We start from the raw sequence: 60948 nt of genomic DNA, 5'->3' as shown, positions 1-60948 counted from the left end.
TAAATAAGAGAGTAGCCCAAAGTGGCTTATCCTACTTCTGCGCTTGATATATGCAAAATAGGACTCATGTGAAGCAAGATCCAAGTATACTACATGGAAAAGGGTTTCAGTGAAAAGAATGATGATACAGACATACTTCCACCGTCCCACAAATCTCTCTGGAGTCTGACGTGACGGTAAGGAGGGTTTCACTTGGCAGTAGATTTTGCTTCTCTGTGTTAATCAGTATATTGTTACAGACACTAGCGCTGCTCTGGACACAGCTGTAACCTCTACTTGAAAGTGAGCGTTTAATGCACCACGCAGATGCTGGATCATAAAATCTTGATAAGCAATAAAAGTGCTGCAAAGGCTCACAAAACTCCCACTCAGCACAGACCAGTTGGATGTGGTTTATGAGTCAGAAAATAAGAAGCAGCACCACCTGCTCTGAGTGAAGGTGACATTAAATAGCTGGAAGATTGTTATACATTGATTTGATATGTAACGCATTACCATTTGAGGAGTTTTTACACCGTAGTGGTGCAGTGGTGATGTCATTACCTTTCAAATAGAAGTTTTAAATCCCACTCAGAGCAAGGCCAAGTGATCCAGTTTAGTGAAGTAAATCAGCACATTGTTTTGTGTGGCCCACGACTAAAGGTATAATCCCTCTGTGATTAAATTGAATTTCAATGTATTTTATTTGAAATTACAACGCAGTTATATTTACCTTTAAATACTTAAAGGTAGGTACACTGGAATATGGGGGCAACAAGTCAGATTTTCACAGGAAACAGAAATATTTATACTGTAAGTAATTTATACTGTAAGTAATATGTAACTCATTTTAGGTAGTGCATGAATAATTTTAAGTATTGCATAACTTATTTTACAGGAAAGGAAATACAAGTGATTCTGTTAGTAATTTTAAGTACTGCACAAGTAGTTTTGAGTAGTGCCTAAATTCTGGGTATTTTACAGGAAAGGAGACACAAATTATACTTTGAGTAATTTTAAGTACTGCATAATTTCTGGGTATTTTTGCAGAAAAACGAACAATATTTTCCCATCTTACATTGTAAGTATACTGTCCTTTTCGGGGTGTGGGCCCTATTATGGAGTAGCTTAACCTTTCCTAACTTCCAGGTATTTTACAGGAAAGGAGTGTCTCCTCTCTTCGTTTGAAAGTTGTGTTTGAACAGTGATTGTGAAAGAAAGAAAAAAAAAGAAGAAGTTAGATTTGGCTCCATCATTATATGGTCACATAGCACTGCAAATTTATTTTTTCTTATAAGTTGGTGAGGGAGAATAGTCCTTACCACATTTACACTGGTTAAAATAAAAGAACAGATGAATATTAGAACATCCATCATGCACAGCAACACAATAAATATTAAATAAAGATGTAAAAAAATATAAAGATGTAAAAAGGGCAAAATTAATCCACTTCATAATATGGCTCACACCCTGCAAAGTACAGCGTACTTACAATTTCAGTTGCACACTAATTAAAATTACTTATAGTATAAATATTTCTTATTCTAGTGTACCTACATTTAAGTATTTGAAAGTAACTATAACTGCATTCTAATTTCAAATAAAATGCATTGAAATTCCCTTTAATTACAGAGGAATTACACCCTTAGCCCTAACATATAAAGTGTTACCCAGTTAACTGCAGGTGGAATCCAGGCATGCATCTTTACTAACTTGTCTAACTCTTTGCTCATGGTTCTGTTTTGTATTTTTCTCTGTTGTCTATTTGTCTTCATTTGATTTCTTTTAAATCCTTTCATCTAAATTCAGCTTTGCATATCATAATTTTCTTTTGAATGTTATCACTGTTAAAGTCCTGTACTTTAGAACTGAATATACAGAAAACCTCCCGTTGGACTGGAGATCTCGGTTCGGCTGCCTGCATATAGGGATTGATCAGGTTTTTCCATTAATGGATTTTTTTCCTTCCCTTATGGCACTGGCATGTTCCAAGATGACAGCACCAGGATTCATTGGGTTCAAATTATGAAAGACTAGCTCAAGAAGCATGAGAGATGATTTTCACATATTGACTGGCCACCACAGACTCCAGACCCTAACCCCAGCGAGAATCTTTAGGATGTGCCAAAGAAGACTCTAGGTGGAGGTTTGAATTTGTGCAACAATATTGCATAAGCTTATTGAAATAATTCCACAGTGAGTCCATACAAAAGGTGGAGTGCGTGGCCTTTCTTTTGGCCAGGCACTGTAGCTTCTAAAGCTTAAATAGCTACTGTGTTTCAAAGAAGGCACCACGACCATGACGAAACAAACTGTGTATTTTATTTATTGTGCTGGAATTGCTCATTTATTTGGAGAAAAATGCTTCCTTGTTCTATTAACTGCAAGTACAAATCTTCACATTTAAGATCGAAACATTACATAGAAAAACAGTATTCTGATATTACAAGTGGCAGGAAATGGGAGACTCTCCTATGAAACAAGAGCATTTAATATACTGTCTGCATGTATCATCTGCCGGCGACACTCAGTTTGAGTTGGAATACATTTTCTTCCCCATCGCTCAGCATCTTTAAACAATGCCAGGATCCGCTGGTGGTAAAAAGACACCTCTTCCACCACCTTCAGTGGTGACTGAATCATGTACAGTATAAAACTGCGGGTAGCAATCGATCATCACACGCTACCCAGAACATCAGAGCCCGTCATGATTCCCCCGACTGCACCGCTAGCTGCCACCACACACAGCATTCACGTGGCTGGTGTGGAAGTGGGAATTTTGTAAAATGTGTCCATCTGGTACCAAAACATTATTTTATAAAAACACATCAGTGAGTGAGCCATTTCAAAAAAGAAGAAGAAAAAAAATCCACCAGTAACCTCTCCGCCTACTGCTTCTGCTTCTTTTTTGCTGGTTTGATGGCAGGCAGCTCTTCCTCTTCTTCCTCCTCCTCCTCCGAGTCTTCTTCCTCAGACAAATCCGAGTCTTCGACCTGTGAGGCTGAGAAGATCAGGAGATGATGTCAGTTCACCGTGTTCAACTGAATCCTGGTATTAGCAAGATTGTGAACATGAGACTCTGGGCTTTAATGTTCTGTTATTTTGTTTCATATTGAAAGAACAACAACAAAAAAAACCTATTAAAAAAAAAACTGCTGAAATATTTGCATTCTGGACTGCATGTTTTGTTTAAGTGCCAAAAAGGTTACTTTATTGAATCTGCCCTCACAGCTGACCCTCACGCACACACACTAATTCGAACCAGCGGAAAGAGTGAAAGAAAGGCACACACTGCACGTATGTTTGAAAGAAGTTAATGTACTTTTTACAATTCATAATCCAACACATATCAAAAAGTTGCAGATTTCTTTTAAAAGGGAATTTAGAAAGTTTTACTGTCCAGAGATTTATTTAACCTTTCATATGGCAGGGTCAAACAGAAAGGAAAAGAAGGATTTCAGAAGCCCACTTTTCTCAGATTGCAGTCCAGCTATTCTGGTAATACACAGGGGAGCACTAAGGTTACACCAAGTGTTTCACTATACAGGAAGCTCAGTGCTGAGGGTTAAACACGTTAGCAACCTAATGCAGACATTTTAGACTACACTTTTTTCAACAATATGCCTTGCTGGTAGTTGTCTTATGTAGGTTTTCAGTCATCCAGGTCATGGGTCGCTTAAGCATTTGAAGCCAGCTCCACTTCTTTTTCAGGTTCACTTGAGAGTCTCAAGACCTTCTCCCAAGTGACAATCCCATCGGGGGGTTAAATACCTGGGATTCCCCATCAGCATCAGGTTTTAGAACCAAAGAAGTATCTTGTATAAGAGGTGAAACATCTTCAAAAACTGTACAGGTACGAAGGAATGAACCTGACTGTCTCGCTCTCACGTACTCGCTGCTTCACTCGACCCTCCCCACACCCACATAGCTCGAGATTTTATTTTATGAATATATATATGAATCTCTCCAATGGATATGTGTCCTCCATCACTGTGGTTGTTTATGAGCTGAGTAACTGAGAGGTGAAGGGGGACGGGGCAGCACTGTGTGTGTTTGTGGCGATCGACTGGAGCAGTGAGGGGGTGAGCGCGAGACAGTCAGTTAGGTGCATTCGTGTCTGTACAGTTTTGGCACGCTTTCGGCCAACAGTAACTGCTGAATTATAAATTAAAGGCGACTTTTGCTGGCAATCTCTCGCCGATCCTTTCAATGTCCTGACGGACGCTGCCGTATCAAGATTAACGCGGAAGCACATGGCCTGAAATTTAAAAGTTTTGCGAGTTTTTCGAAGAAGTACATCTTTTTTTTTTTTCCCCATGTCCCTTGTGGGGTTCCATATTAAAGTGTTTAAGCACAAAGAAAATAAAGTATTACCAATAAGGTGTAGTCCACTGACAGAAACCGGCCCTGTGCCGGCCTTGAGTCGGATGGTCACTGGTGCTTTCAGCTCAAACTCACCCAGACTCACCTGAGGACACAGAAACGTCAAAGTTAAGAGATCAAACTTCAGCAGTGTGTTATATCAGTCTACATGCAGCGTTTACGCACCATGGGGAGACACTTGATGTGAAGGTTGGCGATGGGAACTGAAATAGTCTTTCCATTGTGGTTCATGGCAGTCACCTCCACCACATTGCTCTCCTCCTTGGCACCGTCACCTAAGCAAACCTGCAGCAATCACAGCACTAAACCTCACTGTTTGCAGCCAGATTTAAGTGTGACTGACTGGTGTATTTGTGCCGTTGCTAAAGTACAATGATTGTAACAAAAACTGTGCGTACTGTTCTCAGTTCAAGGAAGTGCTCCAGGTCCTCCTCTTCATCTCCTTGGAAAGTGTAGAAAGGTACTTTAGAGGACAGCTCGCAGCCTGGAATAAAATAGTAAGAAGACCAGAATTTAACTAGTTGCAGTTTTGGCTTAAAAAAAAACAACAACAAAAAAACCCACAACAATGACATGAAGAGGCAGATTTTTCTGTAGGAACATCACAGCAGAAACCCACGTGTGCACCTACAGAGCATCTCTGACAGACTCTAACTGGCTCTTACTGAACAGGAAGCTCTCCAGCCTCGATTGACCGGTCAGTCCGGCTTCCGAGGATTCATCGTCGTGAAAAGACATGCTGTAGAAGCGGTAAAGTTAAATATCCTTTTGCTGCCTAATGAGCTCTCCACGATAAATAACAAGCGCGTCGCAGCCTACAAGCATGCCTGATGCGTCATCAGTGCGCGCCCGCGCCTCGGTCATTCCCGTCTTTCATAACCATCAAACAGTAAAACGCACAAGATGAAATATATATATATATATATATATATATATATATATATATATATATATATATATATATATATATATATATATATATACACACACACACACACACACACACACACAGACACTGAGCTTCAGCAGGTCGCTTTGACCATGTCTGCAGGACTACTGAGTTGCTGCCATGTGATTGGCTAATTATACACTGGTCAAAAAAATTTGAAGGAACACTTTTAATCAGAGTTTAGCATCAGTTACACTTTTGGCAAACTACTGACTGTTTCTTAACTAGTTTTGCATTTGGCTAAGGCCAGTGTCACCACTGGTAGCATGAGGTGATAACCTGAACCCTACAGAGGTTGCACAGGTATTCCAGCTGCTCCAAGATGGCACATCAATACATGCCATTGCCAATAGGTTTGCTGTGTCCCCCGGCACAGTCTCTAGAGCATGGAGGAGATTTCAGGAGACAGACAGTCTAGGAGAGATGGACAAAAAAAGGTCCTTAACCCATCAACAGGATCGGTATCTGGTCCTTTCATACAAGAAGGAACAGGATGAGCACTGCCAGAGCCCTAGAAAATGACCTCCAGCAGGCCAGCAATGTGAATAGGTGATCAAACAATCACAAACAGACTTCATGAAGGTAACCTGAGGGCCCGACGTCGTCTAGTGGGCCCTGTGTGCACTGACTGCACTGTGGAGCATGACTGGCATTTGCCATAGAATACCAGAATAGGCAGGTCCACCACTGTCACCCTGCACTTTTCACAGATGAGAGCAGGTTGACCCTGAGCACATGTGACAGACATGAAAGGATCTGGAGAAGCCGTGAACGTTGTGCTGCCTGTAACATCGCTCAGCATGACCGATTTGGCGGTGGGTCACTGATGGTATCCATGGAGGGACACACAGACTTCTACAGGATAGGCAATGGCACCCTGATTCCCGTTAGGTATTGGGATGATCCATTGTCAGACCCTACACTGGTGCAGTGGGTCTTGGGTTCTTCCTGGTGCATGACAACGCAGGGCATCATGTGGTGGAATATGCTGGCAGTTGATAGCATTGACTGGCCCTCACAACTGACCTAAATCCAGTAGAACACCTCTGGGACATTATGGTTGAGTCCAACCTCAGACTGTCCAGAAGCTCAGTGATACCCTGGTCCAGATCTGGGAGGAGAACCCCAGGACACCATCCATCCTCTCATTAGGAGCATGCCCTGATGTTGTCAAGCATGTTTGCATACAAGCAAGTGGGGCCACGCAAACTACTTAGTACCATTCTGAGTTACTGCAATTGAATTGTGGGAAATTTACTAGCCTGCTGCATCATTATTTCCCTTTTGATTTTCAGGGTGTCTTTGAATTCAGCCCTCAGTAGGTTGATTATTTTCATTTCCATCAAACAACAACCAGCATTGCCCCCCCCATTGAGAGCTGATGTGTTTTTAAAGTGTTCCTAAGTGTATATTTGCCTTAATGAACAGTTGAATTGGTATACCTAACAACTGGCTGATGAGTGATTACATATTTTAAAAAAGGATATTAGACCAAGGGTCACTTATCTTGTGTACCACGTCAGGATGTCGACAGTTAATGCAAGCATTACTTTCCCTTATTAAAAAAAAAACAAAAAAAAAAAAAAAAAACCCCCACATGAAATCTTTGCTCTTCACAACAGACAGGCATACAAAAAAAAAAAAAAAAAACAGGATTGGAAACAAAGCAAGTCACTTATTGTTTATTAGTTTTTCCATTTTATATATATATATATATTTTTTTTTAACATACAAACTTTACAATGGAAAATGTCAATTTAATGAACCCTCCCCACAACCCTTAACTGAAAATGTACATTTGGAGCCCCCTTTCGTTCACAGCCCAGTTTTATCAAACCTAGTTGGCAGAGGAGAAAGTTTGAGCATCAACAAACTGCAAACTGAACCATTTAAGACAAGTGTGAAAATTGTGCCGTCGTTTAAGCTGACAGATAACAGATCTGTGGGTGAGTTTCACACCTGGCTGACAGGTAGGACGGCTGTACGGGACAAGGGGTTGTAACTAGGCCAGCTGACAAATTGCTGACAATTTCAATAAAGATAATACAAAATAACACTTTATCATTGACAGAGTTTACAGACTCTGAGAACAGTATTATACTCATAGGGGTGAGTGACATGCTTCTTCCTCTATGTAGCTTCAGATGAGGCAATTTTTTTTCTAACATCTGCCAAAACAAATCCATTACACCTCATGCACAGTTTCAAAACATCACATTGGCAGGCAGCTACTGAGTAACAACCAAAGATCCTCATTTAACCAGTTAAACACTCATATAGTCAAAGTGCTTAAAAAAAATAGCCACAGATTTATAAGAAAATAATTAGAAATGTGACTTTAAAAAAAAAAAAAAAAAAAAAAAAAAACAGTATGGGAACCAGTGCCACTTTGACATTTGGTGACAGGACTCAACCTCAGTGATCGTAAGAACACTCGCTGAGAATACTTTCACCGGTATGCAACGCTGAAACAAAGTAGTGAGGGATGACAGGAGTGAACTGAACAGTAGGTCAGAGTTTTAGGGTTCTTCATTCAACCCCCCCCCCCCCCAAAAAAGAGAACATTTTGGTCCCACGGGGTAGTGCACTCAGGAAGTGTTGCTTTAAATGCTCGTGCTTTCAAACAGGAACTAACTAAACTGTGGTAAACTTGACATTTTAATTCAAAGAGAAAACATTTCAACAACAGTTAAATGGAGAATTTAACATAACTAAAAATAGTACTATATGAGATTTTTAGCCAGCTGTACTGAAGGGATTTGTGCTCGAAGTTATGGATCTGGTACAGCAAAAACTAAGACATGTGACTGAGTGTCAGGCTACATCTCTGGAATTTGAACACTACCAACAATGTGCCATCTCTAGCTGTGTCTGATAAACTGGACACAAAGCTTGGTCTACATTATAAACCTGAAATCAAAAGGCAATGAACGAGAAGGCAATGGCTGAAAAAAAGAGGGGCAACATTAAAGTTAGAGATGCAATTTGAGAAACAAGTTTATGAACAAATGGAAGCTTTTTATTGCTTCCCAAATGCCTACTACTAGAACAGAAATTCAAAGGACCTCCTGGTTGACTTTCTTTGCTGGTCTGTGGCAATATTTCACTCAGGGCTTCACAAAACCTTAAAAAGCTACAACTGTCCACTCTTCATATGTACAGCATTTCACATCAATTTTATTAGACACACTACTTAAAAGGCCTCCATCCCCAAGTATGTTGTGGAGCGACCCAAAAATACCATGATTTGAAAATGAAAGGCAAACTCTCAAATAGCACCTCATATCGTATAAATATGTTCCACCTAAGCCAGCATCTACGTTATTCCTCTATGTCACAACTGGGAAAACAGAAAGTCAGGGTAGTTACTACACTACCTGAGATACAGGCTTCTCAATTCACAGCTAAGCCTTCACTTCAGTTACAGACGCTCTGCATTAGGGCATGCAGGTAAAATTCATGTAATGGCCACCGAACAAAAAAAAACAAAACAAAAGCTTATGGAGCGATCTCTTTCATCCTCCTGCAGATATAGGAGCAGTGGGATCAGAGGAAGGGTCCCACTTGTGTGTTATTGACTGAAAGAGACAACATAGCACTCCTTGGTCTTTGACGTGCTGAATCCAGTAGAGCCAAAATATCTAAGAGCAGCACAGGAATCTGCTGCGCTTCCTCACATAAATCCTAAAAAGAGCCCAGATGGTACCGTGGTATAAAAACCACCATGAAAGTTTGTCCTCATGAAGGTAGCAAACATGTTTAAACTATGTCAATTTGCTCTTTGTCCGTTAGTGTTTAGCAGGACATTTCTTCAAAGGCTGCGCCCCATAATGATGACATCTTTGGGAAAGCCTTCCATTTTGGCCACTTCGAAGCATCCCAGCTTACTATAAAAGTCCAACATTCGCTTATCAGGCTGTCGAACCTTACAGAACGCACCGCGGGACCCTGAGAGAGAAAGACAACACAGAATAACCAAAATTTATTACCCTTGATTGATGCTGGCATTAAAATCTAAGGAAAAAACAAAAAAAACAAAACAGCAAACTGAAAGTCAACATGGGCTCCTAATCTCAGGAGGTTTCATTCTACCATTATGTAGATCAACTACCTCTGACTGAAACTCAAATGAGGAGCTTGCTTGTCATTTTGGACTTTGGCCTCATGCACATTTCATCTAGATAAACGAACATTTGTTACAAAAACCTAATAAATAAACCTCACAAATCAAAACTTCTATGGAGCAGTTATTAGACTGTAGGTGGAGACACAGTTGCCATAATCAGAGTTGACTACCACCTACCATTGGCCTTAAGAGAAGATAACAGACACCCCATCATGCTTTTGGCCACGCTGGGATCAGTGACTTTGGCGTGAATGTCAACCTTGATGAGAGAGGGGAAGTTGGAGAGGAAAGAGTCTGGAAGACCCTCCTCCTCTTCGTGGAAACTCAGCATAATCTTCTACAGGGATGAGACAGATTGTTAAGTAATTTCATCAAAAGGACACACAGAACCATAAAATATTTATTAAATGGATTATGAGCATACCTCAGCCTCTGTGAGGTCCTTATCACCGTCAGGTTTGTGGTATTTTTCTTGCATGAAGGGAATCCAGTTCAAACTGCATTTTTTGATGAAGGGTTTAACATCTACGGTGCCGAGAGCATAACCGCAGATCCCTTCATCATCCTCTAGCACAAACCCATAGTCTGAACTTAGTGTCAGGAGACCTCCTACCAACCTGTGAATAAACAGTAAGGCCTTTATAAGTCAGTGAATGGGGGAGGGGGTAAGGAAAAAGAAAACACCACCACCATAGTTGTTTTTACCTGTCTCCTATGAGGTCAGGATCCTCATCAGAGAATGGCACATCTTCCATTCCTTCACAGTACATCTCTCTACATATTTTATACACTGCAGACTGCATAAAAAGACACAACAGCTGTTAATGAAGTGGATGAGATGACACACCAATAACTTTATTATCTTTCAGCACTACTAGAATAATTGCCTTAAGAGTTGTATGGCTTCCAACAACCACTCAACGTGCAGCTTACATTAATGTGTGTCCAGACTTGTATATTAATGTAATCAAGACAAAAAAAAAAAAAAAAATAAAATAGATTTATTAGGGTCACCAATTCAATATATGATACAAAATACTTGGATGGACCCTCCCAAGTCTTAGACATGGAAACACTGCGACTTGAAGTTATGGAGTAATGGTTGGGGTGGGGTGGGAGGATTTTCTGACATTTAACAAGCAAACCCGAATCAGTTCATTCTTGAGTCCAAGTGAACATTCCAGCTTGAAATAGCATTCCCACAAAAATGGCCTAACATTGCAAGTATTGCATCATCAACGCTTAGCAACTGTTGAATGAAAGAAGTACAGGGGCATGCCCTAACTCACAAACAAGGATCTTACCTCATCTTTGGGAAAGTACGGCCTTATGGTATAGATTTTTGAGGTTGGCAATGAAGGTGGAGGTTGGTAGAAAAGATCGTTTGCCCCGTCAATTGGCAACAATCTCTGTGGGTATCAAAACAAACAGGTTCAGTTTCACAGGGAAAAGGTGCTGTGCTATTCTTGCTGACTGCCTCACTGTGTGTTTGCTAAGTTGAACCACTATCAACCCAAAAGGAACTAAGGACAATTAATTGCTTTGGAGCGTGAAAAACTCTGAAGACTACAGAAGTTTATAAAGAGGAGTTCCTTGTTGACCTGACAGTGGACAACTAGAGCAAACATCACATCTTTCTCATTTTTGCTAAGGAAACATAGCACAACAAACAAATACACATTTGAAAACAATTTTTTATTTATTTTTTTTAAAAAAAGGCTTGCGTTTTGGTCTGACTAAGGTTTTACTGGCTGAAGGAGATGCTCCTTTCCCTTTTGTAAGGCATCGCAATATTTCGCTGCGCAGGACCCTCCTGTTGAGAAAAATAATGATGCTGGCGCAGAAAGAGAGAGAACTCCAAGAAACAAAAACCCAAAGTGGGGAATTAAATGTGTGCCAGCTGAGTCACTCAACAGCATTTTAGTTGCCATTGGGAGTCTGGGCTGGAAACACCACTTTAGACCAGACTGATGTGTTTAGTCATGGAGTTCTCTCATCGCATACACGCTTGCGTTCTCGCTGGCGCTGCGATGCTTGCGCGTGCGCTTGCAAAGGGCTGGCTTTGTGTGCTGTGCTTTCCTGCAAAGAAATGATGCGTCATGAAAAATAAAACCTAGCCGTACTCGCTTGCGCCGCATGTGCCAGGGAAAAGCAGCATCTCCTTGGGCAGTTGCTGAAAGAAACCAAAATTAAATCAGAAGCAGCAACGCAAATCAGAAGATGCCATGCCAAACACTGGCTTTAACTTTTTTCAGGATGGGATTCAGGTCACCAATTCCCCTCACACACAGCCAATGTCCCAAAGGAATGTTAGGGCACAAATATATTTGGAGATCAAATGGAGGGGATGGAGCCTGGATGTTGTGAGCCTCACCCACTGCAATCAGCTCACCTTTGACAGACCAAACCCCTTCATACCTACGCACACAGTACCATAGTCTTCTTTGCTCACAGCACTCTCTTTTTTTTTTTTTTTTTCTTTTTTCCATTTGATTGCTGTAAATTCGGTGCATTAGATACCTGGAACTCTCCTGCTAGACCTCCCCTAAAGGCCCAGGGCTCTTGGTCTCCTCTAAGGAATTGTGCTGAGGACTGACTACGACACCCTGTTAGGAGCAGAGCCAAGCGGACATTGTTACCACAGGATGGGGCTCTCCGATACAAATGAAGGGAGTGGGGAGATGGAAATGAAGGGGGTCATATGTATCTAATAGCAAAATTATAATTTTTCTTTTTTTTAAATCATTAAAAACATAAAAAAGGACCCAATTTGGAATAGATAAAATATATTTTGCAATCAAATGGGGCTCAAGCACCTAAAGCTTAAGTATGCCAGAAGGAATCTGGTGCGAGACATCACTTAAACACAAACCTGCTCTGTGCCAATAAACTGTTATCGAGCAGCTCCATGTAACATGGTGCGCATGTGCCAAGTTATTTTTAAGCAGGTCTTTAATTCTCAGCGATTCAGTGAGGGTGGTCTCGTTTAAAAAGCTGACCTACCTCATGAACATTACACTGATCACGAGAGAGGAAAAAATAATTTAAAAAAAAAAAAAAAAAAAAAAAAAAAAAAAAAAAAAATTATGATTCTGTCTATGGACCACCAAAGTAAGCTTTAGCTGCCGTCACCCCACTGATCTTTGCACCTCACGTGAAGTCACATTCTCATTTTATCTGCCTTGTCACATGACGGGGGAGCAGGAGTCATTAAAAACCAGGAAGTCAAAGTGAGAGGCAGCATGACCAGTATGTCCTGAGTTAAAGGGCCTCTCAGCTTACTGTTAAAAACAATATAAAGAGCAGCAGAAATTTAAAATGAACACGGCTCTAAAGCGTCCAAGCTGCTACTAAAGACCAACCCCTGGTTGACAAGAAGCCCTGTCATGTGACCAGACAAATGCAGCGCGCGTGCAGGACACCTATCAGTGCATTACATACGACTCTCTCCCTGATACCTAAAACATTTCCTTTGATGAACTGACAACACAGCACGCAGATGCACCCACGGGAAGGAACCCTGAACCTGACTATCCAGATTACAAACCACAAAATGTACAAAAGATTAGCAGATTATGTAGTCGCCGCACCATCCGGGCACATTAGCATTTACACTGAAAATGTGTAACATTTATTCTTTTGTCCTTCTGCCCTTCTTTTTTGGTGAGCACATTCACAGAAACAGTACCATCAATGTCACGTGGCACACTTAAATTTTAAACGCCAAGTGCAAAGTCCCCTGAGTGAGTGCATCAGGCTGGTCTGACCCAATTCTCTAGGCCTACTGACAGAAACAAAAAAAAAACAAGTTAGAGAGATGCTGCCAAAGAGAAATTTGGGAGTTAACACTTAATATTCAAACTTTAAAATCGCTGCGCAAAATGTGACTTCATCCAGAGGGCAGCTTCCTTTCCTTCAAATCATTCCTTTACATTTAAAAATTTAGCATTAAAATAAAATTACACAGATCCATTTGAAACACGAACAAAAGAACGCCTGCACTGTGCATACATCGGTCACTGTCGATCCAATAGCAGTAGAAACTTGTACTGTGGATTCTTCCATCTGTACATAGTGAAGGGAGAAAACAGTAGAAAATAGTTATTAGTAAGTGTTTTCAGTACAATAACCAGGGAGGTTGTGACTAAGTGCCGGCTGCACAGCTTCTACTGGGGGGAAAACATGGGGACTAATGGAAAAAAAAAATGCTAATAGGAACAGCAGATGTCAACATCTGGGAACTTAATGCAGGTATTAAAAATACTGACCAGCACCTATATTTATAGGGCTTTATATTATTTGGTGATGCTTAAGTGTTTAAGACCATTTACTGAAGCATCAAGCCAGCATTGTGGACTTTTGATGTGGACTTGCCAGCGTGGGTATGCTGCCTGCTGTGTACTGTGGGCTAGAGACCTCAGCTTTACCATATAGCCGGACAGGACAGAAACCTGTGAATGAAACTGGATTACAGGGAGTAACCTACAGGCCATGCTGGTGCTTCAGACTATTCAAAACAAACACTCCAACAAAAAAAAAAAAAAAATGGAGATGTTATGACAAGATTGCACATCACTCAAGCTGTATCACAGCACATCACATGAAAGAGTAATGAGAGGTAGAGGGACAGATAAAGTGGGAGAAAAAGAGAGAATATCCTCTTTCACAATGTGATGCATCTCACCCTGATACAGACTGAGCACATGACTCACTTAAAACAATAACCTCATGCTAGAGATTACTCAGTGAGGCAACAGTGTAAAAGTTCCTGTGATATGATTAATATGATTCATATTAATAATTTAGGCATTTCTGATTCCTTGTTTATCGTTTATGCACCAGAATGGCCTTCCACAGTGAGGCAGTCAACTTGCTCTCCCAGCTCGCGTGCGCGCTAGGGCATGGAGGACCGGGGGGGTGTGATGATACTGGATACACAGCAAGCAGCAGTAACCCTGCTGGGACATTTTCCACAGATACTCAGTTTAGACATAAATATGGAGCAAATTGTTGTGGAATAAAGAGGGAGGATGCTAGCAGTGCAAGCAGCATTCAGTCAGATGAAAAGAGAGGGAAAAAAAAAAAAAAAGGATTCAAATTAAAACAAGATTATTAATAGATGTAGAACTAAAGATGATGCATTTGGTCTGACCCATTTCTAAGCTCATCTATAATAGCCTGCTACCAATTTAAACTGAGGATATTTCCCAAAAATTCTAATGCATGATAAAGTTCAGAAATATCACTGATTGTGAATGATGTATGAAACAATTATTCTGTTATTAAACAACAGTCCAGGATTAGAATGGAGTCCATGCAGCTAAATGATCAATTACTGCAGTGTTTGTTCTTTAAATAATAATAATTATAATAATAATAATAAAAAAAAAGTTACTTTTTTTTTTTTTTAAACTGATGTGCTTTAATAATTTGTATGTAAATGTGTCCCTGAGAATGACAGGATTACTACACTTGAATGGACTTGATGCTAAGCTACTGCTCTCTAAGAATAAAGGTCCCGTGGTTCCCCTTATACATACCGAGCCACTGGACAAAAGACTTGACCATAGAAATGATGCTCTTGATGTCCCAGATGTAAGAGTAGAGGTCATACAGGATGGTGCGATTGGCTGTATTAGATAGCCGTGTGAACATCTGGATGACTGAGCAGCACATCTCCTCAAACTTGTCTGCCCGTGTCTTCCACTCTGTTACCTGCACAGTGTTTGAAAAAGACAAATAATGATGCAAAAGGAAAGCATTAAACCATTTAAGTTCTTACTTGTGGCAGCAGAGAAAAGCATCCGTGTTACTTTTAACATTAGCAATGAATACAAGTGTCCTGATAAGCCATGACAGTGTTGATATTATGACGTACATCTGTGCTTTTCTACTGTGATGTGTGAATATGTAACTAAAGGCAAAAAACAAGGAGGTTTAAAAGGGGAAGTAGCCGTTTATGCAAATAAAAAGCACAGCACTCAGCTCTAGTGCAAGCACACAATATGCCGTCATAACCACACCACCCAATGGGCAGTATGGGTAGTGCACATCCACCATTTTGTTTTCTGCACTGAACAGCAGGTTTAGTTGATAATGGACCTCCTTCTCTAAACCCACTCCATGTGTTTCTTTCAGTACATTAACCCACCTTTTCAGATTCTCTCCTCTTGCAGTTGACACTAACAACGCTGCTGTTCGCTCTTAGCCAGTTGAACTCCTTTAACATTTGCATGGCCTTGGGTCCATGTTCATACGGCAGATAAAAGAGCTCTGCCAGCAAGCACAGATCATCCAGGGTAAGGGGCTCTGCTGTGAACAGTGGCTTTTCATTGGGCCCGGGTACAAACACTTCCTGTGGACACAAATCAGCAACCATGAGACTTTATAGGCATTTTAACATGGTTTTGCCTTCAAATGCAGATATAAAGGAGAAGACGACTCACAAATGTTTGCAGCACCTGTTTGAGCTGATCATCTGTCTGCATAGGGGCAATATCACTACCAGAGTCCTCCTGGATTGACTCCTCAGGAGACTTGGACTCTGCCAGACTCTCTTTGTCTGTATCCATAGGCTTCAGGTCCTCAGCCATCTTGTCGGTCAAAATAGGACCTACATGCTTCTCTTCTGGGTCTACTTCTGCTTCTGGCTCTGCCTCATCCTGCTTCTCAACCACCATCTCCATGGGCTCCTCATCCGAATCCTTCTTTTCCACCTCCACCTGCATATGCCCAGTAAAAAATAAAATACTTGTAGAATCATTTGCAGATGCTCTGTGGTCTGAATTATACCTGACTATAAGGAGGGTATAAATACTTCCAGAAATGAAATCATTAGCTGTTTACTTAATTAATGACCTGAATAATACTTGTATTAGGTGTTAATCTATCTGCACGAATAGAGAGCTTGATTCCTAAAATTACTCATTAGGATCATACAAGCGCAGCATGTGCGTCATATAGCAAATCTCACCTCCTCTTCCTCCTGAGGTCTCTTTGCCATGGGGAGTGAGATTGGATCCAGGCACAGGGGGGGCATTGCTGGAGACATGATGGGCTGCTGGAACACAGTTGTGACTGTTGTGGAGGAGCAAAGAGATGGAGCAGCCATGGATGACACATCTATGCCCGTGCCTTTGGCACCACTCTGAGGCACCTGACGGCCTGAAAGAACAGAGTATCAGTGCATTCAGTATGATTTTTAGGTATTTCAGGTAGAGATCCTAAAAACAACAACCACCCTATTAGCAAACACACCTCATGGAGATTAAACTTACTGTTGTATTGGTGAGGTACACCAAACTCTCCTAGCCATTCTGTAAGAGCCAGTTTTAGAGCAAGCTGTGGACTATACAGCATGTCTGTCTCCAGTTCTTCATCACTGCCTTCATTCTCCAACTTAATCTGGATGGAAACAGTGCTGTCTTCACCGTCAGCTGGTAAAGGAGCAAGGTGGGGGGGAGGGGAGCAGAAAAGCATATCCATTAATCTGAACTTCAATGCAAGATGATGGTAACCTCATACTGACAGATTATACTGCATTAATATAAAAAAAATGCATTACTTTAATGAAACTTTTAGAGGCTTTGAAACTCTTGTAACTAAATTTGGTGTACCAAACCATGACTTATTCAGATACTTTCAACTGCATGAGCTTATTTCTAATCCTTTCCTAAGAGGAAATTCTGTTAAAGAACGTCTCCTCCTGCCCCACGATCATCCTTTTTGCCTGGATAAATGATACATGGGAAAAGGAGCTGAAGGTGAATATTAATCAAAGCTGCTGGAGCAATGCACTGCTCAGGATCCATTTTACTCATATGCCCTTGCATATAGAGGAATTACTTAGCTTAAAGTTGTTCAGAAGCCAGGCTGCAAAAACCATAAACACTCCCCCCCCTTTTTTTTCTAGCTCAAACTTTAATTTAGTTTGAATGCCTATTTTTCCACATCTTTGATAAAGCTCAAAGCATTTTCTTAACCCTGTGCCATTTAAAAGGCATGTTTACCATGTTTCCTGCCTCCACAGGTGAACATCATATTTTCACATTTGAAATGTACAACACAAACAAAATTTCCTGGTTAAAAATACTACATGTTACACACACACTTTTAATCCACCCATTTAAAAAAAAAAAACCAAAACAAAACAAAAAAAAAAATGGTTATTTAATACTGATCTGCGTTTTCCCTTTCCTTCTTCCTTGTTGCTTAGTAAAGTACATTTTGTACTGCCTAGTACACCTAGGGTGTGTCTTGTGGTATCTTTCCCCCCACCCCCCTTCCCAAATTTCAACCTGGATCTGTAATGCCTGTGGTATGCATTGAGGTTTGCAGAAAAAACAAAACATACACACACGATCGATAGATCGATCGATCGAGTCTTGGTTAATCATACTTACTCATGACCACATCCTTGCGCACCCCATTCATATTAGACTTGTACCAGGTGGCCAAGGTGTGGATTGCTACAAAGTTTGACTCAAACTCGCAATTTGGATTGGTGAGGACTCCCTTCAGTCTGGGGATGAGCTCTGTGGAGCGGCCCTTGTAGGGGCCCAAGAAAAGCCTCTTCTGGTCATAATCATTGGCATGAATATTGTCCCAGATTACAGGGGCTCTTCTCAGGATTTTTGACACCTCTTCGATAGACTCCACTGTGATATCTTTGGAAACTACTTTGGGGCCTACAGAAAAGACATCATATCATAATAATTATTAGTATTTTTAAATATTCAATATTGACATGTATGATGGTGGTAATTTCACAGGAAGCTAATAGACTTGCCTGTCCATAGCACATCAATGCCAGGGAGGAGCTTCTCTCCTACTGTGTGGAGGTAAGGGGACTGAGAGACACTTGGGTAGCAGAATGTTCCACAGTACTCTGAATTTTACAGCAAGAAAAAAAATAATGTTTATGCATCTGGACTGGTTGCACATTTTATACCTTTGTTTGATCTACTATTGATCTACTTTGATCTAAGGTACCTGTGGGACAGAAGAGGAAGGTTTCAGGTTCTCCCAGATACTGGTAGATTTCGTTCGTGATAGAAACCTGAGCGTGTGCAAATGAGCTGAACACTTCTTTGTCAGCAGGGCACATGTTGTGGTCAATATCATCAAAAAGTAAGGCAAAGGACTTGCAGCCAAAGTGTGAAACCTGAAGGGGAAGAATAGGGTTGTGAATTTAATCACAATGTAGTAAAGTACAGAAAACTGCTGTAGATATGCATCGAGGAGGATTTTAAGCATGTTTTTCATAAAATCCTGTAATACCTGATCAAGTTTCCTCTTGAGTGCAGAAACCTCTTTCTGGTTGGAAAAAGTAATGTCCAATCCAGGGGAAATGGCATAGATGAACTCTACCCCATGCTCATCAGCAGCACCAATTAGTGTCATGAGTTGCTCTATGACAGAGTTGTAGGAAAAGACAATAACTGAGTACATCCTTATGCATTTATGAAACTCTAAAATATGCAAGTCACTTGGTTTAAAATCGTCACATTTCCCTTCTCACAATGAATCTGACCCAAAGGTATATTCTGGATAATCACCTGCTTCCTCCACTGAATACATCTCTCTCCAGAACATTCTGTGTTTGCAGTCGTCTTTGGGTGCATAAAGATATGTATTCAGTCCCCATTTCTGCTGCCTGTGCAAATCATTGTAGTTCAGACTCATTAGAACGCCACAAATTATTCTGCTGTAATGCTCTTAACATGCTTTCTTAAATAATCCACGGTACCTTCTGAACAACTCTTTCCTCTGTTCCATTGTCCATGGTCGACCATAAAAGCCTGCGTGAGAAAATGACACATTTAACTTCCAGGCACGCTGCAGTCATGTTTCCTGTGCACATCGAGCTCCTTCACTGCTTTAACAATTTGCCCCCCGGTATATTTGCTTAATACAGATTTTCCGTATTACTCAGGAATGTTCCCAAAGAAAGACGACCATCTTAAATTCATGAAGTGGAGGCGTGCACTATGTCCATCTTATACAGTCAGAGACAGAGATGCTGCAGCATTTCGACGCCCTGCTTTTGATTGTATGCGGCTAACTAGATCACGTTTGTATTCAGGTAATCTTGTGGATTACTTTAGTTACATCTAAATATGAGCATTTAGGTATACACATTTATATCGAAATGCATCCATAATTTTTCTCCAACATTACCTTCCACAACACCGCTTATAAATTTCCTGTGGCCCGTCGATTCAACTCCGATGCCGGACTCTTCTACCGGGCCAGGGGCCTCTGCACAAGGCTCTCCGGAGACTGGGCTGGGGCTCGGCTCACCGTCCACTTGAGGAGTCTCCAACGTATTTTCTTTTTGAACCATTCTTTACGATTTTCCGCGATACAAAAATCACAGAATTCAGAAAAATCCGACTATTTTTAAATATAGGTCAGTAGGCAAACCAGGTGAAAAGAAACCGCGTCACTCTGCCTAATGTTGACGAGCTCACGGAATCTATCGCGTTTTTCGAAAAACTTGCGACCGTTTTTATAAGCTGTGATGGAAATTACTATCAGGTGGTACAAACCATCATTTACTTCGGCTAATACAGAAACAAAAATCAGACACTCGCTCGTTGCCGTCCGAACATTTTTTTCTTTATGGCTGGATTTAACCTACTTTCCGTCGTTTCTTCCTGTTTACACCGAGTGCGCATGCTCAGGAGACTAGTTAAAACCAGTCAGAACTAGATCTACGTGACAAAACAACGCAAAGATTTCACACAATTAGAGAGATAGTCTGCATCTCTGCTCAACACGCAATAAAATTAGCCGCTTTTGCAGCTATTCAGTTATAGCTGTAGGGCAACAACATTAATCTCCCCCTTTTGTCAAAGAGCGGGGATACAAAGTGTCCGCATATTTATACTAATACACAACAAAATGACAGCTTACTCGCTCTACTGCGCGAGTACGTTGAATATCTCAGCAGCTGTCTATTATCTTGAGATTCCAGCCCATATTAGGAATGCAGCTGAGCTCCAACACCATTTTCAAACAGAGGGGAGGTGCTGCTCGTCTGTTTATGATCGGTCAGCAAAATGCGCATGCTTTGTTCCAAATCACCAAGATAATCTAGCTATACATTTGCACAATTATTTACTTTTGCACAATATACAATGTGCTTTACTACAGGTACTACCAAGAAAGGTACCTTTTACACTATCCAGGGGATGAGTAAAAGGTACCTTTCTTGAGAGATGAGGTCAACTAGTCTGGGGGAAAAATTTCAAAGAATTGGATGGACCTGAATTGGCTTGAACCCCCCCAATAAATGGATAAACAGTGGAAAAGGACAACCGAAAGGAATATAGTAAAATATTAAAATAGTGGGTATTTGTAAACGCATATCTTAAAGACCTCGTAGCACTATATTATCCTATCAGAGCACTTCGTTCTCAGACTACAGGCCTTGTGGTTCCTACAGTTTCTAAAAGTAGAAAAGGAGGCAGAGCTTTCAGCTATGGAGGCTTGTTGAAAAAGAAAAAAAAAAAAAAGTCCACAATTTTTTTTTTGCCATCTACAGACTAACTCAAACTTCTGAGAAAATTATTCTAAATTGAGAAGAAAAAAAAACACTTGAAAAGTAAAATTATAAACTTGAAATTTTGATGCCAACTTAATCTTTTTTTTCAGTGGTGAAGACAAGCTTCCATCTTCAGCTTCAGCTTTCAGACACCTGTCTTGCAGAACCAGCTCCTAGTTTGGATTTGGGGACAGACACCCTCTCTACTCTTAAGATTAGTCTTAAAATGTTCCTTTTTGATAAAGCTTATAGTTTAGGTAGGATCAGACTAACCTTAGTTAGGCTGCTATGGGGTCAGACTCCGTGATACACTGAGCATTTCTTCTCCACTTACCTCTTATTTCCATCCCCAGGTAATGACAGACCACTACTACATGATATTCACTTGTGTCTTCTCCCTCCCATAGTTTGTTTTGTCCTGTCTCCTTATGTTCTCCTTTCCCTTTTTTCTTTCTGCTCATCCTTAAATCGTCGAGGTGGATGGCTGCCCCTCCCTGATCCAGCAGGTTTCTTCCTATTAAAAGGAGTTTCTCCTTCCCATGGCCGCCAAGCACTTGCTCATACGGGATCACCAGATTGTTTGGGTTTTCTCTCTAATACTGCAGGGTCTTTACCTTACAGTATAAACCAACCTGGGTATAATGATACGTATCTATATCTATCCGTGAAGCCAGATCTCACAAACCAATTAGTCAAACTGCAGGAATGTCTTGAACTCTATTTCTTGCTTCTAAATTCAGATAAAATTGAAGTTACTATACTCAGCCCTAAAAATCTTAGAAACATGGTGTCTAACCAGATCCTTACACTGGATGGCATTACCTTGGTCTCCAGTAACACTGTGAGGAATCTTGGAGTCATTTTGATTAGGATATGTCCTTCAATGCACATTAAACAAACGTGTAGGACTGCTTTCTTGCATTTGTGCAATATCTCTAAATTTAGAAACGTCCCATCTCAGAGTGATGCTGAAAAGCTAATTCATGCATTTATTACTTCTGCTTGTCTTCATCGGCTCCCTCTTAAATCCAGAACCTAATTTAAAATCCTTCTCACACCCAAGGCCTTGACTAACGAGTCCCCATTTTATCTTAAAGACCTCAGAATATCATGTCACCACAATAGAGCACCTCAATCTCACACTGCTGGCTTACTTGTGATTCCTCAGGTATTTAAGAGCAGAATGGGAGGCAGAGCCTTCAGCATGGATTCGGGAGACAGACACCCTCTCAATTTTTAAGATTAGGCTTAAAACTTTCCTTTTTGATCAAATTTAGAGTTAGGACTGGATCCAGTGACCCTGAACCATCCCTTAGTTATGCTGCAATAGGCCTAGGCTATTTTATTTTTTTTTTTTTGGGGGGGGGGGGGGGGGGTCCCCATGATGCACAGTTTCTTTTTCATTCACCTGTTTATACCACACACTGCATTTAATCTTAATTATTAATCTCTGGCTCTCTTCTGCAGCATGTCGTTTGCCTCATCTCGCTCCCCTCGGCCCCAAACAGTCACAGCAGATGACTGCCCCTCCCTGAGCCTGGTTCTGCTGCAGGTTTCTTCCTGTTAAAAGGGAGTTTTTCCCTTCCCACTGTCACCAAGTGCTTGATCATAGTAGGTTGTTTTGATTGTAAAGTCTTTACCTTAAAATATAAAGTGCTGTGAGGCAACTGATTTGGCACTATATAAATAAAACTGAATTGAAAACTGAATGAAAAACATTTTGTGCTTTTAAATGTAAGGCAAAAAATAAGATTCAGTTTTCCAACACATTTAACCACGACAGGAGGATTCCAACATGGCTGTTTGATTGAAGCATTGCAGACAGCCATGAAAGGGAGAAAATTTCACCTTTTTAAAAGCACAATGATTACCACAGCAGGAAGAGAACAAGTGTACAACGAGTACATTTAGCTGAACAGTTCCAGGGTCCTCTCATTATTTTGTATACTGGCCCACTAAATGGAACTGAGCCACTGCTAATGAAATTTGTTTCACTTCTCTTTCCTGCTGAGAAGTCTAAAAGTTTAACACGATGAACATCTAAAGCAGTGCCCTAAAAAAATATCAAAGCACCAAGTCTGACAACCATCATATATTCCATAAAATTAAAAATTACCACACAGAAAAATTACTTTTTTATGTTTTTACATTAAGAACAGTGACAAAAAGAAAAAAAGCTTTAATTTTGATTTTTTATTGAGGTCTGTAATACATTCAAATGTAATACATCCCCTCCCAACAATTAGGGAACTCCATTCCACTTATTCTACTCTTAAAAACTATCCCCTCTCCATGCAGTTCAAGTTCCTTTGTACATTTAAATAAACCTTTTAAAAAAAATGATAATTTATTTATTCCATTTATTCAATTTTTTTGCCTCCTTTTACTCTTTTCATTACAAATCTTCACTTCAATAGAAGGTGTTAGAGCTTGCAGAAACAGCATTACAAACAAACAAAAAAATCCCTAATGCAACAACTGAAATGTAAAAACAGTGTTGCAGGTGAGGAGCCGCTGTCAGCTCTGAGGTAAATATCTGCCACTTCCTGCTGCAGGCCTCCTGTTACCTCTTCAGATTCTGCTTGGCCTGCCTCAGTAAAGTGTCGAAGTCTAGTGCATGAAACTTGCCCTTTGCAGGCCCTGGATCGTATTCCCTATTTGAATCTGAAATGAACACGATAAAGATGGCACTGCATTAAAATTAAAGGAGAAAAAAGGAGACTCATGCAGCAAATTCTGTCTTCTCATATGCCCCATTTTTATTAAAACAAAAGGAAATTTGAAATTTATTAAACTGAAAAGCATGCATACCCAAGTCAGAATAGCTGGTCTTGCAGAACTGTCTCCTTCCACCGAAACAGAGATCGAATGGCAACTCGTCAGGCTTGCGCAGCTTACTTCCATTCTCAATCGCTCTGAAGGCATCCTTGGTGTTGTAATAAGTCACAAAGCCATAGTTGTCCCTGTGGGCAGATGACCGGAAGTTTAGCTCTTACTCATTTTCACTTTCTGAAGAGAAGGTAGCAACAGGACTTGAATATAGGTTTGAGATGTAACTTGCTTTTAAAAGAGCCACCTGGTGGTGATGCCAGGAGGCTCCAGTTATGAACAAGTCTGAATTTGATTTAGCACTGTAGCTTGGCCTAAGAGGTCACGAATGAGACCAACAAGGTTCAAAGACAGTGCACCTTCTGCATATACAAAGCTGTCCTAAAAATTCTACAGAAAAACACTGAAGAAAGATGTCTGGATGTGTAATAGTAGCTTTCTTACCCATGGTCTCTAAAGTGCAGGGTACATTCTTCAATCTCTCCAAAATAGGAGAAGCGCTCCTTTAGTTCTTTTTGAGTCATCGTTCCCTGAATTCTGCCAACGTAAACAATCCGGCGCTCCTCCTGAAAGAGAGTCGGTCACGTTTACAATATTTTAACTACTGGAATCATTTTACTTAATGTAAAGTATGTATGTAGAGTATTTAACTTACAATAGCTTTCTCCTTGCGTCTCTTCACCTCATCTGCATTTGGTTTTGGAGCATGACCATAACTGGACTGATAGGAGGGGCTGAAGAAGAGAAGATGAAGCCTTTAGTTGGTACTTAAAGGTTTATCAAAGTGTATATAAAGCACAAGTGAAACAGCTACAAAGTCCAAGTGATAACTACCCAAAGAAGCAGGATTCATGTACTCTACCTGTGCAACTGTCTGCTTCTGCTCCACTGAGCTTCTCTTTGAGGGGATTGAGACCGTGACCTGGAGCGACTCCAAGAGCCAGAACGAGAGGAGGAATAGGAGTACCTCCTCCTTCTGGGAGGAGAGCGGGACACAGATGGCCGAAAGGAGGAACGGGATGAGGAGCTGGAACTGCTCCGGTGACAATACCTAGAAATCAGAAAAGGGAGGAATGTTTAAATCATTATCCTCAATAAAGAGGTTTAGCCCTTTTCAAATCAACCAGGTGTTTTCCAAAGGGACAAACCTTTTATTTGATGGAGTGCGCGATCGAGATCTAGAAGAATCTGAATCTGACTCTGAATAGCTGGACATAGAGCTGGGAGAATGGTGGGATCTTTTTCTAGACCGGCCTCTAGCCCTCTCTTTAGGACTACATCTAGGGCTGGGTGTGCGCGAAGCAGCATGGCGACGGTAGGACCTCCCCAGCGGTCCTTTCCTGGGTCTCCTTTCTTTCAATTCAGTCTCCTGGTGAGCAGGAGAAGCATCTGGGGTCTCTAGTACAGAGCTTTCCTCCAACTTATTTGTCCTGGTCTGTATGGCCTTTGGTGGAAAATCTTGTGTTTTGGTTAAAACCACGGGATTTACGATAGATTGGAGAGATGATGCCGGGGCAGCTGGGGGTGTTTGTGTAGTGGTTGCAGCATGTTGCCTGATGGGTTTAATAGTGATAAAAGACTGCTGTTTGACATTCCAACGCTTGCCTGGCTCTGCAATGGAAGTGCCTTTGTTGGGAAGGCAATAGTCATGATCCATGCATGCCAGATCGGGGGCTACAGTGGCAGCAGCAAGAGTAGGTTTGCTACGTGACCTGACTGAGGGCAGAGGCCGGGCTTCTATAGGGATAACCTTGGAGGGGCTCGACTTAGAGGCCTCAGATGCCTTGCGCTTCCCAAGCAGTTCCACAGCTGCCAGAGGTTTCCACATCTGATGAGGAGGAGTGGCCGGAGGAGTCAGAGCTGAAGTAGAGAGAAATCATTTGCACCCCAATTATAAACATTCACTTTCAGTATTTCAGATATATTAAAAGAACTTCTGTTTAAATTCTAGATGCACTGACATAAATGAAGCATTATACAGAAAGTGAACACCTATAAATTAAAACTTTTATAGATTTACACATCTTAGTCACTTTATTGTATTTAATAATGTAACTTAATGAACTCATAGTTTTAGTCAAAATGCTTATTTACCTGTGGTACTTGAGATGTCATTAGCTTTTACACGATCCACAATGGTCTTCTCTGCAACCCACTCGACACTGCAGAGCGCAAACAGGACTGTGGTTAGTATGTCAGTGGTAAACAGTGCAGGTCAAACCTCGGCTGGTCTTCAGGCCAACCCGAGATGGCCAGGCATTGGCAGGATCAGCGGTAGGTCTTGGCAAAAGGTGGACTTGGGTCACCTCTCTCACACACACACACACACACACACACACACACACACACACACACACACACACACACACACACAGTAAACGGGTTTCACTCTCTCAGAGTTTTTCCAGTTACTCACTCACACAGAGCAGCGTGATGGCTGTAGGGTAACTCACCTTGAGTTTCCTACAGCTGCTGCTCTACCAGAGACCTCCGACACACACTGGTCCTCTTTGGCTGAAGGGAGAAGGAACAGAAAAATGAGTGCAGTGCAGGGGCCAACAGAATAGACAGGAGTGAGGTAAAAGCTGTTAGCGGAAATGTAGCAAATAATGGATTTATTCGAGAATTTTAACTCAGGGTGTATTTCCTATAGGAGTGGAAATGGTCAACAGCTACATAAGGCACATAAAAATCACTTGTCATAATCAGGCCTTGTACATTCACCCAAACAAAGACAGAAGGGCGCGAGTTAAATGGATTTGCAGACGGGGCAGAATTCCAGCAGCTGAGCAGACAAGTGCAAAGACCAGCTTCTATGGCCCTGCAGCATCCACTTCTCTTAAAGGGGAATGTTTCATTTAAAAAACAGAAATGCCTCACTATCTTTGAATTTAAACTTCTTGAGTAGGATCACAGAAGCTTGGAATTCATATATCCTTTTCCCATGGCCTACTGTTTAACAGACTACATACAAGAACCACCGTGTTGTTAATTTGTCAACATAGGGAAAAGTGCCATTTAACTTCATGCATGAACCACTGTTAAGCAAACAGCTCTTTAGGTCGGGTTTTTACTATCTCCTTAAGTAATTCAGTCCTCCTATTCACTACTGCTAACTTAAAATAGTGCAGCAAACTTGCATGGTACTTTGCACCATTACGAAACCAGGAAAACTGATCCTCTGACCACATTTAGCTTGGTATTAACCTACGTGACACACTGAGCTATGGGCCAGAACACCCACCCAATTATAATTCAAGCAAGAAAAACAAGAACTTCGAGATAGAGTGGATACAGAGAAAACTGGACTATTGGTAATTACCTTGGGTTTCTTCAAACTGCTCCAGTAAGCTAGTCAGATCAGCAGCTTCAATACCTATTTAAAAAAAAAAAAAAAGAATGGAATTGAGTGATTATAACAGAATTATCCTTATTTAAAGGGAATCTATTGTGCTTTTCTTTATTTTCTGTTACGATGTACTGTTACAATGGTGGATGCACAAACATGGCCAAAGTGTATGCGTAAATAGTCCCAGACTCCTCCAAACACTTGGTTTCATACAGTTCGGTCTACTGCCTTTGAACAAACTCACTAATAGTGGGTATCCTTAATATGGTCATCTCTGCCTGTGAGCACAGAAGCTCCACCCACCTGCTGTTCAAAACTGTTTTGTTTACAAAGGGCAGCCAATCAGACGAAAGCTGGCTTAAAGGGAGGGTGACCTTAAAGATTCAGGAGCTAAAACTGCTTGTTTTAGACAAAGCAGGGAGTGAACGGTTGAACCAAAGTCCGGTACAAGATGAATAAGGACCACTTTGAACTGGAAAACATACAGGAAGATGGATGGGTATCATGCAAACCTATATTAGCAGAGCCGAAGACTAAAACGTGGCATTGTAAATGGGCCAAAAAGCTACCCTTAAAACTATTACAGATGCTATAATGCAGGATGGCTGAGCATGCATGCTCACACACACAGTTTTGTCACAGTAACACTCAAATTGAACATGAATAGGTGACCCGCTTTCTAACAGCAGACAAAATTTCTGATATTGGATTTCTGCACTGGAGCAGATTAAGTACAGTGATTTCAAGTCAGCAAAGCTGTGATATTGACAATTTTACAACAAAGGCTTTTTAGATGAACACCAGTTTATAGCACGTCAGTGAATCATTCCTTCTCAAAGAAAAAATAATACTAAAAAAAAAAAATAAAAAAAAAAAATAAGATTAAAATAAGATTAAAAAAATAATAAGATTAAAAAATAAGATTAAAAATAAATTGAGAAGGTATGAGAATGTTTCCACTCCTAAATGAAACTACTGTTATCAAATTTTAAAATTCATTTTAAGCTCACCTATTTCACTTGTGAATGCTTCAATCAGCTCCTGTGTGGAGCTCTTTGCTCTTTGGGCTTCCACTGCTGTAGTGGGGCTCTCTTTAGTTTCAGCAACAGCTGGTTTTGTTTTTAGACTCTGGGAGTCCAAGAGATGATCATCTGGAGTGGAACACAGCTGGGTACCATCAGCTGCGGATCTGGAGAACTTGCTATCAGATGTGATGGTGTTATTTAAGGAAGTATGAACAGTGACCTCAGGCACTTTCTGGGAAACCACAGTGGTCTTCTCTGGGACACTGGGAAGACATCCAGTAGCAGCAGTTGGTTTTATTTCATCTGTAGTGGTTTCAGAAGTGGCCTTGGTGCGCTCGTCATGCTTAGGAGCTGCAGACTGAGAGTTGGAGACTCCAACTTCTATATCTATTCCTCCTGAAAGTGCAGGAGAACAGTTCCAATCTACTGAGGAAATGAGCTGAATGCTGGGTTTCAAAGACACTTGAGACCCGAAGGTTTTAGGCACATCAGATGCTGAAGGCTGAGTAGTGGTGTTTTGATGTGTGGGTGAATCTTTAACTACATTAGGGACTAGAACAGAGGTTTTCTGAGGCAGACTGGGAGGTGCAGGTGTTTGCTGGGGTTTAGAAACACAAGTAGCAGCTGAAACTTTGTTGGCAGAGGCAACCATGTAGGCAGGTGGAACCAGCAGTGCCTCAGGGGTGGGTGGTGCACACGGCCCTCTCGGCTGCCAGGCAGGTTTGACCTCCTCCACCTCCTTTTTGCTGGCTGGGTGTTGGGCCGTCGAGGATCCCTGGGGCTTGGGTCAGGCAGGCAGGGAATAGGGGGAAGCTCTTTAGGAGGCTCCGGAAGGCTGGGCCACTTGGTACTGTTGTTGCCTTGTTTTTCCACTGGAACAGGCTTTTTCTGCTGTCGAAGCCGTCTGTACTCCTCTAAACTAAGTGCTTTGGGTTTTGGCTCTGGGACTTCTGGAGCCACATGAGGAAGGGCCTCACTAACAGGCGGTGTCATCTCAGGAGTGGCAGATCTTGGAGCAGCTGCCGAGATCTCTGAAGACACCGGAGAGAGGGAAACAGAGGGAGCTGCTGACAAATTTCCGAGCTCAGCCGGGGCTTGGATTGGCTGTTGTGAAGCTTCATTGGGATCCTGGGAGCTCATTGTTGTGGGTGAAGAGCTGGTTTGACTCTTCTTGGGTTTAGGCCTTAATGGTACTGTGTCCACTTTGGATGACAGAGATGTAACTTTAGTTTGTTGCACATTCACTCCACTCAGTACTGCTGTAGTGGAGGTTTGAGGTTGTGTTTCAGTTTGGCATAGCTCTTTTTCTTTAGGTTTTACATGTGATGAAGCTGTGGTTGAGGCTAGAGGAACGTTTGGGACTTTTTGTTTCTTCTTTTCTTTGGGCTCTACAGGCAGGTCCTGTGCTGCATTTCTTACGGTGCCACTCCTAAGGACCCTTCTTTCCACAGGATTAGGATGGGACTGTTCTTTGCATTTCTTTTTCTTTTTCCTCCTGGGGGGGCTTTTCTCTTTAATTTCTTCCTTTTGTCTCTTAATGATGTTCTCATCTTTTACATCTAAAAAAAAGCCTGCTGTCTCTGGAGCTGCAACTTTCACTGGGGCCTCACTGATTGTTACATCTTCATCATCAACAACTACATGCTCCAAACTGTCAGTGGTCACTTCTTCATCTGAAACTTTCTGCTCATTTTCTGAAGACAGATCTTTAATCATGTCTGGAATGGCCAGAATGGGTTCTCCATTTTCCCCCTTGTCCACAATCTCGAGTATTATGCCTCCTTCAGGCATAATCTGTTCCCCTGCCTCATTTTCCACACATATTGCCATACAGTAGGGGTGCATATGCCTGACCAAGTCGCCCAGGCTAACTGAAACACCGTCTTCTTCCGTCTGCTCAAAGTTGACAGGCAGTGGGAGGGACAGAGCTTCCCAATCTAGCAGGTCAGTGTCAGGACATAAGTCATCCTTGACTGGGCTCAGCATGAGGGACCCATCTTCCTCTTCCTCCCCATCACTCCTCTGCAGAGAGTTTGTCTGTATCCCAGGGAGGCTCTGTGCATAGACAGGAACACAATGGTCCAGTTAAAATCTGTCTACAGTTCAAGCTATATATATATATATATATATATATATATATATATATATATATATATATATATATATATAAATATAAAAACTATAAATAGGAGAAGCCACCTTTCCAGTAGATAAAGGTCTAGATGGGCTGTCTCTCTCTGGAGGGGAACGGGACAGACACAACAATCGCCTGAGCTACAGAGTGAACAAGAAGCAAAGGCACAATGACGTTAACAGTTTTGCAGACTTTAACTTGTTAGCAAATGTTTAGAACAATGGCGGTCAGTAGAATATTTGACTCTCTGTCCCAGGCTCAAGGGCCAGATTGGGGAATGTCGAGAGCAGAGATAATTTGAGACATATGAATGACTGCTTGGCACTAACCGGAGAGTATTCCCTGCCCTTCTGACCTGACAGGAGGTCTGAGTCAGGAAGCGTGTCAAACGGAGAGAGGTTCTCATCTCCTACATTGTCAAGAATCTCCGTCAGGGCTGTTAGCAGCGTGGCTTCACTCTCATCATCTAGATCTTTAGTCTACACAAAGCATCAATAAAAAAAAAAAAAAAAACAAAGAACGTGGCATTAGGTAGTATAACATTATATTGCTGTACAGTGGTTACAATATTGTATACCTCCTCAAAGTTAATGAAAAGGTAGTCAAAGTCTTGCCTCTATTGTTGGTGTGTCCTCAAAGAAGGAAAGGTCTAAGCAGCTTTGAAGGGCCTCCAGAGTTTCTCCAGAGCTCAGCTCATCAGTCTGAAGAGGGGAAAGTAAAGAAATGTCAAAGCTGAAATAGTCAGACAAACATTATCAGTTAGAAGCCAAACCAATAATCAGCAGAGGCTTAAAAAAATATACTCAAAAGTGGAAAGAAAAAAAAAAAAAAAAATCTGACAACTTCCACAATAATCTACAATACACCAAGAATTAATTCATCAAAACTATAATGTCAGTTTTTGTTAGTAGAGATTTGTAGATGTAATGTGGAGTATGGCATTACTCCAGACCTTTTATATGTGCTTTAGAGGAAATGCATCATTGCAGTCTTATTAATGGATCACTGGGCTGCATCACCATCACAAGCAGACTTTTGTGTCATTTCAGAAACCATAGAACAATGTGTATGGATGTTACACAGAGAAATGGGTCAACAGAGTTTATTCATTTTAATGGCTGTGGCTCAAGTGAGGCATTTATAAAAGAGTCTGAAAAGGAAACACCAAAGGGCAAAGGAGGGCTCGTGTTTTTAGTTTCATCTTGAAGAGGAGGAAAAACAAAACAGCAGAGGCAATATTATTCTCACACACACAAAGAAACACAAGAGCAACTGAGTCTGCTTTACAATTAAATTAAGTCACATGCAAATTAAATTGATGGATTAAATAAGAAAAACTGTATTAATTACATAAATTATACAAAAATTAACAGTGTATTCAGTAGAAACCAATACAAGTTCGACAAATAAAATTGGTAAGAACGTGCAAGATATGATGCGATGCAGGCACACTGTGTAAAACTAATCTTCAAATTTTATTCATAAACTCAGCATTAAATTCTGCACAGAGGCCCATCTATCAGTACAAACATAACTGCCAGTATTAACTTAAATCTCCACACGCAGCGGACTCAGAGCCCCACGTGTTTCTGTCTACACTCACACAGCGCGTAGACATGTTTGATCCTCGCCTCACCCCGTCCACCGAGAGAGACCACCTAAAACCCACGTGTTGCACTACAACAAACCAGGAGCAGGGCCTTCAGCTCTCCTGCTGGCTTGCATTTCTGCGACTACAAAGCGAAAAATCATCACTTTAATGCACAATTTTACACGACACGTTGACAAACCACGGCTCACGTACTCTTAGGAACAGCGCGTGCGCGCTTTACCTTCACTGTCTCTCTTGCGCATGTGTGAAGGAACCCAACATGTGATCCACTACGACTAAACCACATGTATACACAGAAGTTGAGTTTGAATGAAAACGTGCATATATAAAACAGCAGCGCCAATGTGCGTGACTGTAAGGATAATGTTAGATATAAAAGAGCATCTTCATCATTATGATCACTGAGCTGATGACACTTTAATAGGCAGGCGCAAAGCCTGTAAATTGCACAGCAAAAATAAATAAAGAACCAGAGCCAATGTCGAGCAAAGAACTATGCTCACATCACACCTGTTTAAGCGGCTATTATATATACCATATTAACATAATATCAGCTAAAAGGCCGGGGTGTTGCGATTTTTATTGCCACGTGTGTATCTGTTGATGAAGAGCAAGACTTTCGAGTAAAAACTCCAGCAAGGGAACCTAACAGCGCAATACTGATATTATCTACACAACTGGTGGCGATATGAGGCCAACTACTAATGCGGCTGCACAACTGTCACGCCGATATTTAACCGACTGTTTGATCTATAGGAGAGGAAAACTGCCTCACTAGCCGGCCGGCCAGGCTACACTGACTCACTAGCTAGCATTAACAAAGAGCAATGAATGCAAGCACACTTAAGGAATGGGTATTAACTAATAAAACACGGGGCCGGAGAGCTATCGAGTTGCAATAATTACAAAACAAGTGGCGCTTTTTCAATAAGTTTTACTTGTTTTACTACAGTTGCATCCACGTGTCACTTTCTCGTGCGCAGTACGTCCCGTACAGATAACAACTTTGCCCCTAAAACTCCCGTAAACACTACTAACAGTGGACTTACATGCTAGGAAAAGAAGACGGAAACATATTATTTACCTCGTCTAGTGTATCCAAGGGGAAAAACTCCATATTGCACGCTGTTAAAGTCTGCTCGCCTGCTCCCCACCGCGCCGCCATCTTGGAGGTCTACTCCCTTCCCAGCCTCATTTGAGAATGAATCAGAGGCGCAGAGGCCGACTGGGGACACGTGGTGCAGCACTCCCGGCAAAATGACGCAGGAAGGGTCAGAGGTTGGGTGGCCACGTTTCTTTGTAGTTCCTTATGAGCTTGCTGCCCACACTTTCAGCCTCACAAATACATAATCATTTTATAAAGGCAAAAATTTATAACCGCAAACTGTAATTCTTGTTTGTTTTTGTGATTTGGTGCTATGTAAATAAAACTGAATTGAATTCTTACAGGATCTACTGCTTTTTTTCTTGTACAAACCCAAAGTCTCTTACACAGTGACAAAATTGAGAGGGGGTTGGTAATCAACTAGCACAGAAATGAAATCTCTGCGAGAATTATGAATCAGGAAATCAAAAAATAGTAACTTGTAAACTTGAATTTGTGATATAGGCAGACAACTTTTCAGGCATTTGTTTAATCAGATTTGTATGGAAGATTGTTGCTTCTGTTGGGGGGGGGGGGGGGGGGGGGGGGGGGGGGATACTAACCCGACATTTTGACTTACAGACAGCAAAAAAATTTTCTTCTGTGGTGATACAAGTTTCCATTTGGTGATTTAAAAATCAGATATATTGGCCGATATACTTTTTCATTCAGACGCATAAAACATAAACAGAGTTCCCTAACATTTGTTATGTGTAGTTATTACGAGTCCTTCCTAAGTTTAAAAATATTGTCACAGCCAATTGTGGTTTATTTGTTTGGACTCTGCCCAACTTTACTTGAATGAGGTGGTTGTTGTTTGTGCCCTCTGGTGGACACACTATGCAACATCAACCCTCATAACATGGTTAAAAGGGTATAGGTTGCCAATATAGTTCCAAAAAGCTATTATCGGCTGATATATCGGTCAGGCTCCAGTTTTTAGGTCCCAGTGACCATCAAAATTGAACTTAATTTAGATCTTGCTTCAAAATAACTGCCCATAGAACTACCCAGAGTGCTTCAAGATGGCTTCCAAATAGCAAGACTTACTGCTAGAAAGACAGAATAAACAAACTGTATAGTTCCAAGTGATACTAGATTAGAGAAAACCAAAGGAAAAATCAAGGGCACAGACACTGGGTTAGTCAAACAACAGAACTTAATCAGCAACAATTTTGACAATTCATTGTTTTAAATAGGTCAAGCAAAAAGTATAGACTGGAACTTGTTCCAGCTTTTCAAGTGTGAGGATTTGGTGCTTATTTCTGTTTTGAAAGATTGGCTCTGTCCCCCCTACTCTTCAGCTGAACATGATTGAAGAGCAGGGGGGCAGAGCTTTTACATCTGTGGCACCCAGACTCTGGAACAGTCTGCCACTCCAGCTATGTTTAATCGACTCTGTGGACTCCTTCAAAAAGTAGTTGAAAACCTCTTCTGTTAAGAGTCTTGTCTTATTATTGTTTTATGACCTGTTTTTTTTTATGATCTGTTTTTCTGTTTTTAACATGGTGTATATTGCTATTTAATTTTATATTTTATTTTACTGTGATTATTCCTAGTTTTTACTTATTTTGTTGTACAGCTCTGTGTGACTTTGTGTCTGTGAAAAGTGCTCTATGAAAAAACTTTACTTCCTTTACAGCTTATATTATTCTGAAAGTATATTTGGAGGAATTCAATCTTATTAATCACCTTGGTGATTAAATGAATGATGTGAAAAATAGAAACATGGAAAACAATAAGCATATTTACTTAACATGCTCATTTTAAATGGTTATTTTCATGTTGACCTACTGTAGTGCTGTCATTCTTGAGTTTGTAGTTCTGTTAGTGAACAATGTTTCTAATGCTTTCTTTGTCATATTTACACAGTATGGAGCATCAGAAATACGAGAAATATTATGAAGACAAAGAGCCCAAGGCCTTGATCTGACCTGCAAATTCCTCTGATCTCAACTGAGCATCCACGGGATGCGCCAGCGCAAGCTGGATTAAGTGGGGCCCCATCCTGCAACCCACATGTCCCAAAGTATTTGTCTGATGTTTCTGCGTCTGCTCTTCGTAAGAATGCACTCTCGCAGTAACCTTACACATTAGCTGGGACTGAACAGGTTTGCCAAAATAAGGATGCCTCTCAAAGATAGAGAAAGATTTAAACATTTTACAGATGGCAGTGAGAGAATGTGACAGTTTTTCTTATTACAGCAGAGAATACATCTGAAACAGAGACAAACAAAGTGGTAAATGAAAACTGAAGACCACAGAGTGTGTGCATGTGTGCTTGTGGTTGGGCTCACCTTTAATCCATTTCTAGCTTTGGGACACAGGGAATTGCCTATGGCTTTTCTGTGCCAATGCAATACAAATCCTAATGAGAAACACATCACCCCCACTTTTGTATTTGACCCAGTTTAATCTTTACCTCTGTTTTGCCTGTCGTCTTGTGCCTTTCATTTATTACTTCAAGTAACAAAAGACATCCACCATCATTCTTCATTCACTTCACCACACCTCTGAGGGGAAACACTTTGTCTCTTTAGTGTGATTAGTCTGAGCAAGACTGTCAGCCCTGTTAGAGAAACCCTAATCCTAAATCAGAAAATACAGCCTGACAAAGCAAACAAAGAAACAAACAAACTTCGCTCAATATGCATTTTCTTTTTTTGTTTTTTTACAAGCTTTATCTGTACTGTAAAATCTTCACCAGAAATGTAATATGAGTAATTGTCACCATCTCCTGACCCAATATGACACCTTTGTCATATGCTAAGAGGTAGATGTTAGCTACTGGCCACTGACCTTTTCATTTGCTTGTTAATGCAAATATCTAATCAGCCAATCACATGGCAGGAAATCAATGTATTTACCAAGATGACCTGCTGAAGCTCAAACCGAGCATCAGAATGGAGAAGAAAGGTGACTTAAGTGACTTCAAATGTGGCATGGTTGCTGCTGCCAGACAAGCTGGTCTGAGTATTTCAGAAACTGCTAATCTAATGATCTAATGGGATTTTCCCACACAGCCATCTCTTTACAGAGAATGGTCTGAAAAAGGGGAAATACTCCCCCCCCAAAATGCTGTGTTGATGCCAGAGGTCAGAAGAAAATGGCCAGACTGCTTTGAGCTTATAGGAAGGCAACATGAACTCAAATAACCACTCATTACAACCAAGGTATGCAGAAGAGCATCTCTGAAGGCACAACACGTCAAACCTTGAAGCAGATGTAACAATTTGCAGGGGCTCATCAAAATTGGACAAAAGTAGAGTGGAAAAATGGCTGTTCTGATGGGTCTCAGTTTCTGCTCCAACATTTAGATGGCAGGGTCAGAATTTCACATAAACAACATGAAAGTACCAGTTGAGCATCCTTTAAATGCCACGGACTACCTGAATACTGTTGCTGACCATGTCCATCCTTTTATGACCACAGTGTACCCATCTAATCATGGCTGTTTCCAGCAGGATAACATGCCATGCCACAAAGCTCAGATCATCTCAACCTGGTTTCATGAGCATGACAGTGAGCTCACTGTACTCAAATGGCCTCCACAGTCACCAGATCTCAATCCAGGAGAGCATCTTTGGGATGTGATGGAGCGGGAGATTGGCATCATGATGTGCAACTAACAAATCTGCAGCAACTGTGTGAAGGTATCATGTCAACACGGACCAAAATCTCTGAGGAATGTTTCCAGGACCTTTTTGAGTCTATGCCTTGAAGAATTAAGGCAGTTCTGAAGGGAAAAGGGGGTCCAACTTGCCACTAGCAAGGAGTATCTAACAAAGTGGTTGGTGAGTGTACATAGGGAAAGATTGTTGTTCTTTTGTAATGGTAGTGGTTAGCATATTTGATGTTTCTCCACCAATCACTGATTGAAAAACATAATGTCACATACATTTTTTGGGTTAAAAATAAAAGTATAAAACATTAACCTTGGCACATGATACAGTTAAATCTAACATAAGTGCCCTCCAGTTCTGGAGAGCTCTCCTTACTTACTTGTTTCCACAGTCACTGAAAGTAATTATAGGCTAAAACTGTGGGAGACAGATGGGAAAGATCCAAGAAACTGTGTTTTAGCCACTGCCTGTTAAATTGCTGAAAAAATGTATATTTTCTGATCTTTATATTTTCGCTTTGAAACTCTGTGTTGATTTCAGAAATGTTTGAGTATTATACCAAATTTCTCAGTTAGGCAGGTTAACTCACACACATTAAACCATGATTTTTGTTCTGACAAAATGATTTGTATTCCCCTTGTAAGAGACCAATCAGCCAAAGGACAAATGGGCACAGGTGTAATTCTGAAAAAAAAGAAAGAAAAAAAGTGGGGTTTATTGTACTCCAAAAGACAGGTCAACTTAACATACTGCTTCTTAAAAACACAACTAACCAAACAAACCCTTAACTCAACAAATTGTCCTAACCACAGTGACAAACTCAACCTATATATTAGCCGAGTAAGCTGGCAAAGTGGGAAACGACAGGGACAATGACTAAGCTCCCAAACCAAATGGTTCAGTCTATTTGGTTTGCCTCTAAACTTCCACCAGCTCCACCCTCAGCCCAAGCAGCTCAAACCAGGAAGGAGGACTGGAGCAGGAGGCTGGTAATTCACAAAGGTCATTACAAAAAATGCAACTTTTATAAATCAATGACAAAACAATGCAAACAAAGTGTGTGGGCCATCACTTTGAATGCATTGTAGTGCCGTAGATTGTACTGAAACTAAACCAAACTAATTTGCAATGTAACTGCAAATTAATTAAATGTTGGAATTATGTTGAAGTGATGGAAGTGGACAAATATTACTAAAGTTTTATTTCAGTTGTGTGGTTTGGATATGGCAGTCTCACCTCTCCATGTTTAAGATTTCATTACTCTCAGTGAATTTTCATACATTTTGCTTTTAAATGACATTCTGAAATGATGGCATCATACTGAAGCATTTATCCCTCTAAAACAACTTAACTCTGCAAAAAAGGTAAGTTTACAAAAAAAATAGACATCAAATTGAAATAGATCTTGGTGTTGAAAAAATATATCAAAGAGATCTGGGCTGGGCTGGAAGAGATTTCCAGCCCTGGTGAAGGTATGCGGTGTCAGACAGTTCTTGTAGTAGTGGTTGTATTTTCAAGTATAGTGTATAGTGCAGAATGCTCTTTTAGTATTTGAAAGGCTTGTAGTTCATCCTCTAGCTTTTCCTGTCCACATATCCTTGAGTGAGATGCATGTTAAACCTCCAGCTCTCTATACAGGAAAAATATTGACTGATTTATACAAAATTGATATGCTGAATATCTGAATATCTGTGGCTATTGGCAGAACAAGAAAGATGATGTCTGGAAAGCAGAGCTGCATACTTGTTCCTGTAGTAATGTCTCTGCATGCCACATGGTTGTCTTTCAACTTGAATGCCAGAGAATCTGTGTTTATTGTGCTGATTGTCATCAGCTTCACTTGTTGGCATCCCTGCAAAGCTCCAGCCTCGGCCTTGTGAAATCATCGCACTTGCAGTGTTTCGCATTATCCCCGTCTTGACACAAAAGTTATTAATTTCATTACTCGATGCTGACAGTTGTTTTTTTTTCCCCCCACGTTTACAGTTTAATAAACCTTCTCCGGTCCCTGTTCTCCAAGTTTCCTGAGACACAACAGACCCAAACAGTCTGCTTCTCATTATCGGTCATGTCCAAATGAGTCAGTGCTGCCCACGTTTCCTCCGTCTTTTCCTTCAGCATATCAGTGGCTGTGTACTGTACATCTGTGGGAGCTGTAAGACTTATGAGCTCGTCTGTGTGTTAGAGAGACAGAGAAAGAAAGGAACACCACTATGCCCCAGCACACTCCCTAACTGCTACCTACCGCTGCTCTGCCGTTGCCATGGATACAGTGCCCTCTCTCTCCCCCTCTCTCCTCTCTCGGTGGGTATGGAGGGATGGGGCTGGAAAGGAGAGGAGAGAAGTGGCTCTGGCTGCTGCCTCTGCGTCATATTCATACCAGTGCAGCTGAGAGCCCACCCCCCCCCCAACCCCAACCCCCTTCCCCAACACCACCACCTCCTCCTCCTGTTTCCCCTCTTCCACCGCCTCCCGCCTCCTTCCTTCCTTCCTTCCCTCCTTCCTTCCTTCTCATCATCCAATTTGCACACTACTAGACCCCCCCCTCTCCATTTGTGTCTCCTATCTGCATCTGCTCATCACATTCTTCCTCCCTCTGTCTCCCTCGCTCTCTGCTGGCCCAGCTTGGTTTCCTCTGCGTGGCTGACCTGAGCGGACTTTTTCGAGCGAGTGTGGTGAGAGGAGAAAGAGGAAGACAAAGGTAAGCACTGATATGGAGGACATGTAAGAGTGTTTGTCTGTAAGAGAGAGTGAGAGACAGAGTGGAGAAAAGAAAAGGAGAGGATGGATTTGGGGGGGTGGGGGGTGGGGGAGTGTAGAACACCTGGAAGACAAAAGAGTGCGAGGAAGGTGATGATGACACCAGGAGCGGTTCAAACATTTTAATAGAAATTTATCAAGAATTGAAGTGCTCGGCGGAGGTGAACAAGTGTTTTTACACTGTATAAAGACAACACACTAAGATGAGATGAATGCCTCAGTAAGCCAAGCTGGCAGTGTGTCTGTGTGCAGGCACTTTGCTGTCTGTCACATAGTGTTATGGAACTGCTGCTGCTGCGTGCTCCCACAGTGGAGCGAAGGAGGCGAACAGAGGGGGAACTTCATTATTCTCAGAGAGCTTTTTGAGCAATGTGTTGACAGAGCGGGAATCTCTGCATCTACACAAGTAGGGAGAGTGAGAGGAGAGTGAGAAAGAACGTGAACAACAGAGCAGTTATTGCTGAAGCAGACAGCTTCAAAGCATTATCACTCCTGGAAACAGAAGCCATTTCCAAAAATCACATTCGCATACCCTTCCTAGTCTTTCTTCTCTAATGTGCAGTGATTTCTGTTTGTTTCTCTTGCATTGTTGGGGATGCCTCTTTTATCCTCTCATATCTTCTGTTGTTCAGAGTTTACAAGTAGTTAAATCCCCTGATCGCGACCTGCATGGTGCATTAAAAAAAAACAAACTGTGATGAAATAGCAGATAGACATGAGAAGACTCTGAAAGACAGACATTCTTGAAACGAAAGACACCAAAAAAGCGCGCACGTGTGTGTGTGTGTGTGTGTGAAGGGGAGATAGAAAAAGGAGGGAGAAGACAAGTAAAGGGAAAAGAGGACGCCCGCAGGGTTGTTCATTGTGTCTTGGTCCTAAGAGCAGTGTCTGACACTGTGTATGACATTTAACTGTGATGCCTCTGCCAGTGAGCTGGTGTGTGGGGAATGTGCCCGTCAGCTTTCATTTCAGTGGAGACAGTTGTTTGTCTTGTATTGGTATATTGGTTGTGAGTGACAGAAAACAGCAAAGAGAGGTTTGTTAAACGAGGCTTCAACTCACTTGGGGTCGTTTTTGTTAGCGCAGGGACTACATGGATATCATAGACTACCACAGTCCATCACACAGTTGAAACATCTGCCATATATTTTTTTTTTTACTAAAAGACAATTCAAACTGGGCAGCATAATAAAATTATCTGCATAACCTCCAACCTGGATGCATAAGCTACATGATTATTCTGGCTTCTACTTCAGCCATTAATCGACTACTTTAGCTCTTTACTTAACTTTTTACTCTTGCCTTTTTTAGCTATCAACCACTGATCCATTACCTTTGAGCTAAATTGTAATATTGTTTTCAAGTGGCAAGACCTGACTCATTATGCTGCATTCTTTTTTAAATGAAATTTCTGCACCCTTTTCCATAGTTTTCCAAATATTGACGCAGTTATGACCCAGGCTCATTTCCTTTTTTCTATTTAGTCAAAATAACTCAAGCAATACTGCATAGCTTTTCATCCGTATGACAGGATAAAATACATGGGCAACAGATATGTCTAAATTACAGGAGTCAGTTATGTACTTGTGTGTTTGTGTAGTGATGTGTGAGATTATGAGAACAGGGAAGCTTGGGCCGGGAGAAGTTGTGGGATGAAAGGAAAGGGAAATCAGAGAAATGGAGGAGGGAGAGGAAATGAATCACAATCACATCAAGCTGCAGAAAGGTCAAAGTAATATCAACAGAGTGAGGAGATTAAACTGGCAGTTCGGTAAGATTAAAAAGAAAAAAAAATAAGAGAGAAAGGAGGCAGGGGTTTGCTGAACAGACGTTTGCAGTCGAGTCAGACTGTTTACACTCAGCTCTTGCTGGTTGTGGGCTTGTGTGCATTTGCGCATGCACGCGCCTCCTGCCTCCCGTGGGTCTACAGTGTCCCTGCGCTCCAGGTGGGCTTTGCATTTTTAATCGATACTGTCTGTAGTGATTAACACCCACATTTTCTCTGCAGCACAAAAAAAAAAAAACAAAAAAACAAAAGGAAGGAGAGGGAGACAGAAAGAGAGATGAAAATCTGTCATACATGAGGCACGGTGTGTGATAGAGTGTGTTTGTGCACGCATGTGTGTTTGTTTGGCAGTAATGACCCTCTGCCTCTGGGCTCCTACTGAGTATGTTTATCTCCCACAGCAGCACCGGGCAAAAATAGACGATGCATCATTGCCACACACACACACACACACACACACACACACACACACACACACACACACCTTGTGCAGTTTCTCTTTTTCCTCTCCTTTGCTCTAATTGCCTCCCTCCTGCATTCTCCATTTCACACATGCTCCTTTGCTCCAGTCCATATTACTTACTTCAGTCTCACACACTCTTTCTTCCTATTTCACTCCTTTCTCATTTTCCCTCCCACTTGTGTTGCAATATGCCTATTAATGATGCAGCTAGAGCACCACTGCCAACTTCCTGCCTCTAACAGAGAGAGAGGAGTGTAGTTGTGGTGTACATGCCCTGCTTTGTACCACTCCCTCTTATCTCTCCACCCCTCTGTCTGTGTTGTTTTCCTCAGAGTTGGCCCATGCGAGCAGCGTGTGGACTGAGTGCAGCTGTTTCGTTTAGAGAAGAGCCCAACATGTGAGAAGATGTCTGTTGGAGGTTGTGCTTGTCCCGGTGAGTATCTACTCTCTCTTCTTCTTCTCTCCCTGCCTCTGTTCTACCTCTTTCCTCATCTGTCTCTGTGCTCAGTGGTGCTGTCAAAAAGATGACTTATGTAAAAGTGCTGCAAAGCCCCCTAGGGCCAGCAGCTAGCTATGTGAGTGTGAGTTTGTGTGGGCACGCAGTGTGTTGGTGAATCCATGCTTCACTCGCAGCACATGTCCTAAAACAAGGTTATAGACTGAGGCTACCACACTTTAGGATTGAGTTGTTCAGCAGAGCCTCTCAGTCACGCTAGCCTGCTGTGCAGTTGATCAATGGCTCTTTGAGTTTTACCACACGCAGAGACAGAGATATCAATAAGTTTCTCTTTTTCTCAGCTTCATCTGCCGACTATAGGTCTGCTTCATAAATATTTGGGCTCTTGTACATGTAGAAGAGTTGGCAGATCTCACTTTTTAGTTTCATGTATATTTTTATGTGTCCCAGGGGTCGGAGCTGAATGAGGCAAAACTACTTCAATTTACTCACTGCAAAATGGTTTAAAGTTCCCTTGATGAATTTAAACTATTAATGAGGGTACTTAAGACTTAACAAACTTGCCTAGAGTTAAGCTACATTTAGCTATTGCACAGCTTTTTGTCATTGTGACTTTGCATTTTGCATTCCTACATGTGTTCCTGAAAATAAGACTTACTCTCTGGAGCTTTAAAGGTTACATAAAGTATGGATTAGAACCATTGTATAGAGTGTTACTGGTATACAGTATCTACACTTGGCTCTTGGTCTACTGTATCAGAGGAAGAGAAAGGGAATCTAGTACAGTCTGAGTCTGTCTGCACATGTCAGTCTTTGGCAAGCAAAATGTTTTGGCAGTTTTTATCAAGTACATCGTCTAATCTGTTCTCGTCATGGTGTGTTTGATTCTTTTTTTTTGACTTTGCAGCAATTTCTCTTTAAAGGTATCCCACTGAGAGCAGGCAGGCTACAGAGATGGTTGTGTTGCACACAGTGAAAAGCCTCACGGTGCCAGGGGACGGGCTCTGTGCATCACAAGGGAAAAGAGTATCAAATAGAAATTGAATCGTAGCATCTGCTTGAGGGATTTCAGAGAGGGCAGATTGAATTAGGGTGTCAGTATCATTTTAATGGGGCTGCTCTGATTCATGGGCAATCAGCTATCAAATGGAGTAATATTAGGCCTCTTCTTAATGTTCTCCTCTCAGATGTTTTTGTTTCTGTATTATTTAGCTTCTTCTCTCCCTCCTGTTGTGTTTCAGTGACTCTGCCTCCTTCACTCCCTCTGCTAACAGACCGTACTGTGGAGCAGAAACTTTTAATGACATCCACATGTTTCTGAAGGATGTACAGAGAACACGGTCCACCAGAGTGATCTGCCATGTGCATGTTATGTACCACCATTTAACCAGTCACAGGTTTACATAGGCTTACACATGCGTGCTTGGAAAATTTGCAGTACGGGATGCATGTACGCTCACTCGTTTGTGCGCCATCATGACGAGCCTGCCGGGACAAGTTTAGGCTGGTAGATCTCACACATAACCACAGAGCCATGTTGATCCAAGCTGGTTTGCTGTTTCTCTCTCCCTCCCTGTGTGTGTGCGTGCTGTAAATCATTATATTTGAAGGCTGGTTTGTTTACATTCTTGCATGATCCTGAATGGGAGATCCTCCCCATTATTCCTGTGTGAATCTGCATTGTAAAAACAGATTGTCTCTCGCTCTAACATCATTTTCACTTTCATCTCGTCAGAATTGCACAGATGTATTTTTCACTAAGCATATTTGCTGTCTATAAGCCACAATAAAAGAACAGAATTCTCCTGGCTGTCTAGCTCAGTGACAACCCTGTGACATCCTGCTGTTGTTGTGACTTTGCTGTGAATTAACCTCTTTAAGGCTTTGTTCCTTGCGTGAAGGAGATTTGTCCTAACACAGTGGAGCCAATCACATCCTTTGTTCAGGCTAAATGGTAAAAATAGATTGCCTGTGAGCTGAAGATACCCCCCTCCATTCTCACATGCACCCACTCAAGCATGCGCTCCCCTTTGCTCACCACTCTCTCTGTCTCTCACCCATCCCACTCTAACCCCTCCCTCCCATTTCTGCCTTCCTCATCTCACTCTCTTCCCCCCTTCCTTTCCCTCTTTCACCCTCTCCTTCTCTCCCTTTTTGTCACTCTTTCATCCCTCACTGACTGCCTTTTGCAGTAAAAGTGGCGTTACCTCATGCAGAAAGTCACGTGGTTTCTGATTGAAGAAAAGTGACTTAAAGCAGAGCCAAGATGGCAGCCAAACAGCTAGGATTTTTCTTTTTTTTTTATTACTGTTACACAACAACGTGACTGCCTCAGCTTTATCTCACTGCACTGAAAGCCTGCCTCTCTTTCTTTTCCTTCTCAATTCTTTACTTCTTTTTCCTTTTCCTCCTCTCTTTTTTTCTACTGAGTCTCTCAGATCTTGTTTGCTAGATCAAAATGGCTGTATGTGCAGAGGCAGAGAGAAAGAAGGAATGCGTGGGAGACACAGAGATGCTGGGGGAGTCTGAGAAATTGGGGGGGGGGGGGGGGGGGGGGGGGGGGGGGGGGGGGGGATGCAGAGTGGAGACGAGCTGTAGTGATGTCACATCTGCTGCAGGCTGACAGGATGGCAAGAGAAAGCTGGCATGTGCCACACAGCTGAAAAGAGGGGGAGGATAGGGAGAGATCAAAATGGGGAGGGAATGATTTTCTATCAAAGCATACCTGTAATTGTAAGAGATGTACAAGCTAGTGAAGGTGATGGCAGCTGTGCTCAGACTGAAAGGGAGCTACCCTGAAAACTGTAAGGACAACTGCAGGAGTGTTTGAAAACTGTATCTTTGTGCCACCTGCGCATGTGCAAGTAGTTGAGCTCAACACTATTTAAGGCCCAGGAATGGTTTATTAATCCAACCAGATTTGTTTTTTTTCCCCCCTCTTTATTAAAGGTATCATGAATTATTCAGCCTGTGCAAAGTACAGGTTGGTGTCAAGATGAGCGAGTGAGCTGAGAGAGAGAAGCCCTATATCTGATCGGTTTTATGCGAATCAAAGCTAATATCGAAATTGTGACACAGTTGAATGGATTTTTGCCATAATTTATTTTCTTCTTCTAATTTTGGCTAAGAAAGTGAGTGAAGTTGTGAATCGCTTTAAGTTTACATATTTCATTACAATTAAGTGCTGTGCCTTTATGCTTTTTTTTTTTTTTTTTTGGAGCGTTTCCATGATTAGTCTCTAAATAACATTATCGCAGCAGTGAATTTTATTTAATTCTCAGTGAGGCTGTAAAAATTCACTTCTAATACCTAAAATTTAAACAGCATCAAGTCCTGTCTGCCACCATCAATCCTCTGTTCTTTTCAAGGAATTTGTTAATTCTGTCTGCGTGCAGGTCAGCGATCTGTGCCTTTGCAAGTGTCCACAAAGCCAACCTTCACACAGATATTCACGCAAGCCTTTTCTCTCTGTTATCCTTTGCTATATCTTGAACACATGCTGTTTAACTTCCTCCCGTCAAGCCACAGTAGCATCCTCTGGGTGCCGCCTGTGTTAGGCCTGTCTGCTGCCTTGTTGCTATCACTACCAGTCAGGTGTCACAACAGTTTCCCTGACAGGCTTGCTCTTCCACTGTGGTGTCTAAAAAGCAGCAACAGGAATCCGAACATCCTGTTCACCGCCAGCTTTCTTCAGATTTCCTCAATACTGCTAAAAGCTCTTCTGTTGCAGGCTTGTTAAAAGTCACAGTGTATTTGAAGGGCTTGGAAAATGTTTTTGAGGCATATTTATATGTGGCTAGTGTGTGATGACCTAATTTGCTTATCAAGGTCAGTTTTTCCTAGTATAGTTTTGCCTAACCATGCTAGAATTTAAATAACAACCAATAAATAAATAAAAATGAAATGCATATATTCTCTGCTGGAGGCCACATTATTTTTTTTCATAATAGTGAAACAATGCTAGTTGGCCCCACTCTGCATAAATTAGGTGGTTTATGGTGTTTTTTGAGATAGGGATATACAGTACCAGTCAAAGGTTTGGAAGTATGTCAGTATTTGTACATGACTACCTCTGTAGTTCAAAATCACCTTTTCTGAGACTAAAATAGGACTTAGTTCCTGTGCAATGCTGCCTTTAATGTTATCACTGCCTGCCAGGTACTCTGTGAATATATGTGCTAAATGTGACTCTTACTGAATACAGATTAAAGAGGTTTCAGTTCTCAGAATGAAAATGCTTCCGGAGGCCTGCATGCAATAATACATATTGCCATGAAATCCACACTTTAATGGATTTTGTGCATAAGCACATGTATGTCACTGATAATAGAATATTTATATAAGCACAGTTAAGCATGTACAAACTGATTGCTATAGTTGTAGAAAAAGCTAATAAACATTAAAATAGTATAAAATGTATACAAACTATATAAACTCCAGGAAAGTAAATTCTGTTTTCTCATGTCATTCTATTTTGAAGCATGAGGTGTGTGTGTGTATGTATATGTATGTATGTATGTGTGTGTATATATAATTTTATCAACATTTGCCAGCAGAGGGAGATGCTGTCCTTTTCCACCTCTGTGCAAATCTATCAAAACTGACTTGCCCAAGGAGTGATACCCCAGCCAACTATTACTGTGTTCAACAAGAGATCCTAAAATCGGCATTCGTTACGACTAACAGCTTTAGTCTTTTGCCAAAACCTCTAAAGTAACACTTGAGATCAGACCACAGGCGGTGCATCCTTTTCTGAAACATGTGTACAATGGTGCCTGCTGTTTTGCATACAGTTTTACATATCTTTGTTCTATATCTGACATAGGGTGTGTGCGCTAAGGGAAACTGGTGTGGGTCAGATGTGTTTACCGTATCAATAAAAACCATAGCTTCACTTCCCTCAGCTGCACTCCCGGCTTGTAGAAATTCAACTAACTGACTGGCAGCTCAAGTGAAAGCCTAAACAAATGAGCTTAAAATGCACTTTGAGACCACAAATGGTTCTGTAGCCCTCAAATATATTGCTTGTAAACATTAGAGTGGTTATTGATTAAAAGTGAGGCTACAGATTAGCCCACATGACAGGCCCGGAGCTGTGGTGGAAAAGATTTGAGCCATCAGCTGAGTCAAACACTTTTAATAGGCCTTTAGAAAGCTTAAATTAAAAGTGGTGATTTAACAGTATAACCAAGACGTTTGAGTCGCACTCCATGAAAAGAATAAAGGTTGAGGGTTTTAGGATTTTGCAGAATTGAATGGCCACTAGTTTGAGTGGTTCCAGCACTGCTAACACAATATTACTTTTACGACATACTCTAAAAGGACTACTCATTCCTCATGAGTGATCATTATGTCTGACTTAGGTTTCAGTGCCCTCACACAAAGCTTTCACGAATGGTCGGACTCTCTGTATGGAAAGTTGGGAAGAAATCATCTCAGACACTACTGCTTCAAAGGATATAATCCTGTCACTTTGAGCCACAGTTAAAGTAGGAAAAAGACATATTTTATTGCAGATACCTAATCATGAAATCTGAAATCCAGCTTTTACTCATGTCTTTATAAAAATGTGCTGAGCAGTAATGAGGGTCTGTGTAACTTTTTATACTTTTTAGATTAAAAATGTTCAAATAAGGTTAAAAAAAATGCAAACATTATGATGTGATTTTATAACACGTTAAGTAATAAGACTCTTAAAATTTTGCTTGTACATATTGCCCCAGATTTCTCACTAATTGCTGTGCGTTATGATTAAATATTTGAGGTGCATTACATTTATTAAAAACTTGGACAAAAAGCTAGACCTGCATGTGGGCGTCAGGTTTCAGTGTGTTTCACTCCTATTCTCCACTGACAGATTTGTGTAGCATCCTATTACAATACTATTATAGACTTTGACACTTTAACTACTGTATTTATCACAAGTCATAAAGTGCAGATGGATATTTAATTGAGGCAGTGAAAGAAGAAGAAATGACTACTTTAGCCTCCTAAACTCTGCTGACCCAAATATTATTCATACCCACTAAACTTCAGAGAAGAGCTGGCACAGAAACAGAAAAACCTAAGATGCTGTCAGACTGTGGAATAAGATTAAGTGAGACGGTTGTTCCTCGCAATGGGGACCCACCTTGTACCACACTGGGGGCCACTGGTCCACTGATGGGTCCTGGCTGGGACAAATTGGGGGCCCCTGTTAGGGAGGGAGGCCTGATTTTTGTCCCGGTCTGTGTGTAGGGATGGGCGGAGGAGCCTGGAGGAAGGCGGGGCCTTTGTTTGTTCGTGTCTCGGCTGGCAGGAACAAAGGGTCCGGTAGTAGTAGAACACAGTCCTCCAGACAAATGACATTTAAAACATATAACCAGGAATTGCAAATTCATCAGATTCAGGGAAGGAGCTGGAGTGTTTCTTTTCCCATCGTTTGCTGTTTGGTTTAGGACCACAGGAGCACATTATCAGCGGTCGCCGCTGGAGCTTTCACCATCCAGCAGCTCCGGCTAGCAGCGAGGCTAGCTGGCTAGAAACACCGACCCGAGGTGTTGAGTAACACCGCGTTTAGGCGGACGTTTCTCTGCAGGTAACTCAGTCGCACTGCTATACCAGGTTATCAGGATCGCGAGTTCACAAAAAACCGCTGAAACTTGTCGTAAACAGGCACAGGGAATTCAAAGCGGAGGGCGGTGATATTTAGCAAGTAGGTTAATAGCTTAGCAATGGCATCCCTTTTCTGCAAACGGTTAATGTTAATGAACGCGGCCCTGTGGTTCAGTTTACGCCTGGCCCGTGCTGTTAAAGTGGATGCTCGCGCATTTTTACATGTATACTGCACATTCATGGAAATACACGGAGCAATGAGGTAACACCAGTGAGGTGTGCAAGTATGTTAGGAGTCTTTGCACATAGCTTTGGATGTTTTATTGGCTGTTGGCCATCCTCTGAATGCAGCTCTATTGTTTGCATTTAGCAATTTGGGCGGACTAAAACTGCATCAAAGTCAAATTAAGTTAAGCTTTGTTAGAGCAGTTAAATATGCATCGTGATCTCTCACTTAATCGAGTTGCTCTGTTAAAGAATGCTTAAAGACTGGAGTCATTTGCCAGACATCCTTTAACCTCAGGGGTTTCTCGCATCCTGTCTTCTCGTTATGTGTTAGTAGTTGCCAGTGTTTACATACATAAGCATCCAATGACCTGCAGGTTTTTGTAGATGTGTTTAATGGTGCTCACTGGATCTCTTATTAGTGTGTGTATGTGTGTTTGTTAGAGGTGAGGATTCTCTGTGTGTCAGCATTTTTTTTTTTTTTTTTTTTTTTTTTTTTTTTGCACAATGAGGCTTTGTTTTAAAAATATTTTTGCATAATGTAATGGAAAAACCAGAAACCTTCACAGTAGCTGCCTCTATTTTCACACCAAGGGTTGTGATCAAAGGAGCGTTATATTTTACAGTGGAGAGGTGATTTGTTACACTGGACGTTATGTTTTCCACAAAGCTGTGGGATCACCATCAAATTGAACAAAGGCTTATCATATGGGATTGAATGCAGTCTGGAGCTAATGGCTGGAGTTGTTGGGGGTGGGTGTATAGGTCAGAGGTAATATGTAGAGAACCATTGTTGGGTGGCCTTGAGCGAGATCACCCTCGTACTAGTGGGGAGGAGAAGATGACCTGAAGATGACTCTTTTGGGTAAATAGAAGCAAGAAAGAAAAGGGTGAAAATAAATGGAGGAGTTGTAGTAGAGTCTGCTTAAAGAGGACAACTCATGCTTTTCTCTAATTTGACTTTAACCACCACCATTTTAGAATTGGCCCGCCTGCAGAGCTCTTCATCAGTTCACAAAAAGTCGTGAAAATATTAGATTTACATCCCTCTGTGGTTTTGGGCTGCATTAGCATAGATGGTGCTGGGAGGCCACATTTCTCCCCCTGCTGGTTTTAATTATGTACAGTCCCCCTTTCCTATGCCAAGCAGACAGTGACCGACCGTTGTGCATAAATTGTAGGTCAAATTAACATTATGCAGGTGCCTGTTGGGAATACAACATTTACAGGCAGTGCAGACATTGTTAAGCAAGCAGGTACAAATGGGTTTTGCTGTTATTTAAATGTTGCTAATATCTGCTTATCAAAACATACTTTAAATTCCTCATGTCCCCCCCCCCCCCCCCCCCCCCCCCCCCCCCCCCCCTACACACACACACACACACACACACACACTGTGTTAAAAAAGTTGTGGAACTGGAGTCGGGTTGTGGTTGTCCAGTCTGACTCAAATTTCCAGGGGTTGTTTTTCTCCAGCATCTCTATCGGTCACGGCCTGCCTGGATCTTAAATATTTTTGAGACCTCAGACGTGAAGCTGCTGTTTGTGTGGGGTCTTCTTGAGTCGATATTTTCTCAGCACTCCCAGATTGTTTGAGCATGAATGTGTTAACTGGGCAGACAGGGGTTAACAACAGCCAGTGTAGGGAGTGGGGGGATGGGTTTAGAACAGGCAGCAAGAGGGGGAGACTAACGCACAGTGCAGAGAGGCATGGTTTAGGTTCACGTGGGACCGTATGCTGAGAAGAGGGTTGCCGGTAATGGTACAGGTGGCACAAAAAAATACAAAAAAAATGTGCCAGTGGACCTTTTCTGGGCTCCACTCATTTCGCAGATTGTATTCTCGGATGTCTGCAGGCTAATAAATATCACTGTCTCCCTCCCTCCTCCCCCAAATCATTTGTTTTCTTGTCCATTTAGCAGATTGAAGGTGCATTAGATAATGAGAGCAGCAGGAAATTGTTTTGGCAGCGTGCTTTTATTTGAACGAATCTCAACAAAATCATCCAACATTAGATTACTTAGATGATGCTATGATTTGAATGAGCTAAATCCAAAGTAATCTAAATCTCCTTTAATTCTCTGCTCTTTTCCCCCCTCCTCCTCTTCCACCTCCTTTCTCCTCCTCCTCCTCCTGTGCTGCTCTGGGGTTGTGTGCAGGCTGTTCGTCAAAGTCATTCAAGCTGTACTCTCCTAAGGAGCCCCCCAACGGCGGCAGCTTTCCCCCCTTCCACCCAGGCGCTATGCTGGACAGAGATGTGGGGTAGGTCTGGGTTGTACTCTCAAGGGAAATTTGTGAATTCATTCAGCCAGTAAATTATGCCATTTGTTATTCTTTTGATGTCTATCTTTTGACTTCCTTCAAGCCTCATGTATTGATTATAAAATTTGTTTTCTTGATGTACATATGTTTACTTGAAAATAGAAGATGGTTTTAGATAAAAAAAAAAAAAAAAATTTAGAGGTTATGAAATACAATCTGTTTGCATCATATTATTATAGGCACACATGCTTGGTGTAGTCTATTAAAATCTTATTTATTGTATTTTTTTTTTGTCCTAGGCCTACACCCATGTACCCCCCCTCATACATGGAGCCTGGAATGGGGTGAGCTTAAATAATTAACGTGTAATTTTGTTCTGTTCTAGGTCAGAAGTCCTTTATATAGTGCATATACTTTTTTTTTCTTTCCATTTCTGTTTAAATATTTCTCTTGCATTTAGTTGGCTTTAGTTCAAAGCTGCTCTTGGATTATTGCATTTGTTTGCACTACAGGTGCAGAAGCTCCGACTGCAGGGTATTGAATATCCCCATTTTCTGTTTCAGGAGACCCACACCGTATGGGAACCAGACAGATTACCGGATATATGAGCTGAACAAAAGATTACAGAACTGGACAGAGGTGAGAATCTTTTTCTTTTACACGGAGCACAAATGCAACCCAACACCAAACTGTTATTTTACAAAAACACAGAATCCGTGTTTTCTTTCCGAGCAGGAAATGTGATAAAGGCCCACAGGAGTACGTCCTGTAGTTCCTGTAACTTACTTACTGTTGCCCTGTTTTTAGATTTCCCTCCCAACAGCTGTTTATGTGTAGGTAACCATGTTCGGGATTATATGGATAATTAAGTCAGAGAACTCAGACTTAAATTACATTGAGACTCTAATAGGATTATTTGATAAACCTGGCTAAAACCTAATTGGAGTGCCAACTGTTTCTATGCCTAAATGGGCAACGGAGTAGCCATTATGAGTTATTCTTTTTGTGAGACTATTTGAACACTACAGGAAATATTTGCACACTAATCTACAACTGGAAGAATTACTGCAATTGAGTTTCATGTTCAGGAAAGTCTGAATTGTGGGAGCCTATCCCAGCTGTTGTAGGGTGAAAGGCAGGGTACACCCTGGACAGGTCACCAGTCTGTTGCAAGGCTTACAGTGAAATCTTTCATTCTATTGTCCTAAGAGCAGAAAGGTTATAGGAGTGGTACGGATACACAAATGTCAAGTTCTTGATTTTGAGCACTTTTATTATATTCAGGATATTGTTTATTATGTTATACAACTTCCTTACTTCTCTTTTTCAAACGGCACCTACTCTTCCTGTTGAACATGAACTATTTTTAACATGTCATTGTAGACTTTGAGTAATCAAAAACTGAGAAATGCTTCTTCTGCTTTCAGGACTGTGACAATCTCTGGTGGGATGCCTTCACCACAGAGTTTTTTGAAGACGATGCTATGCTCACCATTACTTTCTGCCTGGAAGATGGTCCCAAACGATACAGTAAGAAATATGTTTTTAAATAACTTCCTGCTGCTCGAGTGTTGCCAGTTTCTACTTTTTTAGTCCATAAATTTGTTTTGTCTTTGTAGTTCACTGAACATGATGCATATGTCATCTTCAAATTTCTGTTTTTATGTACACCCTTTCTGCTCTCTTGGTTCTTCAAGTTTAACTTTGACACATTTTGTCTGCAGCCATTGGCAGAACGTTGATTCCTCGGTACTTCAGAAGTATCTTTGAGGGGGGTGCCACTGAGCTCTTCTATGTTTTGAAGCATCCAAAGGAGTCCTTCCATAGTAACTTTGTGTCTCTTGATTGTGACCAGTGCACCATGGTGACCCAGAATGGCAAACCTATGTTTACACAGGTAATATGACTTGTATGTACATACACATATTTGTACCTCCACCCTTTGTTAACCCGGTAACCCATGATCTCTCCTTTTTGATTTAGATTTGTGTTGAGGGCCGCCTGTACCTAGAGTTTATGTTTGATGACATGATGAGGATCAAGACGTGGCACTTCAGCATCAGGCAACACAGAGAGGTCCTACCAAGGAGCATTTTGGCTATGCATGTGAGTTCCAGTGTAAACGAGCCACTCTTTAATACTCAGATTTATACACAGTGCATGCAATTATTCATTACACGTTTTTAATCCAGGATCCCCAGATGCTCGATCAGCTGGCTAAAAATATCACCAGATGTGGGCTGTCCAACTCCACGCTCAACTACCTCCGTGTAAGCAAATTTCCTTATGATTTTGAATTATTTAAGCTCGGTTATGTTTATTACAATCTGTTAACATCCATCATGCCGCTTTGGCATCTCTCTTTATTTTCCCTTAAGCTATGTGTGATATTGGAACCCATGCAAGAGTTGATGTCTAGGCATAAAACCTATAGTTTGAGCCCGAGAGACTGCCTGAAGACTTGCCTCTTCCAAAAGTGGCAAAGAATGGTAGCACCTCCAGGTAATGCCTTTGAAATAGCCAGTGGCATTTATGATAGTTGCCTTTAAGTTTGCTCAACTCTGAAGCACCCATAGTCAAATCCAGCTGCAGCTGCATGACAGTTTATCTGTAAATGACCTAGAAACCACAGATTTATAGAGATTTGTATGAAACATGTCTTTCTGTGCTTGTAGCTGAGCCCGCCAGACAAGCTCCAAACAAGCGGCGGAAAAGGAAGGTGTCCGGCGGGAGCACCGTGAGCTCTGGCGGAGGCAACAATAACAACAGCAACAGCAAAAAGAAGAGTCCAGCCAACAGCTTTTCACTCTCCAGCCAGGTACCTGTAAGCATTACATCTACTTGACTTCTAGCTGCACCTCCAAACTTCAGCTGAGCAAGGCATTGGAAAATAATGGTGGAAGGGTTGGAAAGAAAGGCAGAGGTCAGAACATTATTTGTGGGTGTATATTGGGAGGACGTTGGGGTTGCTAGTGTGTTTTAGGATTAGTTGTAATAGCAGGTTAGGGTGGAGATAGTTCAGGAAGGTATATGGGTTCAGTAAGTGTGTGTGGGGGGATTAGGGGTTGATTTTTATAATTTATAAAGGATGAGTAGATGTAGATATTAGATTCCCCCATGTAAACCAGTAATGGGCAGTCCCTGGTCCTCTAGGGCCACAGGTTGAAGGGTTTATCATATAGAGGAGGTGCAACTGGCCTCCGTCTCTGCTTAATATATTTTTGGGCCATGGGGTAGGGTTGACCTTGCTCTGATTTCCAGTGGGACAGTTAGGCTTCCACTCTAAATCTGCTGTATTAACCCAGTCTTAGACTTACCACTGAGTCTATCAGAGCACATGATTTCACACAGCACTGCTGTCTTTGCTTACTTGGTTGCTTGACTGAGCGAACGAGACCCGAGGTGGAATGAAAACCCCCGTGATGCAGCACTCAAGGATCAGGGATGCCCACTTCTGGCCAGTAGTGAGGGCTTCTCGACCCTGGTTCTTGGAATGGGGGGGGTCAGGGCCACATGGACAACTTAAATGTCTGGGTAGATGACCTGAACGTACGTTGTCCTATTGTGATTGGGTTCAGAATGAGAGGACATTAATATGGAAAGCTTTTAATACTTGGGTTCCCTTGGTCCCCAAAGCTTAGATGATTTCCAGGATAATGCATTTCATAAAGCAAAAATAAATTTAAAGCTGGAATTGAACCCAGTCAGATTGCACCTAGGCCAAAAAATTAAACAACTACAACAGAGTTGAGTTCAGGGTTAGTAACCCATGCGTGCAGCCAGTCATTCCGCGCACCCCCCTGTATTATGGGGATAATTTGTACCGGCCCTTGCTGTCCCCTTTAGGATGTGATGATGGTGGGAGAGCCCACTCTGATGGGAGGGGAGTTTGGTGACGAGGACGAGCGTCTGATCACGCGGCTGGAGAACACGCAGTACGATGGGGCGAATGGCCTGGAGGATGAGGACAGTTTCAACAGCTCACCTGCACTGGGGGCACACTCGCCCTGGAACAACAAGGCACCCTCCAGTCAGGAGAGCAAGAATGACAACTCCCAGTCGTCCCAGTAGACAAAGGGGGTCCAAGCCAACCCCCTTTTTCCAAAAAAAAAACAAAACAAAAAACTACTGGGATCCACCTGAGCCAACATGCTAGCAAGAGGGGTCAGGGAGGGCGGCCTTGAGCACTTTTGTTCACTTAATTTCTGTTTGTTTTTGTTATGTTAAAAGCAGAGTCGGTGGTGAAATAGATGGACTTATTGAGCTTATTGCTGGCACATGAAGGGCAGTTCAGCCACTCTAGCGCCCTCACATTGTTGCACATGGTCAGTGGTGCTCAGCCTTGGCCCTAGTCTGCTCGGCTCCAGCCAGTCCTCTTAAAGGTGTGGTGATTCTGGCAGAGTGGCGACGTGCGTGCATGTGTGTTTACTCCCCTATGATCGCTCACCACAGCATTTGAGCCAAAGTTGGCACGTCCTGTTGTCCGAGTGCTCGCAGCGGCGCCCATGTCAGCGGGTTCTTGTTCCAACCTCGGGTCTCTCAGGTGTGCGTTCTCCTCGGCCTTGACGCACCTCGCTGTTTCTGTTGTGCTCATGTCACAGGGAAGAAATGCTTAGCTTTTATTTAACCTATGCTTTTGCAGGCTGCAGAAAACTGTGTGCACTCTTAGTATCAAAATTCAACGTTCGGTTTTTAAAAACTCAATTATTTGTTTTTGTAGGACCTGGTTGGAACAAAAACCTGTACAGTGCCGGAGCTTGAGGACCGGAGTTGAGAACCACTACGCTAAATCTTAAACACACACACACAAACACTGACAGACACATGCCCACACCCACACCCACAACCAGTGCACACACTAACACAGCCACCTTACACCTTCAGCATAAAACATTAAGGTACTGGAGAGGTGGTATGCAGCGTGTCTGGACCAGATCACCAGACGCTAACAGAAGTGTGTTTTTATTTTCAATGGTTTAGACTTATTTTGATTTTTTTTTTTTTTTTAAACTTTTTTTTTGTAAACAATTTCTTAAAATAAACAGACAAGCAAGCAAACAAAAAAAAAAAAACACCCCAAAATATTCTTTGCACTGTTTTCCACTATTAACGGCAATCTATTTTTCTTATGAATTGACGGTGTATTTTTTTCTTTTCTATTATTGCTAATGTAAGAACTGTAAACATCTGAAACCTGCAGTATATTAATGTAGAAATATTTGCTGTTAGATCATTCTTATTGTGATGGTAATAACTTTCATGTAAGTCTATCCTTGATATGTCCTCCATCTGTCTCAGGCATCCCGCTATCATCAAGCCCTTTGGCTTCAGTGCTAAAACAGGCTGGGGACAACAGGGCCAGTGTTTAATTGTGAGATCTGAAAAGCATACTGGAAACCAGTTTCCCCAGCTAAATTGCCATCAAGCACCTGGTTCACATCTGTTGTCTTATCATTGCAGAACTGTTTGCTTTGTCTTCAGATCTCTATATTGGGGGGGAGGGTCCTCTATTCAAAGAATATAATTACAGAAATCAAATTTGCTACTCAAAAATATTTTAAAAACAAGTTTTGATGGGGTTGTAAAATAAGAAAGACTTTTGTATTAACTTAAGCTTCCCAGAAATGTTTTTAAGTACAATTAAGAAAGCTGCAGACCAAGGAGCTACATGTAAAGATTCTTATACTGTTTAAACGGCGCTGTTTTATGTTATATAATGAATCATTTGTTGGGCTTTACTCCTCATGTTTGTGTCTGTGCTTGTATATTTTTAGGTAGCAATTTCTGTAAAAGTTATTCTATGTATTCCTCCCTAGAACTATGAGATACTCAATCTAATGTAAAGAGATGAAAAGCCTCTTAAATACTTTTTTTTTTTTTTTTTTTTTAAACGTGATTTTTAATGGTACAATCACTGATAAAAAGAATTTTTGCCCTCATTTTAGCAAACTGTATTTATTTTTCTATGTACTGATGTTCTGTTTAGGTTGAACCCACCTGTACAATATTCATGATGATATATGGAGGAATTTGTGGGGCTGCTGAGTCAGTTAATGCCAATAGAGGTCATTCTGTTGTGTTTTTTGAGATAAAGTTCCGAGGCCGTTCTGTTGGTTCAGTATTATTGAGGAGAAATTTAAATGCCATTGATATTGTGGAAGTGTCAGATGTATTTGAAAACTAATAAATGGCAACATTGAGAGAAAATGTTGACCTCCGTTTGTATGCCTCAAGTTCCTTAGATGCTGGAGATGTGCCACAATGGTGCGGCCTTTATTGAAATTTAAAAGGATTGACCAAAACCTTTAATTATATATTTATGCTTTTGTTTTTAGGCTTTTTGGTGGCTGTTTTTCAGACAAATTTTAATATGAGAGAAAAAATAAATAAAAGTTGACCACTGACATTAGATCTTACCCTGGGGGGGAAAAGAGTCGTAAAGCTGCTGTGTCAGGGTTTGCAGAGAAATGGGGGGGGGGTTGCCTAACAGCATCACCCAAATGCCAGCTAACAGCTGTTTGTTAATTTGTAGACTCATCCAGCAGGGGTCTCTCAGAGCACAAGAGTGAGCAGCCTGTCAGAAATTCCTCCATCTTTGGCTCAAAAGCCACCTGTAAATCTACACTAGGCTGCAGGCTTTTGTGTTGAAATCCTTATTCATTGTTTCCAGCACCCCTAGTCTACTTTTGTGGTGTATCAGTTCAGCGGGCAGAGTTGAACCTAGGCGCAGCTTAACACCCTGTGTTTTCTCTTAGGGAAATATAAGAGTGTATGAGACGGAGATGAAATGGAAATGTACCCATAGCTGGCTCCTGTAGCGTCTCATCATAGGGGTGATTTTATATATATATTTTTTGCCAGGTTTCTGTCATTGATAATTCATGTATGGTATCAATAAAGATGAATTTTCACGGAAAAAAACTTGGTTGTATTTATTGTCTTTATTGTTGGTGATTCCCAGTGGAAAACGATCGCTGGCTGTTCTTGTTACAAACAGGTGTATATACGAGAGTCACACTTAATTCAGCTGCTGCCTTTAGGGGTCTCCACAGCGGATCATATGCTTCCATCTCACCCTTTCCCTAGCATCCTCTGTCACACCAGCCTTCTGCATGTCCTCCTTCACTACATCATTGAATCTTCTGTGATGTCTTCCTCTTTTCTTCCTGCCTGGTAGCTCCATCTTTAACATCCTTTGTCCAGTATCCCTCCTCTGCACATGTCCAAACATCTCTGCACTGTTTCCAAACCACTCGACCTGAACTGTTCCTCTGATATACTCGTTTCTAATTCTGCCCGTTCTGATCATTCCCAATGAAAATTCCAGCATCTTCAGCTCCGCCTCCTGGCTTTTTGTTAGGACCATGGTCTCCAAACCATACATCTTGTAAACTTTCCCTTTCACTCTTGCTGCTAACCTTCTGTCACAAATCACCCCTGACTCTCATCGTCCCCCACTCCAGCCTGCGTGCACTCTCCTTCACCTCTACTGCCCGTTGCTTTGGAGGATTGACTCCAGATATTTAATCTCATTCATCGTCACTACCTCTACTCCTTGTAGCCTCACTGTTACACCTGTCTCTCTCATTCACACACATGTATTCTGTCTTGCTTCTACTGACATTCATGCCTCTTTTCTCCAGCCTCTCCACCTGCTTCCTGCTCTCACTGCAGATCACAATGTTATCTGTAAACATCACAGTCCACGGGGACTCAGCCTATCCACCACTGCAAACAACAAGGGGCTCAGAATCCCATACACCTCACCACTGTTTTGCTGTCCTCATAAATTTCCTGCACCACACTCACATTTTTCTGCCACTCTTGACTTCCTCGTTCAGTACTACAGTTCCTCTCTTCGCATGCTTTCTCTAGAGCCACACACAGTGCAACTTCCTCTGACCGTTCTCAGCATGAAGCCATACTGCTGCTCGCTGATCATCACCTCTCTTCTTAACCTAGTTTCAGCACCCGTTTCCCACAGCTTCATGGTATGCCTCATCAACGTCTGTAGTTACTACAGCTCTGCACATCATTCTTGTTCTTGAAAATAAGTACCAGTCCACTTCTTCTCCATTCCTCAGGTCACTCACTCTCCAGGATTGTGTTATTTGAATTTGGTTATAAAGTTGACTGCCCTGTCTCGTAGATATCTCCATACTTTCACATGCATGTGAAGGTATGGACCAACTGCCTTTAATATTAAAAAAAAAAAAACACAAAAAAAAATGGATAAGGAGGAAATAAATAAATTTGACCTAAGTAACTTTCTTCACCACAATGGATCAGAGCAGCGTCCGCATCACTGCAGCTGCAGCCGCAAACTGTCTTGAGCCTTGAGAAGCTCCATCAGTGACAGACTGTTGGACCCCAAATGTTTGAGAGGTCCCAGTTCACAGGTCCTTCCTGCCTGCAGCAGTGAGACTCTTTAACCAGCACTGCTCACAGACCTAAAAGTGTCTACTTTTTGTGTCTACTATGTACATATCATTTACACTGGTCATATTGTCTATACTGTGCATAGTGTATACAGTTTTTATCAGATTTTTTTTTTTTATCATTCTTTATACCCTACCTCCTGTTTTTTGTTTTTGTTTTTTATATTTTCTTATTTATTTTTATCTTTTTATACTTTCTTATTGAAATTTCCCCATTGTGGGACCGATAAAGGGATTTCTTATTAGGGATGCCTTATCTGTCATTCTTCGGCTCCCCTCGCTCATGAACAACTTGTCCCTGACCCGGAGTGGGAACTCCACCTTTTCCGGCTGAGGAACATGGCCTCAGACTTACAGGTACTAGTTCTCATACCTGGTGCTTCACACTCAGCTAGAACCTGCAGGCTTCAATCTGATGAAGCCAAAAGAACCACATCATCTTCAAAAAGCAGAGATGAGATTTTGAGGCTACTAACGTGGAAGCCTTTCACCGCTTGGCTACCAGTGATGACATAGCTGCATAGCTACTTTGAAAAAGTAATCTGATTACTCCTTTAAAAAGTAACTTAGTTACTTTACTGATTACTTAATTTTAGAGGTAACTAAGTTAGATTACAGGTTACTTTATTAGTTACATTCAACAGCAGCAGGTGTCTGCCAAAAAGCTATTTCTGGTATTTGTCAAAAAATGATTGCCTGTATTTAAACGGCTGTAAATAACTTGTTGACCTATAATCTGTGAAACATATGTGAAACATATCTCTCATGAATGATGTCAAGTCATTTTGATTTTGATTTTGTCCAACCAACTTCTTCAGCTCTCCCCCACTACCTGGTTTTGCACTGAAGTCCAGCTTTTGTTGTTTGGGTGGTGGGGGGCCTCCTGCATTAGTCTCAGCTCTCTGCTTCGCATCACCTGGTGGGACTTGCTCTGTAAGTGTCATGGCGGGTGGTGAGACAGGCAGGAAAAGACCCAAATGCAGGACAAACACCTTCCTTAACAGGAAGAAGCCTCCGGCAGAACCAGGCTCAGGGAGGGGCAGCCATCTACCACGACCAGTTGGGGGTGAGGGGAGGGAGACAGGGTAAAATTCCAAATGTGACAAAGGGCAGCCTGGATGGACAAATTCCCACACACACTCAAATATCCTTGAGAGGATAAAGAGCTTGCTCAGTGTTACATGACCAGGATGAAAAGCGCATTGTTCCTCCTGAATCTGAGGTTCGACTAATGGATGAACTCTATTTTCCAGCACCCTGGC

At 41.6% G+C, this 60948-nt stretch overlaps 4 protein-coding genes and 1 non-coding gene across 12 annotated transcripts; 1 reads left to right on the top strand and 4 right to left on the bottom strand.

Annotated features, from left to right (window-relative positions):
* Positions 1–2279: 2279 nt before the first annotated feature.
* Positions 2280–5204, bottom strand: npm3 (nucleophosmin/nucleoplasmin, 3). Its single transcript, XM_030748345.1, has 5 exons — positions 5028–5204; positions 4761–4846; positions 4528–4647; positions 4354–4447; positions 2280–2980 (listed from the first exon to the last, which is right to left on the bottom strand). Exons 1-5 carry the CDS (start codon positions 5098–5100, stop codon positions 2868–2870), a joined length of 486 nt encoding a protein of 161 aa, XP_030604205.1. The 5' UTR covers positions 5101–5204; the 3' UTR covers positions 2280–2867.
* Positions 5205–6978: 1774 nt separating this feature from the next.
* Positions 6979–20109, bottom strand: oga (O-GlcNAcase). 5 transcript variants are annotated; one of them, XM_030747481.1, is made up of 20 exons: positions 19617–20109; positions 19186–19237; positions 18995–19092; positions 18717–18847; positions 18429–18600; positions 18226–18324; positions 17840–18124; positions 16715–16873; positions 16411–16601; positions 15884–16159; positions 15589–15792; positions 14978–15152; positions 13449–13502; positions 11958–12043; positions 10742–10846; positions 10143–10234; positions 9862–10054; positions 9761–9774; positions 9615–9727; positions 6979–9259 (listed from the first exon to the last, which is right to left on the bottom strand). In XM_030747481.1, the coding sequence occupies exons 1-20, from the start codon at positions 19780–19782 to the stop codon at positions 9123–9125; spliced, it is 2802 nt and encodes a 933-aa protein (XP_030603341.1). In that variant the 5' UTR covers positions 19783–20109; the 3' UTR covers positions 6979–9122. The 5 variants fall into 5 exon arrangements, with proteins under 5 accessions (XP_030603341.1, XP_030603339.1, XP_030603340.1 ...); XM_030747479.1 differs by having other exon boundaries at positions 9615–9774; XM_030747480.1 differs by having other exon boundaries at positions 9615–9774; positions 15899–16159.
* A 3109-nt stretch (positions 20110–23218) lies between these two features.
* pprc1 (PPARG related coactivator 1) lies at positions 23219–33137 on the bottom strand. The gene is given in 15 exon segments (XM_030747510.1): positions 23219–23649; positions 23797–23948; positions 24259–24380; positions 24470–24548; positions 24677–24865; positions 24963–25674; positions 25909–25976; positions 26268–26328; positions 27137–27190; positions 28174–28938; positions 28941–30243; positions 30388–30462; positions 30652–30801; positions 30937–31023; positions 33019–33137. Coding segments are annotated over 15 exon segments (3999 nt in total). The 5' UTR covers positions 33100–33137; the 3' UTR covers positions 23219–23548.
* On the bottom strand, positions 24034–24173 carry LOC115793733 (small nucleolar RNA SNORA50). The gene has a single exon (XR_004021130.1). It is a non-coding gene; the product is annotated as a small nucleolar RNA SNORA50 (small nucleolar RNA).
* Positions 33138–39247: 6110 nt separating the features above from the next.
* ldb1a (LIM domain binding 1a) lies at positions 39248–57450 on the top strand. Of its 4 annotated transcripts, none has more exons than XM_030747511.1 (12): positions 39248–39402; positions 42043–42143; positions 51146–51248; positions 51548–51592; positions 51812–51887; positions 52676–52778; positions 52973–53145; positions 53232–53354; positions 53441–53518; positions 53627–53750; positions 53924–54072; positions 55095–55950. In XM_030747511.1, the coding sequence occupies exons 2-12, from the start codon at positions 42116–42118 to the stop codon at positions 55317–55319; spliced, it is 1227 nt and encodes a 408-aa protein (XP_030603371.1). In that variant the 5' UTR covers positions 39248–39402; positions 42043–42115; the 3' UTR covers positions 55320–55950. The 4 variants fall into 4 exon arrangements, with proteins under 4 accessions (XP_030603371.1, XP_030603374.1, XP_030603375.1 ...); XM_030747514.1 differs by lacking the exon at positions 55095–55950 and adding an exon at positions 55969–57450 and having other exon boundaries at positions 39257–39402; XM_030747515.1 differs by lacking the exon at positions 55095–55950 and adding an exon at positions 55969–57450 and having other exon boundaries at positions 39260–39402; positions 53924–54066.
* The last annotated feature ends 3498 nt before the right edge of the window (positions 57451–60948 follow it).

The sequence above is a fragment of the Archocentrus centrarchus genome, chromosome 15, assembly GCF_007364275.1.
Source record: "Archocentrus centrarchus isolate MPI-CPG fArcCen1 chromosome 15, fArcCen1, whole genome shotgun sequence".
NCBI classification, from domain to species: Eukaryota; Metazoa; Chordata; class Actinopteri; order Cichliformes; family Cichlidae; genus Archocentrus; species Archocentrus centrarchus.
This window is presented reverse-complemented; position numbering and strand designations above follow the sequence as displayed.

Bases quoted from the DNA above. Each gene is read 5' to 3' on its own strand.
- ldb1a (XM_030747511.1), top strand. From the start codon at position 42,116: ATGTCTGTTGGAGGTTGTGCTTGTCCCG. The intron at 51,249-51,547 runs GTAGGTCTGGGT...TTTTTGTCCTAG, and splicing joins ATGCTGGACAGAGATGTGGG to GCCTACACCCATGTACCCCC. The intron at 53,355-53,440 runs GTGAGTTCCAGT...TTTTTAATCCAG, and splicing joins GGAGCATTTTGGCTATGCAT to GATCCCCAGATGCTCGATCA.
- npm3 (XM_030748345.1), bottom strand. From the start codon at position 5,100: ATGTCTTTTCACGACGATGAATCCTCGGAAGCCGGACTGACCGGTCAA. The intron at 4,847-5,027 runs GTAAGAGCCAGT...ATTTTATTCCAG, and splicing joins GCTGGAGAGCTTCCTGTTCA to GCTGCGAGCTGTCCTCTAAA. The intron at 4,648-4,760 runs GTACGCACAGTT...TGATTGCTGCAG, and splicing joins ACTTCCTTGAACTGAGAACA to GTTTGCTTAGGTGACGGTGC.
- oga (XM_030747479.1), bottom strand. From the start codon at position 19,782: ATGGTTCAAAAAGAAAATACGTTGGAGACTCCTCAAGTGGACGGTGAG. The intron at 19,093-19,185 runs GTACCGTGGATT...TGATTTGCACAG, and splicing joins AGGAAAGAGTTGTTCAGAAG to GCAGCAGAAATGGGGACTGA. The intron at 18,601-18,716 runs GTATTACAGGAT...CTTCCCCTTCAG, and splicing joins TCAAGAGGAAACTTGATCAG to GTTTCACACTTTGGCTGCAA.